The 72,089-nt window shown below is 39.1% G+C and overlaps 3 protein-coding genes across 3 annotated transcripts; 2 read left to right on the top strand and 1 right to left on the bottom strand.

Annotated features, from left to right (window-relative positions):
• The first annotated feature begins 10,269 nt into the window (after positions 1-10,269).
• LOC140928432 (thyroxine 5-deiodinase-like) lies at positions 10,270-13,706 on the top strand. The gene is made up of 2 exons (XM_073378184.1): positions 10,270-11,749; positions 12,473-13,706. Exons 1-2 carry the CDS (start codon positions 11,267-11,269, stop codon positions 12,752-12,754), a joined length of 765 nt encoding a protein of 254 aa, XP_073234285.1. The 5' UTR covers positions 10,270-11,266; the 3' UTR covers positions 12,755-13,706.
• Positions 13,707-18,865: 5,159 nt separating this feature from the next.
• LOC140926906 (type I iodothyronine deiodinase-like) lies at positions 18,866-20,677 on the top strand. Its single transcript, XM_073376581.1, has 2 exons — positions 18,866-19,572; positions 19,887-20,677. The coding sequence occupies exons 1-2, from the start codon at positions 19,090-19,092 to the stop codon at positions 20,148-20,150; spliced, it is 747 nt and encodes a 248-aa protein (XP_073232682.1). The 5' UTR covers positions 18,866-19,089; the 3' UTR covers positions 20,151-20,677.
• Positions 20,678-23,244: 2,567 nt separating this feature from the next.
• LOC140928433 (polycystin-1-like protein 2) lies at positions 23,245-52,235 on the bottom strand. The gene is made up of 20 exons (XM_073378185.1): positions 51,998-52,235; positions 51,096-51,272; positions 49,911-50,213; positions 49,275-49,559; positions 48,415-48,588; positions 45,320-45,577; positions 44,442-44,699; positions 43,859-44,026; positions 40,612-43,027; positions 38,912-39,518; positions 38,411-38,608; positions 36,153-36,278; positions 31,591-31,782; positions 31,003-31,236; positions 29,448-30,203; positions 28,995-29,231; positions 27,099-28,418; positions 26,521-26,745; positions 25,442-25,616; positions 23,245-25,004 (listed from the first exon to the last, which is right to left on the bottom strand). Exons 1-20 carry the CDS (start codon positions 52,113-52,115, stop codon positions 23,497-23,499), a joined length of 9,735 nt encoding a protein of 3,244 aa, XP_073234286.1. The 5' UTR covers positions 52,116-52,235; the 3' UTR covers positions 23,245-23,496.
• Between the last annotated feature and the right edge of the window lie 19,854 nt (positions 52,236-72,089).

Genomic DNA, 72,089 nt, shown 5'->3' on the forward strand with positions numbered 1-72,089 from the left:
TCCAGAGTACTTTTGATCGAAAAATGTATTCTAAACAGCGCTTACATAAATTTAGTCAGGAGGGCTAAAAGCGAAGCTAATGATTTATAGTTTGCTCATACTAAATATAAAATATATCGTGTAATGCTAAGCGGAGAAGGCAACGAGACAGGGCCACCCAACGGCTGTTTCCTCAAATACTTTCAATTGAAAACACTTCTGTAGCTATTCATAAAGTACTTTTAGCTCTATAGAAATGCATTCTAAGTGGCGCTATAAAATTTGCATCTCAGTGTTCGGCCATTCTAGAGGAACTTGAGTCTTTTCGAAATTACGAGGAATTCAGAATTATTTTCCCGAAAATTTTAGATGCAATTTAACGTATTACGAAGGAGATAATTTTTCAGATACCTTCTTTCATCACATTTTTGAATCCGAAATTTTAGGATTCCATTTTACTCTCTAAGAAAAATAGCCTAACCCGGTGAGTGAAATGTGCAAAAATTAAAAGTTGGATGCCCTTGACCAGAACTGTGAAAAACAACAATAGGTCTAATTGCAGCACACTTTCTTGTACATTTCCTTGCCGTTGATTTGCATGACTGCAACGTGAAACGTCCAGAAAACTTCCTGGTTTTCACTTTTTATGGAGAAAATGTGGTACATGTTCTTATTCACTTTTTCCACTGCCGCTCATTTTTTTTAGCTCCGCTATAAGATTCGTATCTGTTCGGTGCTCCTTGGGCAAATTGGATCTTTTTAAAAAATGACAAGGGCATCAATATTATTTTCCCGATTGATTGACCTGGAAGCAATAGTACCATCCCTCTCATAGCAAGTGCTGCATTGTTGCGGGAACGCGGTCGCTAAGCTTGAATATTCACGTCGCGTATTAAACCTGGTCGTATGCGGTCATATCGAAGCGTAAAGGTCAACAGTGGTTGTTGATGAGCGAGCAATTATTGTGCAGTTGTGATGGGTTTTGTGGAGCAAGCGAGCCAGAAGCAGGAGCACACGTTACCTGCAGATTAGCCGATGGTTATTTGGAGCGGATTCGTCGATTATTCTCGAATTTATAGCGCTTCGTGTGAAGGCGCGTGGAGATGGTCTGTTTGTTTTGTAGCCAGCCTTTAATTCTTCTTTAGTGGATAGTACCTATAATTTCAAAACTCAACAAAATGCCACTTAAACCGGCCAGGAAAGACAAGGATACGTTCAGTTGAAGGTATCTTAGCTTTGTTTTGTTATATTTTGACTTTTAGACTATTTTAGTCCATGGGAGTTTCGACGACTCATCGCATTAATTTGTCCATGTGGATATTAATATATTCATTCAGTAACACATACTACGTCTGGGCAGCCTGTGGTTCTTGCTATTCAAATTTGTTTTTCTTCAAATTTGGTATTGGCTCCAGAAAAACATAAGTAGTCATATATAAACGCCAAAAAAGACAGAAAAGACTATTAACACATTCAACTTTTGTTGTCAAAAAACATATTGAAGGCAGTCCTTTTCAATGCGCCTTTCATAACCTGGTTTGAATCTGGAGTGATGGCGGTTGCATGATTTTTTATCGTTTCCACGGAGTCGGCGATTTCTTTTCCTTTCGTACTCTCCTTATCGTTTTAAGCCATCTAATCTTTAAACCTTGCCGCGAAAAACGTAGTTACTGTGAGCTCTGTCATCTTCGCCGTTTTGCGCACGAAACACTTTCCATGTCGATAAAATGTTTTATTATTTAAATACGACCACCAGATGAATCCTTTAAAATCGTTGACCGAGTAATGGTCTGTCGCACAGTTCTAAGGGCTTCAAATAGGCTCATGAAGACCAAGAACGTGTTGTTCAAACTCAACTCTTCTACGAGATTACTTAATACTTCTAATCCCCACCGGAAATTTTTTTCCCTTTAAAAATGAATAAATTCAGCAACAGAGCATTCGCCGTGTATATTCAATAGCAGTCATATAATTTGAGAAAAGAGGTTCATGGTAAAGCTAGTTCTTCTTTAAACCAGGGGTTTTGGAATTAATTGTTTATTCGGTTTCCTCAATCACTTGCAATTCTTCATTTACAATTCTTCTGTAAAAAAAATTATTTCCTGTGAAAATTACCAAAAAAGAAATCTGGGCTGTTAATCATAATCATAACCATACGATTAAAAAGCTAACCTCAGTTGTCAAAATGTCAAATTACATGAGGTCTTTTGTCCAATGAGAGGTCAGCAGGTAAGTACTTTTCGCAGTGTTATAATGTCTTACTGTCATTTTCTGGTCTTCCTAGCGTTCTTCGTGCTACCAGCGATTCGACAAAGTTTTCATAATGTTTTTTTAGATATCAACGGAACATAACAATTGGATAGAAATAACTAAACTAAGCCAGGATCAGTCTTTTCGAACCGCAGGTTCTCGAAAAAAAGGAATCTCTCACAACTTTCATCAATGATTGAAATGCGTAGTTTACTTTACTGGGCGATTAAATTAATCCCACACAGATCGTTGCAATTATCTGTCAAAAGTTATCCTAATACAGAAGAAGAAAGAACACGATTCAATTGATCGATGTAAAGATTGATGTTTTGGAGATGTCCTAGTAATCGGGACTGACAACAGTTTTATGTCATTACATGAAAAGTGAACATTTATTGTCTTCAAATCGTGCTTTCAGTGAGTAGTCGTAAATCTGCAATAAACGAAAACATATTAAGTAATGAGATTCAAATTTCTTACCTTCAATGTATTTTAGCTTAAAGATTAGCAAGTCAATATTAAAATATCGTCCACAATATAAAAGCAAAATATTTTTTGTCAGTTTGAAAGAACAAACTAAAAATAAAAGGATTGCGTGGATGGACAGTGCTTTCAGTTTGCAGTTGTAATTGCCAGTGCTAGCAACTACGCACTGCATTAAGAAAAATAAACCTTTTTTCAAAACCCTGGCTCCCACTGAAGAGCAGACATGAACGCATGTTCATTGACATGAGTTGCAGAGTCGCATCAGAAGGACACGGATATGCATAACTCAACTGTTGGCGATGAGAAAGTACAGTAATTTTTGGTTCACGGTATGGGTAATGATTATTTAATTTTCAGTGCTGCACGGAACTGAAGGATGCGAACAGTAGTAAACACACTGACTGCTAAGTCAAAGAAGCGACAAAAATTTCAGATTTAATTTCCCCCAGGAACAGGATCGTAACGAGCCGTATGTGCATTAGTTGACGATCTCGTTTTTAGCCCATTTCAGTTTTGCAATCCCTGATCTCAAAATTTTGGATTATTTTGATCCTCGATCCCAAAAAACTACTATGATCCCGTCAGACGGAGCGATCCCTGTTAGTTTACTGGCCACTTCGAAGAGACTTTAGCAAGGTGTAGGCCTTGAACAATCGGTTTTTTACTACCGACGGAGTCGGAGTCGGAGTCGTAATCAGAAGCATGGAGCTTATGATCTAGTGAAAACAGCGTTCCGATTCCGCTTACGACTCCGTCGCTTACGTTCCGCTTATGATCTAGTGAAAACTAGATTGTCGGAGTCGAAAACAGAAGCAGAAGAACCAAACCAATCCCAAAGCGCGGGAACGTGCATTGACATTGGTTTATCCTTCCGCTTCTGCTTCCGACTCCGACAATCTGGTTTTCACTAGATCATAAGCGGAACGTAAGCCACGGAGTCGTATGCGGAGTCGGAAGAAATGGAAACGTTCTGATTCTTCTGACTCCGATTCCGTCGCGCTTATGACTCTGCTTACGACTCCGATTTTTGATTTTCACTAGGTCACTTACGCGCTTTTATGACTCCGCTTACGACTCCGACTCCGTCGCTAGTGAAAACCAGCCTTAACAGTGTATGAAAATGATTTTTTGCTCTTGTAACTGAAAACACATTTTTGTACAAAGGCTTAGCACTTGGCCATGGCCTATAGGGTTAATAGCAAATCGGAAATGGCCCTTGTCAGTAAATATCGTTAAATAATAAGAAAGTAGGTCTCATGCCTTCACTAAAGGTTCGAGAGGAATGTGGTTGAAACTTAACAGGCTCACCGTGGCGCAGTTGCAGAAGGCACCAGAACGCGCTCCATCACATTCGCTACAACTATTATCATAAAGTTCTATTATAAATGCCAAGATTAAATTTTCGTGTTCATGGGTTTGGTAGATGTAAATCAGAGGGGAGGATGCCAAATTAAGGTAATCACTTTAAGGAATAAATAATGGTAATAGGACTGAGCGGAGTACAATTCAGGGAGTAATCACTCATGTAAGGCGAGTAATTTCAACACGCGCGAGGCGGATTTGAAATTATAAGCCCGATTACAAATGAATTGTACGACACGAAGTTCTGATACTAATCAATTGTGTGAATAACAAAATGCAGAGAATCTCCGGTATTGCAATGTTTTTAAATGTTAGCACAAAGTTCTCGTTACTTCAGCTTAGTTAAACAGTAAACGGGTTGTCAAAGCGTAAAGAAAAAAAATATCTGAACACAACTTATTAGACCAGAATTGTCAATTTTCCCTTCAAGCTGAAGCTTGAGAGCCTGGTCACTATTTTTTATTGATTTTGGTTTGTTAGGGACAGACCATTAGAAAACTTATGGTGGGGGGGCGGGCGAAGTACAAAAAAATATTCGCGCAAGGGAAAATTAAATGAAAAAAAATTCATGCACGCCAATTAATCCTAAAAAATATTCATGCTTTGGCCTAAAAAAAATTCATGCAAGGAATTTGATAACAAAAAAAAAATTCCTGCGGCTCGAAAATTCCCCTCCCCCCCCCCCATAACTTTTCTAATGGTCCGTCCCTTGAGTTGCTACTTGATTTTCAATGGCTGGTTATATTAACTCCAGGCGAAGTCAATCGATAAGCGGATAATCGATAACAATCGTTAGTCGCTTGTTGGATATCTATTTCTGATACGAATTGATAGAAATCGATAGAGAAAAAAGTTGTAACTTCGATGAATATCAATTTCTGATAGAGGTCGATAACTGGCGATTGAATTATCGATTGATAATTGGGAAAATAGGTTAAACAAGATCTCCAGCAAAGTACAGCAATTGAGGCATAGCCATATACATACCGGCGATCCCTGTTGCTTCGTTTCCTTTTCCCAGTTTTACCAAGGCCAGAGGCAATGAGGAATTCAACTGTAAGGAAAGACAAGAAGACAGGAGACTACACAGACGGCGCGATTTTGATATATGAGCGCACACCAAAAGCAGCTAAATTTCTTCTAGAGCGCTTTCAACGGGATGATCTGGATGAGGAATGAGATGAGACCTGAGAAACCTGATATGCAATTTGACAATCGTTGGACCGACGCACCAGAAAGATAATTAATGTTTAACATATTATTAGGCTTCCTATTATCAAGCAGTAGTAGCAAGAGACAATTAGCCCCTGGGGGGGGGGGGGGGTACTTAAGGAATTTCTGGGTGGGGTTGTGACGCTGGGACCCTCGAACCCTTAACCTATACCAGAGCTACCTCAGCTAAATTTTGCTACCCTATAATTGAATAAACTCCCCAAATCCCCCCTATCCTAGAGTAGCTGTTTTCCAGAAACCTGCTGAGGTCACTAGCACAGTCTAGCCAGAACAAAACCTTATACCTCAATCCCTAGTCTAGATATAATCTTGAACCAACTGATCAGTTTCATGAAAAATTATACCAAGAGCCATAATGATACCGGCCTATTCTAAATCCAAACGCTCTGATTTATATACCCTATCCTAGAGTAAACTGCTTGAAAACCATACCCTTCACAGCGGCACATACCTATAAAGCCCATATATGGCAGTACCCCTAGTTTTTTTAGAGCTGTGGGGCCAGTTCAACTGAACATTTCGCTTGGTAGGTTTGTTTCGTTAGGATAAAACATGATTTTAGGAGTTAAGGTCCTCCGGCGGTTCGTTAAGTCCAACGCGGCATTGATCCCGGAACTTGCCTCTGATTCATGAACCCATAGCTTTGATCGCTGATCCCGGGCTTTTGATCCCCGGTCCCAGCCCTTTGATCCCTGATCTGAGTCCCACATACCTCGTTACTACCCTGTACGGAAGTGACTTTTTTCCCACTTTTTGCTTCACATGTTGTGAAAACTGAAATGGACGCGTTGCGTACCTACCTTTAGTTCTTCTCGAAAGTGAAGGGAGCTGGCTAACCAGTTTCAAGAACAAATAATGTATCAGTCAAAAGCCACTTCCACACGAGTCAGCATCCCATGTTGAAGTTGAAATAGGCAATGCGACGGCTTGATTCCGTTCTTGCCGTCAGTTCTTCTGCCGTCCCAGCACAATTACGACGTGAAATGACCACATTTTTATTTCTCTTTAGCTTGAGAACGTGAACGGCGAGGCGATAAATCTTATTGTCAACATCTAACTGTCAGCTCCAGCTCCAGCTCCGCACTTAATTTCTCAACTTTTAAAAGGTTGAAAGAGTAGGGGTTACCGCGAGAAAAGCTTGAAAGGACGCGGTCAGTTTTTCAGTAACGTTTTCAGTGGCGTCGCCGTTGTCAAATCCCCAGTAAAGCCCCTTAGTAAAATATACCAGTCCACTATAAAAAAAATCAATTCATTACCGTCGTTTATTGAAACTTTCTGGATATCAGACTAATATAATATTTACCTGGGGAAAGAACGTCACGTCCTTTGTTATTCAAGTTGTGGGTTGGTGGGGGAAAGATAAAAATAAATGCATTTTTTTATCCCTTGATCTGACCAGTGAACTAGACAAGTGTCTTTTACATTGTGCCCTCTCGTCACGAAACTCAGAACCAGCATGAACAGTACAACACTTTTTGGATTATTAACTGAGTAAGTGTGCCCTACTAATTATAGCCTGCAGAGTAGGCGTTTTTTAACGGAAACTCAGAGGTACATTGAGCGCGGCCGCCATCTTGAAAAGCTGAGGAAAAGACTAAGGGGGAGGGGCGGAGAGGAGTTTTTCTCCCCTCCCCCCACCTCTATTTTAAACCCATCAACATCTCCCTTAAAAACAGTTTTTGACTAGCTCGTCCCAATTCTCTGGCAGTATTAACGTCCAAGCAGGCGGGATAACGTTATTCCCGCAAAAAGAAAATCATGGATCGCGCTGCAAGATACGCCTGCTTTGCCGAGGCTAGCTATACATCCATGACATTACACGTCTTCACTGCTAAAAGCCGAGGGTAGCTGTTCTAATTTAATTTGCTGACCCCTCCACCAGTACATCACAAGTTTCGCAAAATCAGTTTTGGTTGGGTCACTGTCAAAGTCGTGACTTCGTCGCTCAAAAATGTCGAGTTGTGGGCTAATCTTCTGTATAACCTAACACTAGCTTCTAAATTTTAAGTCTGTGGAGTAAGTAAATCCGTGACCGTTCGAATGAAACCCTTTTCTTTTGCATAAACTGCCTCCGGCTAAACTGAAATGAGTTTACTGAGTATTCTGACGCGAGACTCTGTGGAAAGACCATTCTAGTCACTCACTCAGCAGTGCTATGCCAAAAAAGGTACTATAGTGCTGTATAAAAGTTGGTCTAACTTTCAAGTCTGACAAAATTCTACAGTGTGACTTCCGAAAAAAAGCTCTTCAGTTGTACTTTTGCGTGGTATTATTTTTCATGCCAGTATTCTACAGAATGTAATTTGAGTTGTTGAGTGACTCTCACACATACACTGCCGCCATTCACTCCCGGGGGGGGGTACTCGCAGAAAAACTGGGTAGGGGTGTGCGGCCCGCTTCCCAAAACCCTTACCGTATTTATGACCAAAATCTGCGATTTTCCCTACCCTATTTATGACCTAACCAAAAATTTGATACCCTATTTATGACCTGGCCCTTAATTAATATCCTGTTTCAGACCTGCCTTATAATTATTTCCCTAGTTCAGACCAATGTTAAAGGCAATGTTTATCTGCTTTTATTAGGTAGGTTATAATACTGCAAAGTTAAGACTACAGTGCAAAAATCGTTACCCTATTTATGACCAAAATGGCGGCAAAATAGCCAAACTCGATACCCAATTTATGACCAAAACGGCTGAAAAACCCTACCCTTTGGGGCCGCACATACCTATATAGCCCAATTTAGGGAGTACCCCCCCGGGCTTTCACTCTACTCTTGGTGCCCCCCACCACCAACTCCCCATCAGGATTATGCAGTCTTCTTTCCAAGGAGTAAACATTTAAAATAACTCAAATCAAGATCACGCAAACGGTAATTTTTTGAACCCGAGCTCCAACTGTAAAACTAAACATAGAAAAAGCTTCGCAGCATTTTTCACCAAGCATTTGTTATCATTATTTCAGATTTATAGCTTCATCATGAAGTTTATCGGCTCCAACGTGTTTTGCTTCTTACGGTACCTTATCACTAAACCTTGCTTTTCTAAAAGAGATTATTTTTATATCCATTTAGAACAAACAAAATCAGTAGACTATGAACAAGACCCGATAACAATGTCCAGGTATCTGATCATTCAAAACTGTGCAGTCAGAAAGGCATCTACGGTTTGAATTAAACACACGAAAGAAGAGTTCAAATATATATCGATCGTCATTTGTTTTGAACTTTTCCTACAACAAAAGAAAGAAAACAAATAATAGCTTTTTCTCTATTTTCAACTGAATTTTAAAACTGTGATATGGTTAAAACACATGAATTTCGTGCCTGATGGTGAGTTATAATGGCTCTTTGTTAAGTAGAATTATTTTTGCACGGTTTGTGACAATATAATAATGGAAAAGCGAATCTCAGCATGAGATTATGAAACGCCCTTAGACAATCCTGGATAACCGTTCATTTTTCGGAAATAATAAGCGGAGATAATGCGTTTGATTACTAATGGAAATTTTACGAAATAGTGATTAATTATCGCTGGGTACCCGCCTTTCAATTGGCAAAGAGAAAATTTTCACTGTCAGCTCTTAGATGAGCATGGGTCCTGAACATTAAAGGCTGCAGGGGTTTGATAACTGAGGTTAGCAGTGGTGCTTAACAAACCACGATAACTTCTATTAGCATGTGTGGAGAAAACACATTGTATAGTCCGATAGAAAAAAAGATAACCCACTAACAACCAGATTTTTGAGGACCTCTGATTGTCTTAAGCCCCAGTGCAAGTTAAACTTCAAGGAGCAATCCACAAGGAGCAAGGATTGGCACAGTTTGTTATTACGCGGCCCTCCGTGAGAGCCCGGGGGGTATTCCTGGGAATTCTTTGTGGGGGTGTGCCGCAAGGTCCCCAAAATCCTGACCCTATTTCAGACCAAAAAATGTCATTTTTCACACCCATTTTTAGACCTGTCCTCCAAGAAATTATGTCATCATTGCTTAGATTAGAGCACCAACAGAAAACTTTTTCTTAAAATCAGGAGCTGATGGCCTCCTGCTAAAATCCATTTTGCATTCGCATATTTTTCTTTCTTTTTAATTATAATTTTGGAATTGAAAGAATCAATACGTTCATACATTCCTGTCGTTCCCTAGAAAGCCATACCCGATTCCAGACCAAAATGGGCAAAGTCTGTACAAGTTTTCAGACCAAAACGGCGCAAAACCCCTACCCTTCGGGACGGCACATACCCTATATTGCTTATATAAGGGAGTCCCCCCGGATGTGAGAGAGGTACTAAGATCGATTCCCAGGTGTGGCCAACATCCTTGCTGCGATTTCTTTCCTTTCAGTAACTTTACGTTTACCTGTAAAACGAGGCACTGTATGAGAGTGGGGGGGGGGGGGGGGGGGGAAGATAAAATGAGCCCACCTTGGGCCTCAAGTTTGTATTGCCAGATGATGACTATTTCAAGCTACCAACTAAAAAACATTGTAAAACGTACCCTCTCCTCCCTCAGGGACAGTACAAGTTGCTCAAGATACTCTTAGCACGTGCACGCTTGGCAGTTTTCCACATTGCAGAAGCAAACTAAGTTACTGTAGTTTTCAACAAGACTACAAGCCACGGTTTTGAATTCCCACAGATAAACTAAATGTTTCTGCGGGTTTCTCAATAACTAACACTATAAAATGATCGCTACTGCACCTTTAAGAAATCGTGCTAAAAAAGGGACTAAGGTGATTGAAGACTAATTTTATGTGACATTCTTTCTTTTACTTTAACTGGTTAATCATGTCTGAATACATATTTGCTGTCAAACGAGAGTCAATTTAATTTATTGTCTAATTTATTAGGAAGTTAACAAGTTATAAAGGTTTTCTATTTTCTGCGGTCTATCCAATAAAAAGAAAGGAAGAAATATATAAACTTTACTCAACTGAGGTTGCATTGGCCAGTTTGCAAAGAAAAACTTATGACCCTTGCCAATCCGATTGCGGTATAAAATTTTACGGCTATGTCGAGGATCATGAAAGCGTCAAGGCAACAGACTAATGGTATCGCTAAATCAGAAGTGACAAATGCGCCTCTATTTTAGGCACTAGCATAGCCGGATGCCTTGATCAAAGTCACAAAAAACGAAGATAACTTTTAAAAGCCTCTATTGTGAGGACCAGCTTAGCGGTACAGTACAAGCAGTTTCAGAAAAATAACGAGCGGTACATTAGATCTCGATTAGATGTAACGCATTTGTTGTTAATTGTATTACATTATTGTCCCCCATGGGAAGCGAACGATTCATTGCGCTTTTATTCATCGGCTTTTAGCAATCACAGTAATTCGGTGCTGAACTGACACCTTGAGCACGAAAGCTTACATTTCTTCATTTAGACATCGAATAGAATCATGTAATGCAACACTATGTGCATAAAAGTCAACTAAATGTCTCTTTTTTTCAACGTCCATGATTTCGGCCAGTTTTGGAGTACAAGGCAAGGTTGTCCAGCGCAGTCGGTAGCAATATAAATAACAACAAGCGTGGAACAATTAACAACAAGTGTACTACAGTGCTTGTTTGTTTAAATTAATTTTTGCCAAAAAAAATCAGGAATCGCGATGGTGGGAGAGGAAATTCGAAATAACTCAGGTCAAACGGACTTCGCCATTTGGCAATTTATTCCTTGATGAACTCGCTCAAATCTTTGGCCACCAGTCTTTTTCGTCCCACGTCCATATCAAGCCACCTTTATGGCATACCATGACGAGATATTTTTAATTGCGGTAATTGCATACCGGTAACTCAGTAGACTGTGCTTTAGGTATTGTTTTAAGTCACTCAACGAAAGCGGATTTCTACTAGTCCATCACTGTGTGGGCGGATCAGTATAAAAGGGCAGCAAAACAACATATTTATCCATTTTGGAACTGAGCGGTCCCTCTGTATTAAACCTACTACAGCAAAAATGCTCCACGAGTTTCAGATTCTACAGCGTCTCTTCATCTACTCATTTTTGGCTGCGATTTTCACGCTGGGCTGGCTTCTCAAAGTTCTCCCATTTTTTAAATCAGTAATCAGCATAGCGATGTGCAAAATGACTCCCGATACTTCCTTGCCGACCGACGTTTACTGGGATTCACTGTTTACCTGGAAAATGTTTCAGAACGTGTACCACTGCCTACTGGCTGACATCAACAAAAGGGTAAAACCAAACGGCAAGGCCTACAATTCACCGGTGGTGTCCATACATGGAAACCGCTACCACAGACTTTTGGACTTTGCCAAGGGAAGTCGGCCGTTGGTCCTGAACTTTGGGAGCTCCACGTGTCCCGTATTTATGGAAATGCTGAAGAGATACCGTCAATTAAAAGACCAGTTCTCTGATATCGCCGATTTTGCTGTGGTGTACATCGAAGAAGCACATCCTGTAGATGGATGGGCATTCAAGGTAACTTGTCTCTTTTTGGGAGGCTTTCCGGTTTTTATTATTTCGCGTTAAAAGTTATTGAATAATCTGTTGACCTCCGGTTTAGTTGTTGGACCTTGCTGCTAATTTTACTGACGAGTGGCATCTATGTAACTTGGAAAAATGCCACTTTTCCAAAACAAAATCTCAACCTCCTACTGTCAAGAAGAAAATCGCATGCCAAATTTCCTCATGCCGGCCATACTTTTTATTTGAAGCATTTTTAAAAATTAGCCTTTAGTCTCTCAGGCCGACTTTGCAGAATTTTCTAGTTCAGACATAAAAAAACGAAGTTTATTTCTTTTCCAAAGTTACTTTGACCCTTGTGGTTTATAGTGTACACTATATGCACTAGCCAGCGAGAACGTCTTAGAAAGATGACGTAAATCGTCTTGTTCTTTCTTTCTGCAACAATGTTGGCACTTAACTGTTTCCTCCCCGCCTTTAAAAGGGGACGAAAATAGATTAGGTAAACATTTATGATTTTCCTTTTTTGACAGTTTTAGCGCAAAACTATACAGTTAACTGCCTACGTTTTTTTCCCTGCGAAGCGTATTGCCCACCGGCCCACGACATACTGGCAACATCTAGCCTGGAGCCCAAGGTCATTGAGTGGTTGTTCATTTTCCATTGAATAAACCTTATTTAAATCAATTAACCACAGTCTTAAAAGAAAAGCTCATTTTACTTGCGATTTCCTTTAAGGGAACCAACGAAATTCCAATGCACCGTACACAGGAGGAAAGATGCAGGGCAGCCAAGAAGATGGCAAAGTCGGTGGACCTTTCTGGATTTTACGTTGCGGTGGATACCATGTTGAATTGCGCAAACATTGCTTATGGCGCTGTTCCTATTCGCCTTTACGTTGTGCAAAATAAAACTGTCGCTTACGCCGGTGGCGCTGGGCCCATGAAATACAAAATGCGCGAGGTGATGTTATGGCTACAGGATTACCGAGTGAATACGATGTTATCGCAAAGTCCTTGAGACGCAGTCGGCTCATTACCGTAATAAGGGATCATTCAGTATCAAAGCCAAAGACATCTCCCCTGCTCGCATACAAGCATAGCTTCGTCAGTATGCTACAGGGTAGATAGGCTGGAGATACAAGCAAGAAAGAGGAAGACCGTTCAAGGAAACTTTCACCGAGAATTTTAATTAGTGGAAGTTTTTTGCTGATTTCTTTAATCAAAGACTCTCATTTGAGGACACTTCAGATAAAGATCAAGAGTGATCTGATGACTAAATCATGACTTCTCAGCAAGTAAAGCTCTTTAAAGGAAATAAGCCAATAATAACAGTGAAATACTTCTTGAGATTTTATAGTAATTGGCTTGCGGATGAAAACATCTAACCAGGAAAGTGATACGAATCCATACATCACATTTTCGACGAATTTGTTAACTAATCCACGTGCATCTTTCTTTCAAACATTGAGACTGAGACAAGTGGGAAATATTAATATGCAAGACTTCTAGTCCTCCATAAATTTCTTAATCATTTAGGCCCAATTCTAAAATGTTGTCCGCAGTGATTAGCGCATTTTTCTTCCACCAGAGTGTATATTATTTAATCTAATAAATGGAAGATTAAGACAGATTCCTCTCGCAGTTTCATCACTAGACCGATCACAAATGTATAAGTGGGCTGTAGAAGAAGTCACTTGACTAAATCTTTCCGTCAAATATCTGCTATGTCATTCCTTTTTTCACATTCCTTTTCTTCTTCAATCTGTTTTCTTTTATTCCTTTGAGTCTTGTAATTGATTGTCTTTTGTGACAACCTTCAAAAAGACAAAACAGCTGAAATACCTATCCCGAAGCATCTTAAGGTCAGTTTTTAGGATGCCGAACACTGTACAACCGCAAACGGAATATCCATACCAAGTCTATTATAAAATCGACCCAAGCCCAGACAAAAAATCTGCGTCCCGCACGTTTGAAAACCCCACTGCCCCTTCTTAGTAGGCTTCCAAAGTTTCAAGGTTTTACGTCTGAACCGCCAGTCGGAGGCATTTTTAAAAGAGATTTGCGGTTGTGTATCATATCACTTGAACAAAACAGAATGGACAAGCAAGGAGAAATGAATCACCTTTATTTTTTATTTTTTTATTTTTTTATTTTTTTTTGGTAAGGAAGTTGTTGCCTGATGTAAGTTTGAGGAGAACAAAGCTGTACGTGATAATTTTAACCATGATAAATAAGGCTAGGTCAACGTCATTGACTTCCGACCGAACACACCTACACGTATACACCATAAAGTTAAGAGCGTGAGGAAAATATTGCCATTCTTGTGTTTTTACCTTTTCAGATTCTAAAGTTCATTTTTTTCTTTGACCTACCATTAAGAACACAATGTCCTCACTGAAATAATAAATACCATCTAAACTTTGTTTTAGAATAAAAGGTTATTATAAGGTGAGTATGCTTGCCATCCTATAAAAACTTCTATATATGCACGCTCATGCATATTTGTCTATTTTTTAAAAAATGACGTCAGCGTTCAGACTCGGATTTTCGTCTCTCTACTTTCAACAGTCTCCAGGGGTGCTTACCATTTAAAAGAAAGTTTCGGAAATTCCGGAAGGTAAAAGGTTAAAAGGTCACTTTTCGGAAATTCCATTCCTTTCCGTTCATTCCGGTTGGTAAGAACCAAACGGAATGTTGCTTACCCATTTACCAATTTATAACTTTAAGCGGCCTGGAAAAAGCTCTTTTGCCTTTGTTTTCATTTATTTTTTGAGGAAGAAAGCATTTTCACCTGTCAGTTTGAGAGAATTTTCAGATCACAAATCAAACTTTTTTGTCAAACTCATGACAGAATCGCGGTTACTTCTCTTTTTTACGGAAATGATGATTAAAAGTAAGAAGTAACATCAGCTGCCAATTTTTTTACTCTTTTTTTTCTTTTCTTTTCTTTTCTTTTCTCTTCCATTTTTGTCCAAGAAACTGGGTCTTGGATACTGGATTCTGGATTCCACGTTGTGGATTCCGGATTCAAGGTACTGGACTCGGGATTCCAGTCGTTAGTGGGATTTAGAATTCCTTAAGCTGAATTCCGGATTCCAAAACCCAGAAAACGCAGCATTCCGGATTCCACAAGCAAAGTTAACAGAATTCCCAGATTCAAGAATCAGGATTATCTTCAGTCAATAGATAGTGAAGAGCAACCGCGGCACAAAAACTGTAAATCTGCAAACTACTTAATGAGTCCGGGTATATACATCTTTCATGGTCAAAAGACTGGGCCCGCTTAATTTGGGGTCATCTTAATGCAACGATTGAGAATCAGAGATAACAAAAAGAAACTATTAAAGCTATGTCTACAACTCTGTATCCTGACCTCTGGCGTGTAGAGACTTAATGCGATGGATTAAAGTATGTTGTCTTGAAAAAAGAGGTAGGTTTTACACCTGGGTAATTAGCGCAAGACAAATCCGCTTGAAAGCCCAGTGCAGTCAATGTTTTAGTCTAGCAGGCTTTTACTTTGCCGACGCAACTAAATTGAGTCTAGCAACGATTATTCGCTAAACTGACTAGCTTACACATTTCTTTACTTCCATTCTAAAGGAAATATGTTGTTTTGTTTTCCAAGCTAATATTAACCGACTGATTCTCTTAAAATGTCGTGGCTTCTTGCTTTGTCCCTCTTTCGGCGGTTTAGCAAGGTTCGCATTATTTAAGAACGAACATTACATGTAAGTGTCGAAGCCGAGTTATTAGCTACTTTCGTTCTGTGAATGACCTTTACTAAGCTCTTCACAATTTTAAAACAGGTCATTTTGCTTCTCAAGTTAATCCTTTATTTCTGCACGTGCATAAAGTTGGCAACGGTCAACTAAACGTGTATGTGATCCAAGACCAGCTCATACAAATCTATCAAAAATGCAAAACTTTTGTAGTAGACCTTCGTCCACCGAAGACACTCGCATGGGTGTATATACACTCTTAATGTAACTCACGTTACGGTTGAGCTGAGCTCTAAACCAAAAGCACTGATTGTTTGTTGCTTAAGCTAAGTTAAACTCTCATCTCAATGGACATGATTCGAGTCGCATTGCATACGTGTAAGTATTTAAAGAATGGGTTGTTCGTGAGCGGTTTTGATAATGTATACCAATCCACCCATCCTTTCTCATTTTTCATTGTGAGGGCATCCGCCGAAGAAAAGTAAGGAATAATGTTTAATACTTTGTACACCCAGAAAACAACTTAGAGCTCTGTTTAATACGTGACCGGCCTGCGAGTATTTCTCAAAACTCCCAAAGAGTTTTCGGGCCAGGAAAGTACTTTTTCAAGCATCTATTTTTTCTATTGAACCTTGGGAGATTTGTGCAAAGTAGGCACATACTTCTCGATCTTCATATTCTTCTCAATTTTTCCATCGGCAATGAATTAAAACTTAAATTGATTCTTATGAATTTTATGTATTTCAAATTGTTTTTCTCGACCGAAATGTTTCCTTGAGTTTTGAGAGTTTTGAGCGCCTAGGCTGAGAAGTTCGAACGACGGTTAGCGCAAATGCAGGGATAGTTCCCATGCCAACTCGTACTTGACGCCCTTTAGGCCCCAATATCCACACACAAATTCTCCAAATTGACCTCCATACCTTTCCATAAGTTTCAAGTTGAGAGAATTTTATAAAAGATCAAGAAATTTTCCCTCTTGTCGATCACGTTTTAATCTCCTAACCTTTTCTTTTGGTGATGTAATTGTGATACTGTAAGGAGAATATTGATATTGGTACTTACAAGGGTTTAAGTTAAAGCCTTCAAACAACTAGGACCACATTTGAATTTTTTTGCAATTGCTTGTTCGTGAGGAAGGATGCAACTAAATTTCAGTAGAGCCCCTCCGAGGGGGGGGGGGGGGGTTTGGTAGGGGGCAGTCGACCAATACTTGGGTGTAGTTGAGCAGCTGGGGGATTTGAAACCCTAACCCTGTTTAGGACACAAAATTCCTAAAATACATACCCTGTTTAGGACGACAGTCTCAATTTTATTACCCTGTTGAGGGCAATGGACAAAATGCACGCCGTTTTGCTTTAAAACCAGTTATTGCCAATTGCAAAAGAGTAAATTCACGTTTTAAAATTCCTGTAATAAATCAATCAGTCGTGCAGGATATACCCTTAAAATTATATTCACTGTACTAAAAAGACCGACTCACAAGAGATTATATTTTCCGTGTTTTCAAAATTATGCTGAATTTTCTTTGCTAATCACAAGACAATTTTTTCCAAGCGAAACTTCTTATATGTACTCGATATGTTTTTTTTGTTGTTGTTTTTTTTCTTCTTAATCGTTCGGGACTCAATACGAAAGGACAATTTAAAATGATTTGCATCATTACAGCTACTTTAAGGTGATATGGGCTTCGTACGAATGGAAGATGCTAGAGATAACATTTTACGTAAGTCTGCCATTCACTGATTATTTATTCCTGTCGTCAACGAACTTTCTAAGGAAACTTGTTTAAAGCAATGCGATTTCTTCGTTGACGTACTATTAACTGATTGAAATGGCAGGACAAGGAAGTGGATAGAGACTGGACCGTCAATACGGAAACTTTCTATGGTCCCCTCAGTATCCGTATTAACGTATGTACTAGTCTGACACCGGGTGAGCAAAATCATTAAACCATTATTCTTGAGGGTTTGAACTAACGAACCTCTGTATCGTGTAATACTTTCGTTGGGGGTTGTCTGGTAGCGTGTCTTTCCTGGCTTTTGGTTCAAGATGCACAAAAAGCGCGATTGTCGAACACACGAACTACCCTCGTTTGACGTCAATGGAGCCCAAAGTAACACGAAATCCAAGCTAACATTAAAACTATAACACGAAAGCAAGAAATCTGAGGTTTCTAGATCACTCGTTTATCGGAAGAGTCCTCAACATCATGTGGAAACAAAGACTTTTAGGTTGCAATTTAGAGTATCTCTAGGTAATAACTTCAGTATTTTGCCCTTCACCAAAGCGCTACACCGCTGAATCGTTCAATTTACCTCTTGCCGTGAGTGGCCCGATCCCATGACTCAATTACGTAATTCAAACTCTGAAAATAGAATTTACATCATCGTTCAATTGGCGTTTTTCGTACCAGTGCTTTAATTATCCTTTACTGCACAGGAATTTCGTCATTCTTCCGCAAGCGAAAAACTTAAAAAGCCTAACGCAATTTTGTTTAATGATGTCAGTGTTATTTCTCATGATAAGCAAATTTGGATTTGCCATTTTAGGAATGGACAAATGTATTTAAATTTTTCGTTGGTGGTTGATCAGAATCGATAATGAAAGTTGTTAGAAAGTGGATTGAAGTTTGATAAAATTATTCAGAAATAGCAGAATTTTATTTGGCACTTTCTCAGTTGTTTTACGTGAGATACATGTATAACCCACAGTTAATTGTCTTAAAACCCTTTTGATTAGAGGCCAGACAGACACTATGAAAACATAACATGTCCACCATGGAAACGAGCAAACTCCGAATCACACAAAAAGCAAAAAGGAAAGAAAAAAAGGCGGTAATTCACCATAAATATGGCACCACCGTCCTCAAAATTGAATCGTTATTTGGCCTTTTTTCCCTCTTGTCTCATACTTTACGTTGTATTTTTACAAACATCCAAAACTGTCCCCCAAGGAATAATTTCCTAACACCATTCAGTCGCAACACACTGAGTAATCCCTTTCAAGTATTGTGGACCTTGTCTTCCGATATTTGGATACGGCCACGACATCTATTTAAACACGAAAAATGTTGACCTAGAAAGACGAACCAAAAATTCATTGAAAAGCATTTTGCATTCGCCCCTTTAGACTTTCTTTGTATATTGGAACATATGACTGGAAAATAAGCAATTAGTCCAGAAGAATCTATTTCCCGTCCTTTGCATGCCTTTGATATGACTATATTATACGCGTGACAAAGGAGCTCATAACAAGTTGTCTGCAAACCACACGGGATGTTTTCCTAGATTTTGCATCAAATCATGGACATTTTTTCAGGGGTAGCAATGAAAGCTTGTGCTACAGCTGTGCAAACGTGCCGAAAATGTGAGCTGTGTTTCAGCATTTGCCGCTATTTCCTACAGTATTCAAATGTTGAGATTACTGTACCGGGATATTGATTACATGCAATAGTCACTGAACCACGGAGACTGGTCAAGTGCATTCTAAGAAAATTGAGCAATGCATTGTTCTGACGCATTCAGTGGGAAGTGTCAACCTACTAATCACGTCCCAGAGATACTGTTTTTGTGTGAGATAAACCAACTGAAGGTCGTTAAGGTACTCAGTTCAATTTTGACATCGTAGCGTCAACATGTTCCTGCAATTACTTCAGGTTTTCCAAACCTTCGCAGCTTACAGCTTGCTGTTTTTCGTATTTTCAATTGGAGCGTTACTCAAACCAAGGCCACTTTTTCGAGATGTCATTGTCCGAGCTTTCGATGCCGTCACCAGGACAAAGTTGCCTGTGGCCTCTTACTGGGAATCCCTCTTCAGCGATCAGATGTTCCAAAACGTATGGCACAGCGTGGAGTTGGACCTGTACAAGAAGATCAAGGAAGGCTGTAAAGCACCTGACACACCTGTCGTTTCCTTGTCTGCAAAACACTGTTTTTCCCTGTTGAAGATGGCAAAACCTGGACGTCCTCTCGTTCTGAACTTTGGAAGCTGCACCTGCCCAATATTCATGAGCCAGTTAGATGCATTTCAGAAGATGGTCAACGACTTCAGCCAAGTTGCTGACTTTTGTGTTGTTTATATTGAGGAGGCGCATCCCTCTGACGGATGGGCACTAGAGGTAACTTTAATTAGTTCTTCCAGAAAACGCGAAAACTTTAAAAACTATAGGAAAAAAAAGAGAGACAGAAAAAAAAACAACGTTGCCACAAACACATTCTCAACATTCTAGCACTTGGGGGAGTCTCAAACGCATTTTGTCCTGCGGCAAGCGAAACACTTTTGCGCATGTAAATTTTATCTTTAAGTCAAACTTATAATTTCAATGTTACTGAGATACGAGGTAATACTGACTAGCACATAAGAGTGGTATATATTTTCTTATACGCTAATATTGATTGGGTAGCAAGTGCTAACAAATTTATTTTGTTCCAGGACAATTGCGAAATCCGAACACACAGAACACAGAACGAAAGATGCCTCGCCGCCCGAGTATTGGCGCGAAAACTTCCCGGATGTCCAGTAGTGGTGGACACAATGCTTGACGCAGCCAACATTGCCTACGGTGCCCTTCCCATCCGCTTCCATGTAATTGAGGACGGAAGAGTTGCTTATGAAGGTGGGCCTGGTCCTATGGGCTATGACATGATGGGCGTGAGGCAGTGGCTTGAAAAGAACTATGTTACCGTGTCACCGTAGGACAAATATAAAACGTTTCAGTGGAACTACCGAAACATCAAAGCAGAGACATGCGCACAGAAATATGTCTACAGGAGTGAGCACGTAACCTTCTTCATCTCGTCTTCGAGATTTGCCGGATGATAATTTTGCGTCTTGTCGGCTTGAATGAGCAAAGGTATACCGTGAACTTTGTTTGATTAAAAGAGATGAGTAACAGGAGGCAGGTCACTGATATGTTGACAAAACTACCTTAACAAACAAAACTCAGTGCATTAAAAGAGAACAATAGCCAAACTGTCCTGGGTTTCAATTTCAAGCGAACTGGCACGGATTAATTCAGTGGCTATAGCCCATCGCCTTGCTGGCAAAAAGACAATAAAGTGAATAGAGACATATTTATAATGATGTTATTTAAAGAACCTAAAGCCGGGCCGAGCCGAGCCTTACACAACGAAATATCGCCAAGAGAAAATTGAATCAATTAGAAAATATTTAACAGCATGTTTAAGATATTGTATTTTTCGTCAATAAAGCGTTGAAAATTATTTGTATCCGAGTTATCTTCCTTGTTACCTGGATAAAAAGAAAATAGCATAAGGTCTCATTAAACGATATGTTCACCTAGAAAATGACTTATTAAAGCAAAACGTTTTAAGAAAATTTCTCTCCAACACGACAAAATAAATTTTTAGGCCATGTTCGACCAAGTGACAACTGAGGTGCACTTAATTCATCTTATCCAGGCTAAATTAACACTTCTTTAGATCCCTTAAACGGCGCCAGGTAAAATGGAAAGAAAAACACCTCGATATTGGTTCTCGTAAAACTTTACAGACATGAACGTAACGACCAGTAATCTGGCCACTGTTAGACCTTCAGGCCGTGCCAACAACTTCCAGAGCTTTTTATGTAAACCATCGTCAACAAAATCTTTAGGGAAAGTAAGATGACCACTTGTTTTCCTAACAGAAAGGTTCATATTTAATGAGCTAGGATACTCTATACATGTACACTTTGAACCTGATGGATACTTGAGAAGGGCTGGCAACCGAACATTATAATTAGTCACCTACCACCAGCAGCTTATGTAACGAATGGTCACGTGGAAACTCTTCATTCAACAACAACAACAACAACAATCGCACAATTTCATCAAAAATTTCATTAGTTAGATTCCAGTGGGACAGCATAGATCAGTTTACAGTTTAATAACTAACTGGATGACCATCACATAGCTAAGTTTAACCATGACATGACTTGGGGTGCAAGATTAAACAATAAGGGTTGGGGCCAGATTAGTATCAAAAACTACAGGTTGCGGCAACTACATAGAAACATTGATATGTGGTACACGTGACTTATCATCGGTGGTCGCCGACAGAAACTATTCGTTGCACGATAACAATAACAATATCAACAGTCAGAACAATTCATTTGTACTGCAGTTTACAGTCTTCCTCTAACAATTAATCAGTAAAACCGGCCATAAGGAGACTAAACGCCTTTAAAATTTGCGAACTACCTGGATGACCACCATATAGTTACGTTTAACCATCACATGACTCAAGATTCAAGATTAAACAGTAAGGGTTACGGCCAGCTTAGTATCAAGAGACAATGGGTGCGTCAGTTACTATATAGAAACATCGATAAGTGCAAGTAAAGAAGAGTTGAAATATTTTGCGCACGAACTCCTCAGTTATTCGGTTAAGCTGTTATCTACCTTACACAGATATTTACGACCGAAGATTGAGTCTTTTGACAGTTTGCATGTAAGTGAGGAAACCAATCGATTGCCTAATGCCACGATCAAAAGACACGAATCAAGTATCCTAACTGGTGTCATGCGCATTGGCTTCTACCAACATGGTTTTGACTGTCATCACGTAAGAAGCTTTTTTCTTCAAAGTAGTAGCGGCATATAGGAAGTTTTCATCATGTTGTCATAAAAGCTTAAGCCATACTTTCCTTCGTTATAACTTTCTCAGATGCTTAAGTCGCGTAGAAATTAGAAGCCTGCTTTTCGTGATTAATTTTATAGCGTTTTTCATGGCACGGCGCATTAGGTCAGAGGATCATTGTCGTCAGCCATCCTTTACATAGTAACCAAATCACATTTGCCAATTCGGAATACGTAGGGTATCGGATATTACGCGTTTGCTTTTAATAACGAACTTTTGGTGCCCTCGTTAAGACTGGAGAAACCCAGTGCAATGCGCGTACATGGCCCCAACAAAGCTGGGAAAGTTGTGCAAACGGATCCAACATTGTTGCGCTACGTTTCGGTGATCACGGAACTGAAAAGAAATGTTAGGAGTGTTGGCTCAAAAGTTTGACTGGTTTCAAACTTTTCGCAACAACTCCCAACAACATGCAACAGGGTGCGCAAACGGACGCAATATAAGTAACACGCAACATGGAGTTGCCAACATTGAGGCGTTCGTTTGCACAGGGCTGGAGGCTACTTGACACGCTAGGTGCCCGGCGTAATGGGAACACTACCAAAACAAGTACAGGTAGACCTCGAATTCAAAAATATGTGTGAAAGATGATTTTGCCTCTAAACATTGACGACTTTCGTCACGTGGCTTTGCCTGCCAAACCAAGATGGTGAACTCACGTGGTCACATTCCCGAGCATTTCAAAGGCTGCGTTGAATAATGGCTTTCTCTTTCAACCGAAAAGGACGAACTTTTTTTTTCGCGGAAACACAATCGATGAAAGTATTTCAGTGGAATATTGTAGTCCTCTGTAACTCTGCATGCGTGAACCAAGAAGTCTGCAATGAGAAAGGAATGTGACCACGGGAGGTAACTTTTTGAGTTTCCCAAACAAAGTCACCTGACCTGTCGTTTAAGTCCGACTTCAAAATCAACTGTCAAGCGTATCTTTCGTGGTATATCCGTCTCGGTAGTGCCCAGGCTTAGAGGGCAAATTAGCCTGAAGATGTACTGGAAACAAATGTGCTAAATACTTTTAGAGAGAGTCAAACAACGTTTCCCAAGCGCAAATTTTACTTGATCTATCTATGCTCTTTGACTACATTCTATGGGTCGGGCACCTCCCTGGGAAGTACATGGCCCTGTTAGAGAGAGTCCACCTTAGGCAATCATCACACTAACTTGTCTTAAAGCAGTAAACAACTTTGTCGAAGAACAAAATTTAATTCTGACAAATGTACGGTCTTAAGACTGAGTACAATCCATAACCTAAGAAAAGAAAGGAGGGAGTGCAAATTTCTATGATATTCACGTTGACCTCCGCAAAGTGTTTTTAAACACGTTGTTTTAAAGTATTAAAATACTTAAAGTTGACTTAGACTTTTATAACTCTAACATTTTTTTTAAACCCGCCCGACACCCGATTACTTTGGACTGGAAGTCGACGACTCCGACGTACCCGATTCTTCACACGGTAGAGATCGTAGACTGTCGTGTTCCCTCTTTATTATTATTTCTAAAAGCATATCTTCTTCTGTCTCAGTAAGTGAGAAAGTCCTGAATCTGTCCCGTAACGATGTCAATTTCTTGTTAAGCTCTTTGAAAGTGTTATCCAATCCATTTTTCTTGTATTCTGCTCTAAACAAGTTGTCTTCGTCGCTGGAATCGTCCACTGTCCATTTCTCTTGAGGACCGATAGTATTGGCCAGCAGGTTAAACCCGAATAAATCTTTGAACTTCTTCATTAAGAACTCTACTAGTTCAGGGTCCGTCTCAGAATCTATCATCGTGGATTCTCTGTCCTCAAAAGCAGCGTTTATTATGGACACAAACATGTTTAGAAGGATGAGTTCCATGAGAACACTGTAAGTGAGAAAGAGGGCAGGGCCAAGAACCCGATTGACCTGCTCTAGGTCGTGAAAGTAGGATGCTCCTAAAATGGCGTTAAGCATTGCTTGAAATGAAGACGGCAGAGAAATAAAATCCTCTAAATGAGCACCAAACCATATGTGAGCCATAAGCACGAAAGGAAGAAACCACAACATAAATTGCAATGTGAATAGAATAATTTCCTTGCGCATGTTAGAAAACGTTCGACTGAGTAGTTTGATGTGATTGTTGTACCTCAAAAGGTATAGAAACTTGATTGTTGTGAGAAAGACAACAAATGCTATCATGTAGGTATCAATCGCGCTCCACGTTAGCAGCATGGAGAAACTGACGAAAATAAATGGATTCTCGCTGAGATCTTTCATGGTTTCGTTGATGCTTACCATCTTAACAAAATACAGAGCGACGGACACTAACGCGAACAAGACTTGAAAAAGATCAACGAGATTCCAGAAGTTTGTGAAATATGACAGTCTTTGATGGTATAACCGCTTGATAACTTTGTAAAGAAAAAATATAATCACAAGACAGATGATAAGCTCGGCGGCCAATGTCACATTACCGAGTTCTCCCAGGTACCTGTAGACACGTATGGTGTCAATCCTACGGAAGGTAACTACACCTCCTGTCGGCATTCCCTCAGCTAGAAGGGTGATGACGCTGAAAAGGTTTACTTGCGCGTTATAGACTGTCAATTCGACGAAGATTCCACGAGATCGACGATCAAGCCATTTGTGTTGCGCGAGTTCTAGAATTACCTCTTGCGCCTTTGAAATGTAGTAGCCAAGCTCTGCAACATACCCTCCCCCAGAGTACATGGTTGTTTTTCCCCACATTGGGACCCCTTTCAAATCACTGGCCGTGTGATAACGCCATGGCCTTGGACAAAGCTCATGTGTTATGTTTTCTGCTGGTGTGTTTGGAGGAACAGGGATCCAGTCGGGTTGATAAATAGCCATGTCTTCGTCTTCCATTGAATATAATCCATAGCAATCATTTAAGAGAAACTTCTCGACTGTTGGAATGTCATAACCGCAAGAATCTAAGAAAAGACATATTAAGTCAGTGTGATTCTGTTTTGTTCGAGTAAGCTTCGCCAGGCTACATTCCTAAGTAACGTTAGCTCTACGAAAGACGCTAACAATACGATTAAAAACTATCTCATCCGCGTAACTGAGTTAACCGCTGAACTTTAAAAAAGCCTCCTTGTGCACACTTTATACAATTTCAGCTTTCCAAACAAAAATAAATGGATGTTTTATTTTCACAGACCCTCTATTTTCTCAATATATCGTCAACTAAGCGTAGGATATTAAAAACCTCAGGGTTTTTATTAAGGGTTAGCACAATTGGGTGGGACTTCCAAATCCTCGAGAAAAGAAAAGAAAAAAACAATGTCTGAAGACCGATTAGTATTAGAAAGGCGCACTGGCTTTTTCATTAAGTAAACTTAGATATAAAATTCTTTTTTATCCTTACCTTCCTTAATTCTTAGCTGTCTGATCCTTGTCATGCCAACAAGAGCCGAGCACCTATCACTAATCAGTCCATCTTCGGATGCGGATGGAGCCTGGCCATTATACCATGGACGTACAAAAATTATCGGAAGAAGAGACGTTAGAGCCCAGCCCCAAACGTCTATATATTTTGAAGCCTAAAATAAACAAATAGAAGCTAGGAGTCTAAACATCAATGTCTGACCTATATTTATGTCGGACTTTATAGATTAGAAGTAAATTGGGACGCTACTTACTTCATTCCCCAGCCTTCATGCACACATCCATTTGAAGAGTTTGACATGAGAGATAGCCCATTGAAATGGATACAACCCTGGTTATGGGATCCTGGTACAGCGTCCTGAACTCATCGGACTCGGTCATGAAGTACGAGTCGAAACTTAAGAGTGCATTAATTGTCTTAGCCTGCGACACAGACGGAACTAAACTTCTTGTTAAGTTCGTCGGCGAAACAGTGTCGAAATCTTTATTCCGGTCCCCCACCTGTGTACCAGGATTGGAGTACGCGCCATGATTAGCCTGTTAAAAAAGCCATTGTCTGTTTGCCAATCAGGTTGGAGGGAAATTCGAAACGCATTTCTGGTAATTCCTGAGTCCGTTGGGGGCCCAGAACAAGGAGCAAGGATATCAGCGCTGCCAGTCAGTGGCGGATCCAGGGGAGGGGCCCAAGGGCCCCGCCACCCCCCCCCCCCCCTCTTATTTTTATACCAAACTGAGGCCCGAAGGGCCGAAAACATTTTTTTTTGGAGACCCACCCCCTTATCTCAAGGTCTGGATCGGGCACTGCAAGCTATATAATTGTCACTGGTTCCGTTGCCATCAAAACGCACATAAAAAATACAGATTTTACTTTTAAAACGTCAAAAACAAATAGTATCAAATAAGAGCACTTTTTGCATAAGATTTTGATTTCAGTGATCACGCAAATTAAGGGCTTTGTCAACGAAATCAAAAGGTTTTATCAGAAAAAAAAACACTCATTACTCTTTGTGTGACTCACACAAAATAGTACATATGTGAATGAGAAAGCAGAAAACTTACTGATAATGAGAATTGATTCTCCAAATGATTCGTCATCTCGTACGCGATGGGATCTCGATGGCCGTACGCTACCATCAGTAAAAGGAAAAGGAACAAAGTATATAAGAACACATCCATCATAACCTGTGAAGACTTTAACTCCTTCATTCTCTTCAGCTTGGCTTTTTTCAGATCTTTTTCCTGCAGTGGTTGAGATTCGCCGCTGCATGTATTGTTTTCGTCGACCTGTCGGAGTAATGTTTGATACGATTAGAAAAAGGTTATTTTTATTATCTACCAGGGTGTGAACTTTCTACGGGTCAAGCGGGCCCTTTCCAGTAAGCCCTTGCTAGAGACCTTATGAGGCCTAGAAACCCTCCGGCATTACTCCTTTGCACTAAAATCGTCTTCCTTGTTTTCAATGAGGGAGGCAAAATCAATATGAAAATTATTCTGCCTCGCTCTATTGCTAAGTCGTTAAATTTACGTAAATAAACACCAAGGATTGTATCATAACAAAGTCAACTGCAGCCTTTTTTCCACTCAAAGGCTCTGTCACAAAATGCAAAATTGTCCAATGGCCTGTTGACCTTTCTTACCGGGCTGGTAGAAAAGCTTGTTTCCTTCTCGTGTAGATCTTTTGTTTTATTGGGAAAGGGTCTTCTGCGCTTTTCTTTTTGCTTCATGGACCACTTAACGAAGAGTGCAGCCATCGCTGATAACATGGCAACTTTGGCTGGTTGAGAGATAACGGCGTCTTGAAAGAAAGAGACAAAGAACGAAAGAAGCCATTGCTCAGATTTTTCTTTCCCCCATTGCAGGGAGTACAGCAAGGTGAAAAACGCTGAAACAAATACTGAAACGAAACACAGCAGCCATGCCGTGTAATATAAGAAACGGTAGAGGCATGTCTTGGGGTTGGACATGGGATTGCTTATCACCTCGTTTTTTATGTCTAGTATACTCTTAGTAGTTGTTAAACGTTCTTTTGGAGAATTACGTTCCGAGTTTTGAGATGATACGATAGTCGACAGGCTTTCTGTTGAGGGGTCACTGTCCATTGTGCGATATTTTAGCGACGAATTTCTGCGTGTAAATCTTTGAAAAAAGCCATTTGGTTTTGCTTTGGTCGGGGTGCGGTTCGGTTGTTTTTCCTCAGCCGCCGAGTCTGGCACAGCTGTACTCTCCCAAGAGGATGTTTTACGAAATAACTGAGTCATGGCCAAGTTCACAGGAAATATGATCAAGCTGCTTTGAATACCGATTATAAGCTGGCGTACACTTATCTTCAGCGGACCTAGATAAAACACTGGAGACGTATCAGCACGCCCACCGTCGTAAAACATGGCGTTTGCGATCATCGTGCAAAAGAGAACAGACAGACAGCATGACAAGCGCTGCACTCGAGAGAAGCTACTTTGCGGTGGCTTTGCTGCAACTGAAAACCAAAGATGCTCATCACAGAGGCCATCGGCACTGTTCGACAAAAACAAATTCTTGTAATTAGTTATTTCGTCTATGCCCGCAACATACATCACTTTGTCCGTTCTCCCTTCTTCAGTTTCAACCGCCAGCCAGTCCCCGCACATGAAACTCCATTTCTCGTCGATCTTAGTATCCCTTATTACCACATGATCAAGTTTCCAAGAGGGACTGTCGCCCGTATTATCATGCCATACATGGATGTAAAGCAGTTGCCCTAGCCAGTTTGGAAGGTGAAGGGTACAGTTAATCACTGAACCCCTGTTGAATTTTACTTCCGTCAGCTTGCTCAATTGAAGTATACCACTGGATCCGTTTTCTCCAGTTATAATCATGGTTACGTTAGCCGTGGTGCCTGAATTCGTTGCTTTAGCAGTAGATATTTTGATTTCGTAAGAAAAAGGAGTCCATGACGTTCCCACGACTATTACACCCTCCTATGGTTCAAAGAAAAGGACAATGATATTACAATAAAATATACCAAACAGTTGGAGCTGCTGGTTCATTCATTCCTGCAGTTCAAGACTTTGATGATTAACGACATCATAGGAATCGAAACAATATTTTGTATCTGCTTCCGTTCTTGCCCCTAAAGAGCAGGCAATGTCATCCACTGGTGTAACATTTAAAGTGTCCATCGTCCACTCATCTCTAGGGGAAAAAGAAACGCTGAGGAGGCACTTTCAAATTGAAAATATTAGTTTTACATTGAAAGCTACAGGGTACTTCATACGACTTCTAGAACAGGAAAATTGGCAATCTATCGCTTAACCCTCCCAATAGTGACCAACAACAATTTTCTCCTAACAATATCCATACACTGTCAAGAGAGAAAGTTATGAGAATTAATAAAATGATCGTCATAGAGAAAATTCCATGATCTTTTATCAAATTCTCCCAACTAATCCTTAAAGGAGATGTATGGAGATCAGTTTGTAGAATCTGTATGTGGATATTGGGGCTTAAAGGGTTAAGGATCTCATGTGATTCTGATTAAATTCAGTGATAACTACCTGCGAATTACGATCCCGTAAATCAGCTCTCCGCGCCCAAACTATGACTATGAGATACAGCAGGAATATAGCAATGATTGTAGCCAGTACAGCAATGTTGTTATGAATATCGGCAAACGCAACCCACACTGTACCGAAATCGATAGGGTTTGGTTTCACCAGCAAGCCTCCACCAAACGAAGTCAAATGCTTGCAACGACAGCTCATGGTCCTCGACAAGGTTCGCTTCCGGCCGGTCTAGAATTAAACAAAGGATAATTGATTGCTTAAAGATACACACAAAAACTCTAGCCCAAACCAGGTAAAAACCTGGCCAAATATGTTGGTAAAAGTGCTTCGCAACTAAAAAAATTGGAGCACATATTTTTTGAAAGATGTCTTTTGAGTTACAATGAGGCCAAAAATTTGGGTCCTTATTAACTAAACGTTTGTTTACTTAATTTTTGTGATTACCCTGCATCCAGCACCCGAAAACTGATTAGATGTGGGATTCCAGAAATTGCAGCCAAGCCCTAACTGTTCCATGCTGTAATTGCTGTGTTTTGATTTGTCATAGCCCTGGTTAACCGTAGCAAACTTTCCATTTGAAGGCAGAGTAGGAGGTGGGTCCTTGTACTGAATGCAGGAGCGTTTGGATCTTCCTCCTCCGCCACAGTCCCTCTTTTTTCGACTCTGAGCCCCCGATGAATTTCCAGGTATTGCATCGAACTTGACACCAATGTAATATGTACCCAAACGTGTCAAATATGCGCTTGGTAGGAAGATGCTGTAAGGACTGTCGAGGCAGCTGCCTTCGTGGAGGTCATGAGACGACTCACTGGCAAATGAACAACTAGAATAGTTCGGTAATTTTGTTTTTAATTCCCAGTCATGGATGGTTGGTCTCATACCAAACTTTATAAAAACTGTCATTTCGACTTGATCTTCCAGAGGTTCTATCAAAAATTCAATTGCTACGCCGACTTTTTGGACTTCAGTTGTGTGATATTGGACACTTGAATTATCACTTTGCTTGAAGAAAACATTCCATGGTGACACAGACTGCTGATCATCATAAGGGATCTGTATGACAATGTCCTTTGACAGGTTGGTAATATTCAAAACCTCACGGTCGCCTTCTACGTTTATGACCTTGATATCTACGATGGGTGTGGTCACTTCCTGGCTTGAAACATCATAGCTAAATGGGTTAGTCAATAAGACCCATACCTGCAAGAGAGAAAGGACATTCTAGTTGACAGTCAAGTTAACTCGGGGATTTTTTGACGTTTCAGAGATACCATGATAAGCGGTTATTCTGTACTAACTACTTTCTTAAAGATAACTTTTATATTCTACTTACGAGCAAGTTCACACACGGGCATGCAAAAGTTAGTTCTGGTTACATGAAATTATCTGATTCTTTGACTATCTAAGTTAATCTAGTCTCGCCCCTTTCTCCCTCCTCCGAGATTGGAGTCCATAGTAAACCACATTAGATTGTTCTAGAATCAGTCTGATAAAATGGCTCAAATTGACTTTGTGGTTAAAGGGACTATGTCAAGAGGATTTTGCCGTTTGAAGTCAATTCTGTGGTGACGTCATTTCTGTGTCTTTACTCATGCACAAAATGCTCCTGTAGATAAGAGTTATGGAGAAGATATCAAAACTGAATTGTCATCGGGGAGACACACTTTAATTTTTTTTGGTAATTTTTGCAGGTATTGTGTTTTAACACAATGTTTCAATTTTTTTCGGCTCTATTTTATTAAAGTTTCAATCCAAGTTCATCCTTGCAATCTGTAGCTGAACAGATGACGGGAAACAATTTCAATGCCTAATTATAGTCTTAAATAATAATAAACCATAATAATTTTAGAATTGAATTGATAAGAAGACACGTTTTAGCTTTCAAAAAGATAGAAAACGGCGTGACCTAGCCTCTTTTAGATCAACTGCATGACAGCAGTCTCAGTCAGGTTTCTGTAACATTACGCAACCACGATCGATTGTGACGGTTTATTTATACCTGTATAACCTTCTCTCCATCACCAAATGAATTCTCATTCTCTGGAAACTGGACGCTGGCGTCCCCCGCCACAATTGGATCGGAGAAAGCTTTTTGGCCACTGGCTCTTCTGCAAGACAATCTGGCAGACTTGGTAATGATTTCTACATCTGCTTGATCTGGGAGTAGCTTGTTAGATACAGCTTCAGCGACCTTATCCAAAAGCTCCACATTTCTTTTAGAAACTTGTATACTCTGTTGGCAAGGAAAAGAGTCGATCGAAAATTTAGCCCCTGTTTTCTAAAAAATGGCTTTGTTCCCTTTAATGAAAGGACACTCTTAAATCGTGAGTCTAATTTAGTAGAGGCCACCTTTGCCAAAAGATGCTGAAACAGAATGGTATCATCTAAGCCATGTAAAGTCAAAGTCCTTAAATCATTTATAAATCTTAGCTGTTGCGACGTTGATCAACTAAACGTCAATTTGAGTCCACGAAAAACACCACGAAAAGTGTAGAAGTTTTTCCAGTGTCCTCCTATAAGGTGAAAAAAATTAACTCTGCCCTCGGTTCAATTTAATGTGAGCAATCTTGGCTTTCAAAAAGCTAACCTTATTTCTGTCGGCTTCTTGAGTTAAGTCGTTCCTGCTGAAGTCCGCGTTGAAGGATGCCGAATCCATGATATTGGATATTGCAGTGATAGAGTTGACTACTCCTTCTTTTAAGTCAGTCCACGAAATGTCCTCCTTCGATTTGCCCAAAAGAAAATCAGCCATGTTTTCAAGCTTATTAGTGGCAATTTCCTGTTACATTGAACAGAAGGGGATAAAACAGTTTGGCAAATACAGCGCCCTCAAGTTGCTATGACATGCAATGAGCCTAGGAATTAATGATACTAGTGAAGATTAATTTATGGAAAGAAAATGAGCATTGAGGTCTGTTATACCTGGAAGTAGTCTTTGCCCTTTTTTATTTTACTACAGTCAGTGTCTAGTTATGCAGGATTTATTGCAAAATTCCATCGCTTGTTCCACAGGTTCAATTTTAAGAAGAAGAATAATAAACAATTTATATAGCGCCTTTTCTACAGGCATTCAAATGCGCTTTACAAACCACTCAAAATCTAAAAAGTGAAAACAATCCACAGCCACTGAAATAAATAAATATTCACTTAAAAGCTTTCTTAAAGAGATAGGTCTTTAGTCTTTTCTTAAAAATGTGAACAGAAGAACTTGATTTTACGTAAAAAAAGCAGCGAATTCCAAAGACTTGGTGCGCAAACCCAAAAGGATCTAAGTTCTACGATTAAATGACAGTGAATTAAGCAACAGTTTCGAAGCAGATAGCAAACTACGCAATCGAGAGTAAGGTTCTAGGAGATCACTTAAGTACTGACGAGCCAAGCCTTGCATCGCCTTACATGTAAAAGACAGCTCTTTAAATTCTATACTCTGCTCAATAGACAACCATTGTAACTGAAAAAGCAGTGGCGTAACGTGATCTGATTTTCTTGACATGGTGACAAGCCTAGCTGCACAATTCAAAACATATATATTGCAGACGCTGTAATAAGTTCTTGGAGAGACCATAAAGCAAAGAATTACAGTTTTCAAGCTTGAGGTAACAAATGCGTGGACAACGATCTATGCGCGAAATGTTCCTAATAGAATAAAATAAAGATTTGCAAATTTGCGTAACGTGTTTATCAAGGGAAAGCGTTGAGTCAAGAAAAATTCCCATATTCTTTGCAGAAGCAGAAGAGGTGACAGATTTACTGGCTGCTTGAACTTGATCAAAGAAGGGTGCAGGACGGTGCTTAGCATGGAAAATCAGCAGCTCCGTCTTATCGCCATTAAGTTTAAGTTGATTACATAACATCAATTTATCAATATCACGAGCACGCGCTTCCAACGTAGAGCGTGCCCTGGAAAGATCACCCGAGATAGACGACTTCAATGATACATAAAGTTGAGTATCATCAGCATAAAAGTAAAATGACACGTTGTGATGCCTCATCACCCAATGGGTCGACATAAGGCAGGTATAATATAGGACCCAAAATAGACCCCTCGGGTACTCCACAATTCAATGGCAGACTGAAAGAGCGGGCACTACCGATAGCAACGAACTGCATTCGCCCACTAAGATATGACTTTAACCTGTCATGAGCCTTTCCATCTATGCCAAATCGGTCGATGAGGCTAGCAAGCGAAATGCGATAATCAACCGTATCAGACGCTGCTGAGAGGTCGAGCATTACGGAATGGCGCCTGTAGATCCGTGTCGCCCGCAAAATCGCGGGTCCCATGACTATTTGCGCGCTCACAAAGGGAGCCGACGCATGTTGCGTCCTTTGATTCAAGACTCAAGTGTTAGGGTATTGTTTCCACGATACAAAGGTAATTTAACTTAAGAAAATCTATAGATTCAAGCTTTCGCGCTACTCTCTTTTATAAGGAAATGCAAACGCTCAACTTGATAAATATTTTGACTTCATAACATATTTTAACGATTTAGGCCAGCAGAATGTATAGAATTCCAGGAAAACAATTCAGGAAGCCGAACGGTTTTGAACTGCGCTAGACGTTATTTTTATCAGTATGCAAATCACCTACCCAATCACTTACTTTCCATCGAATTGAAATATCCTGACTTTTTTTAACCACTTTTCGATTTGATTCGTTTCATTTTATATTATTTTGTGCAAGCTGAGCTCTTTCATGCGAATTTACGCTTTCAAAAGGAAAAAAAAACTTCGAGGAAACGTTGTGTTTACAACCACGGCAATTTGTATCTATTTCGCTTCACTTACGCTTATATGCAAATTACTGTTCATCCGCCGGATTTCGCTGGAGACAAAAATATCGATTTTGAATTCCCAAATGCTTGCCTTTTGGGGCACCCCTTTTATTTTGGCTATCAAGATTTTAAAAGCTAAGCTTCAGACTTTTCATTCCAACGTTTTAATGCGGGAAAGCTAGGAGAAATGCTCCAACTGATTTAAGTCACGCAACACGCTTTAAGACCGGATAACTTGATCTTTCTGTTATCTTTTGTTCTTCTATTGTAAAACAAAACAATAACGATGTTTTACCAATTTCCACCTACAAATAATAGGACACATTTGATTGACAGAAAAATTTGCATTTACTAGCGACGCGTATCTACAGGCGCGATTCCGTAATGGGAGCGTTACGTACTGATTATTGTCAATGGCTTGCAAAATAACATCTTGAACCTTTAAAATGCTGATTCAGTACTGTGACTAGGTTTATATGTGGACTGGAACTGTTCCATCAGGGAATTATCAGTAAGATAATTGGTCAGTTGAACAGTTAACACCCTTTCACATAACTTAGAGATGAACGTAAGATTTGAAACTGGACGATAATTCGGAAATTGTTCTGGGTCTAAGCTTGGAGGCTTAAGTAGGGGCTTCACGACGGCTTCTTTCAAGACATGTGGGAAAAGAGCTTGGTCAAGTGACAAATCAACAATCTTAGTGATAACTGGTATCAAAATGTCAACAGTTCCATTTGAAGCTGAGGCAGGAGGCAGGTCGAGATCACAGGACTTTGACATCGTCGAGAAAATAATGCTCGATAGCACATTATATGAAACGGGTCGATATTTACTCAGGTTTGAGCAAGAAACTTTAGAGACGTTGTGAGTGGACAAATGCCAGTCATTTAATTGGCTCATCCCAGAATCAAGGCCAGCCCTGATTTTGGAGATCTTCTCTGTAGAAAAATCATTAAATTTTTCAACGAGTACCTGCGAGTTGTCACAATAGGGAGCTATCTTTACCTCGCCCGACAAATGTAAAAACTTGTCAACTGTAGCAAACAATTTTTTAGGGTCTGACTGATGATCAGCGACCAGATGAGAAAAATGATTTATCTCCGACTGGTGAATTAAATCATTCACAGTTGTGCACTGATTAACATAATATGCATGGCGATCAACAGTCAAACGAGAGGTACGCCAGCGCCTCTTCACCTTTCTGCGTTTGCGCTTTTTCACATTGATCTCAGATTTAAACCAAGGAGCAGCCGGACGTAACCAGAGTTCTGCATTTCAAGGTTAAAATACACAGTTAACAGACAAAGAATGAAAGTGAAAGTCACCGAGGTATCGTTTTTTGAAGTGACAACTTCAAGAAGTCGCGCGGTCGTCAATGGGTTTCATAATGCTGCGTTTGGCCCGGTGTTAAGTCAATTTCCTGCTCAGTATTTCCTGGCTTTCGGGAGTTTTTCACCCGGTTGTCGGCCATTTTTTTAAGCCGGTGCGGGAACTCTGAAGTAAAATTACGTTACGTCGTTTACGAAGTTTGATCGGTCAGTTATCTTTTATTCTCGTTCCAAATATGTACTTTCGAAAATGAACAATCAGGAGCATCGGACAAAGTAAAGATAATATGAGAGTTACACGTTTTAATCCCTTATGAGTTTCTGATATTATATGAGGCACACCTATCCTCATTGCAGCGTCGAGAGCAAATACTGTAGTAGTAAATGGTAACGGCGCATGTTGACATCATAAGCACAGGCGTTAGAGACCTTTTTGGTAGTGGTGAATCACGGCAGTAACGTTAACCACGGTGGTCTTCATAGTGTAATACACTAATAATACTGATAAAACAGTGTAATACCGCGTTAAAATAAGAAAAACGTCGAGTTTTTAAGCCGCCGCAAACGAATCCAGGCGATAATTGTTTTGTTTTGCCCGCTAAAAACAGAAGGACCACTCGATATGCATGGTGCCATATTGAACTAAAACTTCAACCTTGCCGCCACTACCCATTTTCTTCTCCAAGAAAATAATGGTATTAGGACTGAGTGGAGTCCAATTCGGTCTGTAATTATACGAGTGATTAACGACCGATTTGTTTAATCACGAGTACGGTTACAGACAGAATTGGACGAAACGAAGTTCTGCTACCAGTTAATCATAACTATAACAAAATTTGTCATATTGTAGGCTTTTTTCTAATTAAAACACAAGAAATTCCGGGAGTTGTTTAGCTAGCAGTGAAAAAAAGGCTATTTGACCGCGCGCGTGCTATATGGCGTGTACTATCCAATTACTGTCCTATTAGTGCTGAAATCAGGACAGTTGATAGCCAATCAGATACAAGAATTTTGTTATAGTTATGATTAAAGGTGATATTTACCTGTGCAGTTGAGTTAACTTGCTGCTTGACCTCTCCGGCTGCGGCTATCATTGTTGCCACTTGATTGAAGTCCGACAAAGTTGAGATCGGAATTTTAGAGACCTTATCGATGACAGTGTAACGTACCTAAAAGGAAAAACGTAAAATGAGAGGACAAAGAAGGTGTTCTACATTCGATATTAGGAAGCGTAAGCAACCACAAGGGCAAAAACAACGGCAACGCGAACGTCTAAAGCGAGAGGTTTTATAAGCAAACACAACTCTGCTTGTGCACCACACTTTTTGGTCCATTTTTTGCCATCACTGCACGGCTACGAAGAAGGTCGCCGTTGAGCTCCTTGTTAGATATAATAATCTTTCCCGCTTAGGTTTAAGGGGGCACGTAGGTGCTCTGTGTAGTAGCCATCAAGTTGTTTTTTCAATGCAATTATCAATGTCAAACGTTAACTCTCTGACCTGTACAACAGAACAGATTCAAATGAAGCTCTAAGGAAACGTATGTTCAGGTCTCTGCTGAGGTTGGATTTCCACACCACTGTTAGCTTGTTGAGCGGCCCATGCTTTTGCTTTAAGGATCTCAAGGTCTTTCAATTCTTCGTTGGATCTAATCAAGCGCCTAGGTACGGGAAGTCGTCCACCTGTTTCATTTTTAAATTGTCTTGGGTAGCAAGGTCGCCCTGTTGTCGTAGAGTACATGCCATGTATTCGGTCTTTATGTTGTTTATATAAAGACCAACCTCTGTAGCAGCAGGTTCATTTCGCTCTAACAGTAATTGGGATTTATCTAAGTTGTCTGAAATCAATGCAATGTCATCAGCTAAATCTGTGTCAGTCATATTGTGGGAAAGCGACGACTTCTTCTTTCAGTCATTGTAAATCCAAGTTCTTCATAGTCTTCAATTGCGGATCTCATTGCATAGACTAAAGTTATGATGAACAGGAACGGAGCCCACGTGTCGCCCTGCAGCACTCCGGCCCATATAGTAAAGAAATAAGTTCCCCCCTCGGGAAAAGGAACTTTTGCCTCAGTGTTATTGCATGTACATCGACGCCATAGCCGAGACTGTTTGATCTACAATGCCGCAAGCCTTCAGAATGTCGAAGAGTTTTTCTGTTCACCGAATATTGGCTGGCCTAGCGGTGTGGAAAAAGGAACCTTCCATTTCACTTCAGCTGTCTCCCCTTTAAGACGTCCAGAAGCTTACGAGTTCCTTCCCGTTATCTCATTGACATGCAGTGTCCCAGGCTCTTTTTGCCTGATGCTAAACAGCAGAGTTTTCAATCTCGGCGAATTTCTTCCACCAGATATTCCGCTTGACCTATGCCATATGCAGTTTAAAGTTCCTCCTTCGCTTGTATTTAGCCTGCAAGCAGGCTCACTTGGGCAAAATTGGGGGGAAATTTCGCCGAATACGCAAAAGTGCGCCTTCTCGCAGGCTAGTTGTTTTAGATGGTACGAATTGTCATAGTTGGGGATGCGCTTATTTTTCAAATAGGCTTTCTTGAATACGCTCCTTTTCTCCTCGACAAGTTCTTCCTTTCAGGGCACTAGTTTTTTCACTCTTTTACTCTTACGCGTGCACTTCTCAGCTGCATCTATGTGGGCGTTGATCATTAATAGTATAATATCTAAACATACCAGCAATCATTTTCTTGTGTTCATGTCCATCATAAAACGTGAATTAGAACGTTAGCTAACGTTTTACGTCTTAGACGTCCAACAACGGCAAAGCAATGAACAAAAAAGCGTCATGTGCGCGCAGAGTTGTGGTTCAACGTCATTGTTCTTAAGAACCCTACTAGCGAAAGAGCGCGACCTTGAAACTTCAAGCAAGCAAGACCTCAAAAACTTTTAAGACTACTTGCTCTTTCCAGCTGCGATAATTGATTATCGAAAGCGAGCAAACTCTGCTTGAAAACACGTTAACGTGCTCAGTTTTGTTCTCGTAGTCGAATCTTTAGGTTCCCAGTGCTGTCAATACAACCGAGTCGTTAAAGGACTGTGGTCCAGTACTGACAGTGATTTAAGTTCAAGAGATGGGCTGTACAACCATTTAAATACTTAAAGCTACGACCTTCCTGTTGGAGCAAAAAATTTTAATCGTTTGAACATGACATGTAAATCCCTTTATAGATGTTTCTGCACAGCAGATTTCACAAATACAAGCACAATGTGTTTAGGGGACAAAATTGGTACACACTACCGAAACTAAGAGTGTACTTAAACACTTTCTCAACATCGATTTTAGCATACTTACCAGACTTTGAAATTCACTCTCTTGGCCTGTCAAGTTACCTCCATATTGCTCCACTTTCTGGTTGAGGCTAGAGAGCACGCCGCTGACCAATTCGGAAACTGCATTAATGTCTCCAATGTTAAGAAGGAAATCAATTTTGCTATTATCGTTTAAAAACAGACCTTCAAGTTCAGACTGGGTTAAGTTACGAGGAAGAACCTACAACAGAATTAAGACAAATGTTTGATGCGTATCGTACAAGACAAGAGTGTAAAACGTCTTTAATGCCTTTCCGGTCTCACGGCTCTGCTTTCAGCATTAATATTTTAAAAGACAAAAAGGTGCCATTTGGTACAATGAATGGAACCCTAAAACCTCTAGAAACTAAAAATATGACTAGCATGGACTGTCCTTTGTTCTTAGATGAAAAATAAATAGACAAAGCACAAATATGCCTGAGATGGAAACTGATCCTTATAATCATACCAAGAAGAGATGCCCTTTGAAGGAAAAACAGAATACCTTGATTTGTGTCTGATTATCTGTCCGCGCTCCAAGTGAATCTATCACACTGAAAAATACTTGTAAGTTGAAGTTCTCCTTCTGTTCTCCTGGAGCAAGTCTCACTGAAAACTCTTCTTCTTCGGCTCGGAAGATGATTGGCCTCAGAAGCGTAAATGGGTCATGATAAGCGAATACGTAGTGAAGAGGCTGATGATGGGCCTTCCAGCCAGCACATCTAAAGGTAAACGTGGTATCGTATGCTGTTCCCTCTGAGGGAAGAACTGAACAGTTTCCACCCCATGGTGGTCTACTGGTTGTAAAACTGTACTCTGATAGTCCTTTAAAATCATCTGATCCATGCCTCATTTGTATGACATACGTCATTTCTGGCTTTAGGGCGTTAGCCTTTACCACCAGACTTCTTGCGGATTTGTTCGATAAGGTCAGGGCCGCAAGGTCGCCTACCTTAGTCCAGTTGTAATTGTCCGTTATGTTAGCTTTTCTGTAGAACAGTTGCCAAGAATACGATTCAGATGTTGTGTTCTTACAAGGGCCAGAAATACAGTGACTGCTCACTGACAGGACATCAGTTGTGATGGCCAAATATTTACAGTTAATTTCGCACCTGTGATAAAAAAAAGAATATAACTCACAACATGTAGCCTGTGTACAGACGCCCTCTCCCTCAAAAAAATCGGGGAGGGAGACGTCTGTGTCGTGCCTCTTGTTCTGGTTTCCCTGAAATGTCGGGGAAAGCCTCTGATTGGCTGTTATGTTAATGCTGTGACGTAAGAAATTTCCGGTGTTGTGATTGGATGAAAAAGTCTTTCCTGAGGAAAACCTGAGCGTTTGCAGACATTTTACCGAAACACTTCATGTTCACTCGTTTTGCGGCTTTCTGGAAATAAGGATGTGAAGTGAAATCACTGATGTTTGCAGCACCGATTGCGGATGCATGTGTTCTCATTCACGTTTTAGCCGAGTTATATGAAGGCTGAGAATAACTACGCAAGTGCTGTACAAGAACACCTCTTAAACCTCTCAAAAGAAAAAACAAAAAATAATTTATGCAAATCATTCAAGAACCCAATTTACGGCGGCGTGACACAGGCGTCTCTCTGCCCAGTTTCGTTTGAGGTGAGGGGCGGCTGAACACAAGCCAACAACATGTTCTAGACAATAATTTAATCGGTTTATTCTTTGACAAGCTTTATCTGTGTGGTATTTGGAACCATTTGCTAGTTTTAATATCAAAGCAAAAGTAATAGTGTTTTTATCTTAAGCTAAAGTAGACAGCTAGCCAGTATCAATAAAGAACGTTTTCTTGCAATTTTTATAAACAGGCTGTATTTTACCATGACTGCCATTAGTATTTTTTAGCTTTTTAATTAATGTGTTTCATTTATTTCTTAGTACATTCTGGTAAGTATTTACCCTGTTACATAATAAAGATTTAAAGATGTGGGATTTAAAGACAACGCTTTTGAAATTCAGCGCATTTAATACCACTTTGAACAGTGCCACTTGCAAGAAAATTGCGTTGGCAAATTGCATCCCGTAGCTTTTTGTACGGACGACTCATTACGACTGTAAAAAAATATGTCAACAGATTAAGTTGATATTTCTCCCGTTTCAGTTTGATGCACCGCAACTGCAGATGCTACAGCGAACCTGTTGCATCTCCCGATGCTGAAAAATTAATAAGTCGTATCTATTACCTTATATGGAAATGGGAAATCTGCCCGTGGGAAATCTGAACAACGGTTCCTTTCCTTGCTTCTCTGTTTCCTGTTTTTAAAACTAGCATGACCAAATAAATTCCATTTTGTATCATATTTTGCCGAGGAAGATCGATAAAAGATCCATTCATCGTTAAATTTCCGTCTCCACTGAAGCAGCCGTTGGGTAAAGTATTTTCTTGTTTAAGGACACTATACAGAGTTGACAAAGGATATTCTGTGTCATTGAATTCCAACCACCGGTCACTCATATTATAGCAATACCAGCTGAATTCTAAACCACTCTGATCGGTCGTGTCAGGATCCTTTGAACCGGTTGCGTTGATAGTTATTGGTTGGGAAAACATCCTCATGTTGGCGGATCCTTCTTGCATATCTATAATGAGCTCGGAAGTAACGATTTTTAAGTAGCCCTCAGCTGCTCCAAAAAGACCGTACGCGTTAGTCAACAAAAATTTTAGCTTAATGCAGTACGTGCCGTAATCTAACACATTGGGTTGTATTATCAGGCTCGATGTTTTTGTTTCATTTCTTGCGTGAAGTACAAGTCCTTTGTCAGTTTCGTTTCTGAAGATTTCCCACTGAAGAACTGCACCGGTTGCCCCCTCACAGTCTATTTGGTATCGAGAACGAATGATAAATTGAACAGAGCGGAAAATCCCGGTTGCTTGAAGTGGATTGTCTGCAATATTAGGCAGGGATACTTTTGGTGTGCTACAAGGAAGTTCTGTTATTCGCACAACGGTGTGCACCGAAGCATTCTCAATGCCACTCTGGCCAATCCATGTAATGTTATAAGTTCCAGCAACACTGTAAGTATAATTGTAATACACGAAAGGATACGTAAACGAAGGAATTTGTTCGAAACCGGTTGTATTGGCTATGCTGCAGTTCGATGATCCAAACAACACCCCATCATCATTTCCAAGATCCAAAACAAAGCAAGACGAAACCCTTGTCTCACTTGCTCTTAGGGTTAACGTCAATACATTATTCGCCGTGACTGGGCCATTATGACTTATATCAATCTCCAAACTCTGCCGAGATTTCTTGGTTATAAACTCGACGCTGTTTTCACTTATTTTGTTGTTACAGGCAAACTTGACAGTGTACTCACCATACGACGTGTAGTTATGTATAACTGAGGAAGAAAGATTAACATATGTAAAATATTTATCGTCATCTTCCCCGTCACCCAGACTCAATAAGCAACCAAATGCCGTTCCTTGGGCTAAGCCAAGATTACATACAGTCAAGTCGGATAACCTCACGGTCTTGTTACAGTCTAGATAAGCGCCTTGTACGGGCACAAGTTCCTCAACGTTGATTTCACGACGAAGGCTTATGCTACTAACATTGTTATATGCTGTTATATTAATGTGAAAAGTTCCGTGTGAGGTGTAAGAGTAAACGAGACTATTGTTTGATGAAGTGATGATGGTGCCATCACCCATGTCAAGCCAAAATTTAGGATGGGTTCCATTAGTAAAGTTCAGCTGAAACATGACTAGATCTTTTTGGAAACAAGATGGATACTGACTCAGACACTCAAAAGTTAGGTTGAACCCATCGATAGCAATTTCACTTATGACTAAGGCGGAAGTGTTGGCTCGGCTGACGCCATTTTCAGCGTAAAACTTTGCAGTACAAGTTCCAACTGCGTGAAAGGCACTCGTTAGATAATTGGTTAACTGATCCGGGCCGTTGAGCGAGGTAATCAAAAATGGAAGTCCACATTCATCAAATGAAGTGTTTACTGAAACATTTGACCCGCCGGTTATAGAAAGTAGAAAGCGTGCATCATTTCCTAATGGAAACTTGAAAACATCGCTATCCACCCTAAAATTCTTTATTGGGTCCTGAACTGTAATCCAACAAATTGAAGATAAGATGTTCACTTTGTTCACGACTATGACATTAACAGCAAACACACCAGCCTGAGAATATGAATGATTCGCCTTGAACCTGGTCGAAGTTACAGCTGAGCCATCTCCAAACTTAATTGTGACGTTGGGTGGACTAAGTGATACAACATCAAGCGATACATTGACTTGAAACGATGTGTTCGTTGCCACAACGGAAGGCACAGTAAAATTTAGTCCCGAGAGCAGTACTTGAACGTAAACCATTTTCGAGATAGTCTGGTTACTGAAGAAATTAAATACGTGAAGCCTTACTTCATAATCGCCTTCTGCAGAGTAATTGTGCTTGTTTCTTTGGAAAAATGGTGTCGTTGCATTTGCCAAGATATATCGAGAAAGAGTTTCATTGCCGCTGTTATCTCCCCAGTCTATGACTGCAGTCGCGTTCGTACCAAACTTTAATTGCCAGTCAATGGCTAGGATTTGCCCCAACACGACGAAAGAGTTGTTTATCATCATTGATAGCTCTTGGACTAATAAAAGAGAATATTTTTTAAGTCAATAAATGATTAGTGTAAGACCAAGCGATGGCTTTCCCTACCTTTTCTATCCTCGTCCGGTATTTCTTAAAACGACAATAACCCCATATCAAGTCAATACCAGTCTATATTCTTATTGGGCTATACTAATCATAGTCACCAATTTAAACAAATCTTTGGCCCTTTGAAATCACAACTTCATAACTTGAGGTTCTTAACACACTTGCCTGCCTCAATTGCACTTTGACGGACCGAAGTTAAACTTTTTGACGGTTCAACAAGTAGAAATAAACGTTTGAACTTCAAGGAAAGCCATAAAAATTATCATAAAAAATCCATCACTGGAAGAGTGATGCACTATTTACAATTTCCTCTAGTTTCCAGGTCGCAGTTGTTCAAAAGCCGGATAGCGCTATCCGCCGGATAAATCACTATCCAGTGGATAAATATTAGGGGAGCCAATTGAGCTACCCAGTGGATAGAGATTTATCCGGTGGATAGCGCCATCCACCCCGTTTGAACAAGTGGAGCCAGGTGCTCTCATAAAACAAAGAAAAGACAAAACTTTTCGAAATAATCTTGCAGTTCTTTCTCCCCCTACCCTAAGCAATGTTTAAACTCGGAAAAAATTCTGGATACACGCGTCTAACGCTTTATGTTGTTTGTCCATGATTGTAGGTAGCAAAAAAGAACGCCTAACCCAGAGAGGTTTACAGGCAGGATACACACTGAAAAATTTTAAATATCACTACCATCATATCATCAAGTCCGAGGATTTAAAAGTTCGTTTGTTAAATGTATTGTTTAATGACGAAAGAAACCAACCTGGACATGGAAAGTAACAGGCAGCAATTTGTTGAATCAATGGACAGTGAGCTCCGCTGGTTTTCGAAACGGGACTTAGACATGTTTTGACACGTCTTTTAATTGGTGCATGGCCACACCCTGAGCAGTTGCTCCAGGCGGACCACTCAGTATCCAGACCTCCATTTGCTGTAGAGGGAAAGTATAATGAAAAATTTGAATCCAAAACATGCCTAGTGCGATACTAGGACGTAGTTCCCGGTGAGGTGGTCTATCTCAAATTCAGCCTCATAGGGGGCATTATTGCTCATAACTTCAACACCTATCAACTGCACCAAATCACAGTCTGGCAAAAGTCCCCAGTCAGTGGACAGACGGTGGATATAGTTTTGGCTACTTTGGAAATTTTTGGCGAAAAAAAAACCGCATGATGGAAGGGGTCTATTTAGCAGTAACGTTTTCAAAATAAATGTGATCGTACCTAAAATGTGGTGTGTTCACTTAAAATGTCACATTTTTAGAGTTCTCCGAGTACGCATTTTCGCAGCTTTTTTCTTCCGTATCCTTAACAAACCTCAGGCTACGTAGACTACACTAATCTTACCTGTCTGGCAGCTGTAATACATAACAAAGCGCATCCAGAACAGGTCAGGACAAGGATCCCCAAGAACTGACCTCGTATATTGTACAGAACAATAATCTTCGCCGTCACATCTGCTTTGGATAGCGTGCATAGATTCTGGCTGAGTTTCACAATCGGATTTACTCCAGGAGACGAAGTGCGTGACGATGACCATGTTGTCATAGCAACGAAGATTACGAGGTGTCAATCCATATCCTTCCGTCACCTCCATTTTATAAACTTAGGATTGAAAGAAAAGATAATAGATAATCATTGTCATTTTAAAGTTGTTTATTTTTCATTTATTCGGCTTGAATTGAACAATGATCATGTTTAACTTATTAGCGCATGCAAAATACCCTGCCAACAATAACACGAATTGAGAATACGTAGGCAAAAAAATCTGAAAAACTACGATAAAACTGGCCTTGATCGTGGGCATTTGGCTAGCTAGCTAACATCAAGTTTTAAACACAAGACGACACGTACTTAAGCGGCGCAAAATTTTCATGTTGATCACTTCTTGGTTTCCATCAGGCTCTTGAAAATACCTTACACAGTAAGTTCGCTCTGATTGGCCGAGAAGTGGGTTTCCATGAGAATTGTAAACAGGTCAACATGATTTGCTGTACACTCTCCAATCTCACAACCACAAAAAAATTTGCACAAACTTGCTGTAACTGATTACGCATACAAAATTTTGAAAGTTTTGTAAACGCGAGACGAAATTTCTTGAATTCTCCAAGCACCCTCTCGAGCTTATATCAGGCTATACAAACACAGAAAACTTTTTCTATTTGGCTTAGATATTAATATGGATTAACGAAGTTAATTTTCCATCAATCAACTTTTCCACTCACTTGACTGGCATTTGTAGGTGACGTTTAGAAATTTCTCGATGCCCGGACACGAATCGTTAAACGCTTCTTCAGAAGCTTCAAGAAGGCAGGTGTTTCTTCCTTGGCAACGTTTCATCACTTCTACCTTGCTCTGGTTTTTTGATAGGCAACTAACGTTTCCGTACATTACCGACCGTATCTCAATCACAGTATGGAAGCCGTTGTACGTGGGACAGTCTATTGTACTGTTTGCTCCATCTCTCAAAGTCAAATTATGCTCTAAAAGTCATTGGAAACATTTCTATAAATTAGTATCAGTGGAACGTACAGGCAGTGGCTTCACGCACACGGAATTTACTATATATGTCCGATTGTTTGGCATGGTAGAGTATATTACTGGGTAAAATGGCATTGTATGACGTCTTATGGTTAAGCATAAGTATGGTGTGGTGTGGTATGATATGGTGTGGTAGTGTTATGGCATGGTAAATAGAGAATACTTCATAGAAAGTGCTGGCGTACGGTATTTACGCACGAGTTGTTGACGTATCAGAAATCGAACGAGTGAGCGCAGCGAACGAGTAATGCGTAAATACCGTACAAAGCACTTTCCATGTGGTATTGTGTTTATTATATATATACTGAGACATTCATCATTTTAGCGGTCTTTTTATTTTTAATCTTTCAAAAATGCTAAAATTTGCCGTACACGCTTACCGCAAAATGACAACGAAAACGAAGTATCAGCTTTTTAGTATAAACGTTTGTTAAAAACATAAATGACGGTAAGGATATGAGGAAACCCAAGAACTATAAGTAATCTTAACTGTTTGTTCTCAATGCACAATTGAAACTGAGTGAATTTAAGTAAAATGGCCGGTATAAGCTTAAGCTTAAATGAAACGCAAAGCAGCTCCGACGAAAAGCACAACAAAAGCTTACGTCTCGTTCTGTTTTTCCCTTTCCGCTGTTGTTTCGCCGGCTCTCTACCGTTTTCTTTATCGACAGTGAAACAAACGAAACTATTCCACTCCATTTCCGAAATGTTTTTCACCTTTTTAGCGAGAAAAACTCTTTGAGTAAAACTTTTCTCGTTGAATGTGTGCGAAGCGGCGCTGCAAGCTGCAATAAAAGGCGGGAATTTTGGCGCGAACCTCACACACCTCTGTGGCTTCTGATTGGACGTATCATTTTTCTCACACGTGAAAAAACATCGTTCGCGATTCTGATTGGACGTATCATTTTTTCCACGTGTGAAAACCATCGTTCGCTCCTCTGATTGGCTAGAACTAATTTGCGTACGAAAATTTACGACATAGCTTTTTGGTGAGTATTTCTCAGTATGTATATAACAATGGTATGGAATGGCATGACATGGAGTGGTATTATGTGATATGTTATGTTATAGTATTCGGGTGTGAAAAGGCTTAGCTTAGCATGATCTGGAATTTTATAAAATGACATGTCTGGCTGGGTATAGAATGAAGCCACATGCTATGGCACCCAGAAATTAATAATAGGGTATAAATACCTCTTATTAGCCGAGTTTTCGGTCCGTACTGTAAATTATGGACCGAGTTTTTTTGCATCGATTTATGGCCCAAGCGCGAAGCGCGCGGGCCATAAATCGATGCAAAAAAACTCGGATCTGTAATTTACAGTACGGACCGAAAAACGAGGCTAATAAGATGTTTATTATATGGCTTCTTCCTGTTTGGGGGACCGGAAACAAGTGCAGGACGCACGATTTGACAGTCATTTGACAGGCGTCAAAAAAGAAAGTTTTTATTGGCGCACGAAAACAATAGCACATAACAAAGGCTTTCCGAGAGAGTAAAAACAAATGCGCCATGTTGAAAAAGTTTATTCGGTCAAAAATAAGAGCACTGTAAGTTTTAGCTCTTTAATGTAACGCTGGATTATTTTGGAAACCGGACACTTTGTCTATCTAGAAGTCGTTTCCATCTTTCTTCCGTTTGGGAAAAGGCAAAGAAGCTTTTTAAGGTAAGTTTGTTGTCATTGTCGAAGGATTCGCTCGTTTATTGACTTAATTGTTTTTGGGATAACCTCTCTTTCTGTCGGTTCATTCTCGTCTTCAGTTGTGATCTGCGTTAAAATTTTCAAACACTGACTAGAATTCTTTTCCTCGGTGAGGTTACGATTCAGTTTCTACAACAGCTTCGTTCTCATTAAAACAAAGCCAGGTTAGAATTTGGAAAGGCAAAGTCAACATCCCAGTCCTCAGGGTTTACATACATATTTCAAAGTTTATTGGGTAGAAACTAAGAGAACTGTAAGTATTCACTCGTTAATGTGACGCTGGAGTCTTTTGAAAACTGGACATTATTGTGTCTGGGTCAAACTCGCTTGCATCTTTCTTGCGTTGGTCTTTGAAAAAACACTGCAAATGGCAAAGATGCTTGTCAAGATGATCGGGTGCAGGTATGTTTGTTATCATATTTGTTGATGGAATTACTCATTTTCTCTTAGGCAAAACATCTCGAATCTCTGCCGGTCGATTTTCGTCTTCATAACTGAGTACTACGATAAAATTTTCAAACGCTGACTAGAATCCTCGTTGATAAGATTACGAGTTAGTTTCTTCATCGCCTTCGTTCACAAATAAACAGTATAAAATGTTGAAGGCCAAAGTCAACATCCAAGTCTTCAAGGTTGACAGGCGTCTTATAACTTTATTTAAACCTTTTTTCCGAGGTAAAGAGATTTAGAGCTCCGAAATGAGCATTTTCTTTAAAAATTTTGGTCCGTATATAGCAAGTTACGGACCGCAAATTGACCACTCGCATGGCGAAAACAGACTCAGCCATATAATAATATGGAATAAGGTGCTACGATATGCAGTGCAATACACACTAGCAAGAATAACTAAAATGTTTCTAAATACACTTGGTTTAGACAGTCAATGAACATTTTAACCGTGAACTACCATTTCAGACCACTTTCCTTGCAGCCAAAAAAGTACAAATGTTGCGAGAAAAGTTTGCAGCTTCACGAGGTATAAAAATCGTTTTTCAGGCTGAGGGCACGAAGACGTTACAATATAACCCGGCAATGGAACATTTCCTTAAGAAATATTGAACGCAGAAAAAACCCACCTGCACAGGGAATGTAGCATTCCTCTTCTTGCCTTTTATCGCTGGACCAGCAAGCGTCTGGAGTATCGTAGGTAATTCCAGGGGAGATACAATCGCGCCAGCGCCTTCTACGGGAAGTAAGGCCACAAGCTTCGCATTCACTCCACTCGCCCCAAGCAGTGTAAATTGACTCCCCTTAGGAAACAAAGGGAATCAAAAGCAGGGTAGTTGTTACATGATAACATAATGGATAATGCTCTAACGGACAACTTAATCCGAAGCTATTTATATAACTATATATATCTGACTGGATTTGAGCCAAGCCCAACAACCAAAAACTCAACCTTCCCACCTAAGACGCTCATCACTGGCAATCCCACAGGGAAAATTCATAGACTTTGCATTGCCTTGTAACTTGAAACTCTAATCAAAGTGTGAAAAGCCCCTTCTACCAACCTCCTTTCTTTGACACGAAGCAGCCAGCCGCAGACCAACTGTTAAGTCTGTCCAACTTCTGGCTGTGCTAACCCCTAGTGTCAAACTTTCATGGGTTGCCAAAGAGGGTAGGGGGGGGGGCACATATCACGGAACCTCTGCTACCCGTCCGTGCCATTCCAAATACAACCCTTTTCACACTGAATGCAGACTTTTCCTTCAAAGTTAGCCCTCTGCCAAAACGAAAATCTAGACGCGCCCGAGAGAGTCATGGAAAATTAATCAACCAGGGTGGCTGATGAGAGAACAAACTGAAAACTGCCAAGAGAAATAAGCTGGGGCTGAAACAATACACTCTGAGTTTTAACAACCTTGCCTTCTTGTTTGATAACTGGGTAAGGTATAAAGTTAAAGCTCAACTAATATATAAACGGACCAATACTCACTTCCCTGACAACTCTGCGATAACGTGAGATAATTGCTACTATATTTGCACTCTTTCTTTTCTAGTGTACTATAAGACACTGGGGATATGGTACAAGTGGTTCCAGAGCAAAATCCATCTAGTTCGTTCAAACTAACATCAGAGGTGCAGGTTATATTATTAGTTGTTGGGCAGAATTCTGAGGGATTCATACGACCATAGAAGGCGCGCTCGTGGAGCACCAGTTGTTGATCGGAAGGACAGCTCATAAGGGCTATGTCATCATCGCAGAATGTTCTTGTAAAAACTGCAAAAAAGGAAAATGGCCATTTTCAACTGGGTTTCTTGTAAGGTACATGACGAAGAGAAAGTTTGAAAGGGATGGCATACGACGGGAAACTGTTAACAGGCTAGAATGTTTTAGAGAAAACTGCGGGGAAAATGACCTGTAATGGTTTATGCGTCGAGGTGAGAGATGATTTCGCCAGTCTTGTAAGGTGCTTTTCGAGTTCTGACTACCTATGACAAATACCTTTAATTTTTAGGCTTAAAAGTGAAATTCCGCAAACAAAGGAACAAAAACACAGCTCCCCAACGGTAAGCAAATCCCGGGGATCAATAGTAACTAATAATGCAAAATATAGAGTCAAGTGCTTACTTGGGCTACAGGAATATTGAATTTTCAAAACCTTTTTCACTCCAGGGCATGGATCGCGAAACGTATCATTGGAGACCATTATATTGCAATCTCCTCTCATCTGGCATCTTTCATAAACCTGGGCACTGTTATGACCTGCCATGTCATTCGAAGGTATACAAGATCCATTGAGAGGGCTGTCATTATTGCAGTTGTTATAAATGTCTTGATCTCGACCATAAAATATGCTATTGATATTTATGAATGTCTCATTTGGGCAAGACAAATTGGCTTTCATCAATTCGCAGGTTGTTGAATTGCGCTCTAAAAAGAAAAAGAAAACAAGGCGCTGTCACAGTATTCACTTGGGCCTCAAAAGACGGTATGTCAGTTATTGAAAATGTATTGGTTAATATGGTAGTGAAAAATATACCATTTAAAGAATGTTATCACGCAAGTCACATAACAGTATTCATGAGATAAGCCGCAGAAAATTGTTACCAATTTGTAGATATACCCAGAGGGTTACTCGACCAATATTTGGGTATAGGTAAGCCGCTGAAGGTTCAAAACCCGGGCCTTGCTTAGGACAAAAAAATCCTAAAATACATACCCTGTTTAGGATAACACCCTCAATGTTATTACCCTGTTCAGGGCAATGGACAAAATGCGTGCCGTCTTGTTTTAAAGCAACTTATTGGCAATTGCAATAGAGTAAATCCACGTTATAAATTCAGCAAAGTAATCAATCAGTCGCGCAGGATATACCTTTATAGATTTCTTATTAAATTTCTAGTTAAATCTAAATTTAAGTCTAAATCGTGTAAATACGTTTTTGACTGTGTAGAGCTAACGAAAACCAATGCACTAGATCGAGAGCCTGTCCAGGTCTGAAAGGATCACAAAACATGCATTAGATCGGTAGAGCGGTTTTCATTCGAGTGTCGAAAAGTAATTGGTTTTGCACTTTCTACACGATGCGATTGGCTTAAAAGATTCGCGCCACCTTTTCATCCAATCAGAAGTAAAACCAAAGCCAATTGTGACGCGCTCGCATGCATTTTCCCGCGCTTTGCGTCAGCCACATGTAATTACTTCGAGTTTTGATTGGTTCAATGTATTGTCTGTGTCCTATGTGATTGGCCAGAGTAATTACTTTGGTTTTGGTTTTACGACACTCAAACGAAAACCACTCTAAAAACATACCTAAACATGGTTTATAGCATGGGTTTGTCTGGGTTTCTGAGGTTGGTGCAAAGCAGTCTGCGCCTCCACTGGGTGTGGGCGGGTTGGCACAAACCCTTCTCCTTGTTTGATGATACCTAATGCCACAGACGTCAGGACAAGAGCTCCAACTTCCCCACTGCAGAAAGCCACCTAACGCTGTTTATGCAAATAAAAGCACGTTTATAGTGAGTAACTTTCCGCAGAGCTTGTGTCTTAATGGGGCAGAAGTAGCAAAATAACTCACTAGGCCTTGGATATCTTACGGCAGCGTGCCCGAGTGATTAAAGGGCTGAACTTTTATGATCAGCAGGCCCCGAGTTCAAGTCCCCCCCCCCCCCCCCCCCCCTTCACCACTAGCTGGATTTTTGAACAGCTGAGTTCAAATCCTAGGTCACACTTGTGAAAAAGCCAGCTGGTTCGCTTCCTACTAATAATGCCTTTCTTTGTATTATTTTTTCATTATCTATGAAAAGCCCCCATAATTAAGAAGAGAGGATAATGAAGTATTTATTTGTTTGCCTATCTCTTTATTTCTTGATGTTACTATATACGCAGCATATAAACGAGAACTACACCTCCCAGAAAGTGGGATGATCCTAACTCCATTTTTTCTTCTTGAAAGTTTTCGTTGTTCCAATATTTCACCCCCCTCAAAAAGCCATATCATTCATATCTATATCGTTTAATATTTCTACTCGAAATTTAGTACAAATTAGCCTGCGTAGCAGGCGCTTGGTGGGCGAAAGAGAGAACGGCCGCACGCGAGAGGGAGACACTACTTCCAAGCGCCTGCTACGCAGGCTAAGTACAAATCAAAATGATCATGGAAGCAGTATCGGTCACAGTAGAGAGCTAACCAAACCTTTTTAATATACCCTTACCCAGCTGACAGCTGTGCCTGATAAATATTCGCAACAGTGTAATTTTTCCGGGATATGGATCACCAAATTTGTTAGTCGATACATCAAACGAGCATTTCCGTTTTCCCATGCACTTCATCAATTTTGTGTGGTGTACCAGTACTGGTGTAAGTACTTCTGTCACATTGTAAAACTCATAATTTACTGACGATAACCAGAGCGTTGACGATGATAATATTTGCGATACTGAAGATAGAAACTGCGGTGAAGAATGTGACACTGCTGATGGTGGTAATGATGATAATGATGATGATGAAAACGACGACGACAATGACGACGATGAGGAGGAGGATGATGTTGATAAGGATGATGAAGTAGGTACTTGTGACAGTGATGACGAGAAGGAAGACTGTAGAAGATTCGTCGACACAATTGCCTCAGACGAAAGATGAATGGCTAATATTGTAGCCGTATTACGAATGATATTGGAATTTGTGACAGAAATTCCCAAACTTCCATGAGACAACATCCCTTGAGAGGTCACGCTAGAGTGAGGAAAACTTGTAGCTATGGACGTGACGGATGTTGTCGTACTGTTAATGAAACTTGAGCTATTGCTAGATACAGTTCGATTTTTCAAAATAAATTCTATTCCTCGCCATTCAAGGTAATGAAGAACAATAACTTGTCCTTTTGGACAGGTAAGGTTTCCAGTTGTATTGTCTGCAAACTCCCCCTCATTGACTGTGTGGAAAAAAAATTTGAAAAAATTGCTGATATCAAGCTAGATCACAGATAGGCTTTTGTACATTATGCTTTTGCTTCCCTACTAAAATGCTCCATCTTAATGCTTCATTTTTCCCACTAAAATGCTCGGTCTCCCCAAAAAAGTCACTAAAATGCTCGGATAATGCTCATTATACAAACGGTTTTTTAAAATTAATTTCAAAGTTTACACTTACAAAAACGTGCAAGTGTTGCAAGTAACAACGACAACGTGTACAAGTTCATAAATGCAGCCAAAACAAACAGCTGTATTAGGTTTTTTGTGAATTTTGAGTTTTAGTCTTCATTTTGTTTAAAAAAGCAGGAGCTCTTGGGGCATGGGCTCCTGAAAAAAGTTAATTTCTATTTTATTTTCTCGGAAAAATTAATTTCCCGGGGAAAATGCCACTAAAATGCTCGAATAATGCTCAATGCTTTTGCCTCACTAAAATGCTCGAAAAAATGCTAGCATAATGTACAAAAGCCTAATTACAGAGTACCCGCCCATTTAGAATACATTTGATTTAACCTCAAAAAGCTGCCACCGCAGTCCCGATCCCGGAGTAGTCTTAAATTTACAAATCAACTTCCTTCTTTAATTGAGCAACGAACCGAAACAAGCACACTACAGACGAATCTCTCCTTTTCATATTTAACATGAAATAGTCTAGCAATCAAAGACAAGTCAAAAATATGACAAGGCTTTCGCTGGGTCACATAATCACAAACTCATCTAACACCTGTGCTGATCAAAGGAATAAAACGTTAGCCTGGTTACCTAGGTAAGGCGATCAAGAAACCGAAGGAGGTCGAAACGCTAGATGCTAACCTCTTCCATTTACATGGTCGAATGAAAGAGCGCCTAATTCGTGGATAACAGCCATCCGCGCGACTAAACGGGCGCGTGACTTCACTTTAATTAAGGCAGGAGAGTCCCGCGACACTTTCCACTTATCAAAGACGGCGCGGGAATTAAAGCAAAGAAACAACCCTTGTAACTTACGTGTTTTACAGTCATAGGAGATGTTGAAATAACTGCTGATACACGGCGAGCCTAACCCGTCAAACGAGCCAGAAACAACACAGGATGATTTCCCTTGACAGACCGGAAGCACTCGCCAGCTCACGTCCACCAACGTAGTGCATGACGACACTTCCTGTCCACTCAGACATGTGAAGTTGTTCGATCGACCATATAGAGCTGACTGGATGAATATCTTGGTACTGTTATAGCAAGTGATGGTTGTCTCGGCCATGGCACAAACCTGGACAAAAGTAGCTGAATAGAAAAAGAGCATGCACAGTAGAGCAAAATAGGAAAGATCATGGCTCACTTAACTATCTAAGATATACTACCTATCGCGGTTTAAAAGAAATCATTTTTAACGTTAAATGAAGTTCGTGGCTTCTTTAGTTTTGGTTTGCTTCGTTGAACAGTACCGAATGTCTTTCAATATTTTTATTTTTTTCTGATCAGGGCATAAATGGCCTAATGTCACCGGGCCGCATCCAAAATTCAGTTTCCACGAATGGCACTGATACTGCACTCGGTCTGGCTTACAAACAGAAATAAAGCTTTTGCGCTCAGGGCTCTCTCAGCCTATTGAAATTAGGTCTTTCAACATGTTGCCAGGAGGGCTTTCCCGATCACTATTCACACCATAGCGTAGAAACGAGGTAGGTTAGTTCCGTCCCAAAGACAATGTAACTTCAAATGAGAACAGGGAGCTTGAGGAAAAGGCCAGACACGACATCGGGTGATATTCAGTTTTCCGCGCTGGCATTGGTCAATTCTGCTTTTTAGATCTGCGCACGCGTTCGGTACTGACCTCACGTTGTCTTCGTTAAATCTACCAACAAATTATCATGACGCATAAAGAGACACAAGCTTAAAACTCATGGGTTAATTAACTTTTTGCAATGTTTAATAATTGGTATTCTTAGGGTTGTCCCTGCCAGCAGACAGATAGACACTGACCAGCTTGGCACTGGTATACAACAGGGTTTTATGTAGTAAAATGGTCATACTACTCTCTTATACAGCCGTTCTTTGTAGGGTCTCATTTTCGGTATCAATTTTTAAGAAATATGCACTCACCGTTTGAAGTCCTGGCGTAGGCAAGAATGAGAATAAAAACGCAAAAATAAAACATATTCCTTAGTGTCCAGTGAATGAAATTCTGGGAAGGAAAGTTAGCTTACATCAAAAAACTGAAAAACGCGTACCAAAAGAAATGAAATTTCCTTTTTAATATCATGGGTGACAAATTGCTCTTTAATTTTGGCTCGAAAATTTAAACGTTAATTTTCCCCACAAAATTTTGTATAAACATTGTTTTCAATTTTCTCTTGGGAATAACAATCGTCTCTTAAGAAATTGAAAACGTATGCAAAATTTTGTGAGACAGACCATTAATGCATCATGGGAACGTGAAAGTCAAAGAATTTGAATGAAAACTTTAAACTTTCTATGCTTACACTTCTCGATACAATTGACGTGTCATAAAACTACAACTGTGAGCTTAATTTCTCACCCGTGATAGTAACATTACAGTATTAGGTAACGGAAAGGTATACTAACGAAGTAAGGAAATACTAATTTTACGCGTGTTCCTCAAAATTCGAATAATTTTCCAAACCTTTAGATCCAAGTTCAATTTTTTTTCGGTTTCTATCACAGCAATGGTGACATTACTTTTAATTCACGTGGCAATGGCAAAGTGCTTTATTAAGTTCAAACCATTTTAATGTATGCCTGGGATAACAAATTGTCTCATGATAAGGATACGAGATACTAAAAGGATAAATATGATAAAAAGAATACATACATAGATAAATACCTCTTTGAGAGGGACTCATAGGTTTTAGTCGAGAGCGATATCAGGCAATCGAGCCGGGTGTGTACATTATGAAAATAATTATTTTTTTGGTTAACATTTAATTTTTCTCGCTATTACTCGTTGATTGAATGCCGATAAATTTACTAGACCGTTGTATCCTTCACGTACCATATTAAAATTACCCCCATCAGTAAATAATGATGCTTTTCTTCGTTATTATAGTCAATTTTTACAGAACATTAGATAACAAACAGGAGCCTAAATGTCTGATGACAGCTTAAACAGATGCTTTAGACTTACCTTTAATTAGCGATTGCCAGCAAGTCACCTTGATCCCAGAGTAGTGTATTGGCAATTAAAGTTGATTTCAGCCCCATCTTAAGCACAAAAAAGCGTTTTCAGAAAAGTGTTCACAAGTTTATAAAGCATCAGGAAAACAATTAGGTTAAACTGATATTTTAACTCTAGTAAGCTAGTATAATGATACGTTGGAATAAGTCTTTCAATTATTGTTCCCTTAAATTTTGGATGTTTGCCGTTGAAAAAAAATAATGAGTTTTATTCATCCACTTATTATAAGCTTTTCAAGAGTAGCACTCTTTCGACGACAACATGTTTTGGCTAAAGCTTATTAAAAAATCCCCTGATAAGTGAAACCAGTAGACCATTTTCGATATATTAAAATTCATACTTGGCTCTGAGGCTTAGGGGAATAAAACTAAAAAGAATTCATTGCTGAGACTCAAGATGATTTCTTTTCTATTACTATATATTCCCCCCAAGCAACGCAGCCAAGTGTGGATTTTAATATATCGGAATTATGAGACCAATTCCTTAATTTTTCATGTTGTACCTGTGACGTCATCAAAGTTGGAAATAAAGCTCCAATCTACTTCATTATGCTACATCACTGAGATTCAAATTTGATGAGAAGTATCTCGAAGACTTTCCGAAGATTCTTATATAGAAATTGACCCTGAAATTTTCGATGTTATTTCAAACGCTTTTAAAAATTTTCGACAATGACCTACATCCGTGCTACCAACAATAATTTCTGAAAGTTACCCGACGTATACTGCCTAAAGAAAATTCCTGAAAGACGTGACACCACACGAAGAGAAAAATACGGTGACTTGAAGACACCACAAAGATTCTGGTTAATATGATATTTTAAAGTAGCGATAGGATTAACAATGTTTTCGTCAGTAATTTGTTAAAAATTAAGCTTATACGCTGCCTATGATATAGTTTGGAAGTCAAACTGACTTTTTCGAAAAGGTCTGCTTTTCTTACAAAAATGATCATCTGACCTTACATTAGGTATTTGAACACTTTTTACCAGTAATAGGGCTTCCGTTAGAGGGAATCTAACAAAACAAGTGACATGCATTCGAAAATGTATGTATATTCTTTTAAGCACTGAACAGCTATCAATTAATTGTCGTCTTCACGAAAAACGGTATTAATCTCACAATGTAAAAACGTGGTATTGTCCAAAATTTAGAGAAAGTAAATCAATCCAACAATGAGGTAGTTTTCCAGCAGAAATATTTTTTTTAGGCGGGCATGATATAGCTGAACTGAGAAACGAACTAGCCACTAATACTGATACCATACAGGGTCGACCCACTAAATGAAATAAATCCAGTTTAGGCTAGTATACCTGCTTAGTGAGGAAGTCATGTTAGTGAGAAAGTCATGTTAGCATTAATATCCATAACACACAGTGAGAACTGGGCCAAACACGTCGCCGTCGTGGTAATTGTGCGTCTTGTCTGAGGAGAAGGCTGGAGTTCGGGTAAGTCAGATATAATTCCCTAAATTTTTAATGGTAATAGGTCTGAGTGAAGTCCAATTAAGAAATGGTAAACGTGCAGCTGTGCCTTCATAGAGTTATGCCTGGGAGGTTTGCTAAGCACTCAAGAAGCACTCAAGAACTCTTACGCTTCTTAATTTCGTGCTTAGCAACCTCCCGCTTGCATCTATTTAACAACTATTCCTCGAGCCCGAATGGGCTCTTAGTCAGTAGCCTATGTTCTTGATGATAGACCACTAGTTGGGTTTCGCTGAATCAACCGTTCTCCGTCTTAAGGTAAACTGCAAATCGTTTTTTGTTTTTATTCGGAATGGCATCTGTCTACTTGCTCTTAATATTAGAGTAAATACTTTGAGAGAAAACTAAAGGTGCAACCATAAACACTAACAAACAGACTCTCAAAAACAGTTTTTGCAATAAACGTAAAGAAGAAATGATAAAAATTGACTGTATTTCCTTTGGGCAACAAAGGTAAAACGATCGAAATTTGTCCAGAGAAATCAAGCTGAAAGTCAAAATTGCAAAAATTCGCAGACACAGCCGGCGCTGAAGCGATGCGTGAGCAATTTAGATGCTGTTATTTTACGATCGTTCTTTGAACTACTGTTATGAATGAACATAAACAAAATAATAAACAGAGGAGTCGTTTTTTGAATAATTTATTTGAAAACCCCAAATGCTTCTGTACTCAAATGAAATTCGCTTTACAATTCCAGCCTAATGTGTTCGTAACTCGACTAAAATTATTAATCCATGCGATGAAAACCACATAACAAAGCTGTCTCGAATCTGAGCGTCTTTTCTAAAAATACTGCTTGAATTTAACATCAACTCGACTAAAAAGTCAATGACACAATGCTAATTGATAAATCTCCATTTCAAAACAGACTTTCTCGTCTATAAAAACAAACAAAATGTACCTTAAATCTCGGGCTTAAATCCTCAAAAAAGTTTCGCTCTCTCGGTTTTTCTTCTGAGATCCTAGCCGCGAAGAAAACAATTCATTCAGCGAAAATTTGTCGTTTGATCTTTTGACTTTTTTCTTCAAAACGACAACTGAGTATTTTATTCAACTTCCACTTTTCATTTCGTTTCATCGGTGCATTTTATTGACAGGAGAGGAGATTTGCTGAATTTCCTCAATTTTACTGCGGGAGCTCAGTTTCTTGGCGTGCACCAACAAACAAATGGTAGATGGATAACTGACCAATCAGAGCGCGCACTTTACTTTCGTTATGTTATATTTAATTCGGTCAGTACTCAAAAGCGAGATAAACAAAATCGGACGACCGCGTAGCGGGAGTCCGATTTGTTTAATCACGAGAACGATTACAAACCGAATAGGGCGACTTGAAGTTCTGTTACCAATTAATCATGACTATAACAAATTTGTGATATTTTAGGCTTTTTTAAATCAAAACCCAAGAAATTCCGAGGGTCTTTTTGGCTAGCAGTGAAAAAAAAAGCCATTTAAGCGCGCGCGTTATGGTACTTACTGTCCAATTACTTAGGCACGACGATTACTGTCCTATTACATTGTCCTATTAGTGCTGAAATCAGGACAGTTGATAGCCAATCAGATTTGAGAATTTTGTTATAGTTGTGATTAAAAATGAAATTTAGGCATTGATACAGGCCTTATCTCATTAAAACTTGCCTTGATCTCGATCTTTGTCGGCTTAATTATCTTGTAGAAGGCAGAGTAGCAAAATAAGGTCGAGCCGCCATAACACGCCGCGCAGCTCGTGCTCTCAACAACTTAAAATGAATCAGTCGCATTTTTTAAAATTCACTAATATTTACAAAGTAGAAAGCTTCGGGCATTCATTAATTGAGAAATGCTTTTAACATACATGTAGGCTGTTTGCCTTAAAAAGGTTCACACAGAATTGCCTGCGTTCTTATTAGAAAGTCACCGTTTAAACCGAGGTCAGACCGGAGGCTCGTGTAGTTTCACTGGTTTGTCAACCTTATGATTATTCGTTGAAGCAAAGTGGGAATTCAATGTTTGAGGTCCATTTCATTTGTTATGAGCATTATATAATTTTTATCAAGATGAAATAAAAAAAAGAAAACCTTTATTTTTGTACATTGCGAATCTGACAGAGTTTTCGACGCAAAAAGGTCAGAATTTTTTTCTGTTGAAGAAAACGGAAAGCATGAGTTGTTTGAAGGCAAGTCATCATAAGAACTCAAAGGTGCAAAGAAGAAATATTGAGAAAAGCGTAGCTGTTATAAAGCCCAACGAGTTGCAGCCGTACGACGAACGGTGTCAAAAGTGAAGTGGATTTTAACACAACAGTATTAAGGTTTTAAAAACCAGAATTTAAAAAATTCGAATTATAGGATACTACAAAATATAGAAAACCGCTCATAATTTTCAGCTTCACTCTTAGTTACGAGAGTACGATCCTCGTACGTCTTTTTTGCGTTTATTTTATTTTTATTATTAGAATAATGTAAGACCAGGAAATATTTTGTCGAACGAAGCCATGATATCTGATTGTACTGAAAAGGAAACTTTCCCAAAAATCATTGGGTAATTTTTCTTCTGTAAACATAAATGATTTGTACGTTTTAAAATTTTCTGCAATTGCTTCTTAAATACTAATATTTAACTGCGTCTGAGGATTCACAAATAGGGATAGCCTCAGAATCTCAATTCAAGATACTAATTTGTATCACTTATTATTATTTTGACGGAAAGGTCATTTTCCTAACAAAAAACAAAGTTAACATACTTCGTGCATATCTTAAAGGCTCATCGTTAAGTTCCAGTCTGCCCCTTTAGCCTTAAATCCTTAAAGTTAGGAAATAGTCGGTCGTTAAAAAAAATGAATAGCATTTCTAGGGTTGGAATAGAACGAAAGAAGGTCTTAGTAAGCGTTAGTTTAAAACTGAAACAACTAGACTTATGTCTTTAAAACGAGTTACGTAACCGTTTGAAGGCTGCATTTAAATTGGTATCGAAATGGTGGTATATGCGTTTGTAAAGAAACTGTGTTTTATTGGTGTGAATGTGTTTGTGTTGATGGAGGGGGGGGGGGCGATTGTTAAAGTCTGGTCGTTTTTGTTTGCAATTTCAATGTTAAGTGTTTAAAAGAATACCTATTAGAGTTAAGATATTCAATCAACTTAATGAAAATGATACAGTTGGCTGCTATAATAAAATTAGTACAAAATCCTTGAGGCATGATTTCGTTGCTGAAAAAGAGTGTAAATTACAAATGAAAATTCAAAATGTAGGAAGAAGCTTGACAGCACATGTGTACTTCCAAAATCAGTCTTGTTTATAAGATAACTGTGAGAATGGATCCATCAGAGAGTTTCCTCTTCTATGCAAAATTATTTTAAAGTAATTATTCTTACTGCTAGGTTTGAGAAGTCCGTAAAATTTAAGGATGCAGTGTTTTGAAGGTAAGCCCGTTTTTACCCACAATAGTTCCCCATAAAAGATACAAACTAGTTCTTGGTAAGTTTACGAAACTAATTAAGCCCGAAATCGATGCTAAAACTGCGTGGTATTTTTGTGAAACAGCATGCTATCAAAGTTTACAAATAAAACTATTCAAATTCAACAGTTTCTATTACCCCCTCTTGCGTCAGTGGATGCAATGTTAATGTATTTTTTTAGAGAAGTGTTCGTCAAAGATACACGAATTTTTTGAGGACAGAAACAAAGAAGAGTTAATTGAACTTAGGCAGCTAAACCTAATTTATTCTAACATAAAGGTGTTAAACGCTCAGTTGTAGTATTAATCAATAAATTGAAATGAAAAGAAGGTGTTTTACTTAAATCTTAAGTGAACCAGATTAAAAAAAAGTATTCTTAAAAATAAGCCAGGAAGTTTAAAAGTTACATAATATGACAGGCGAAAACATATACGAATGCCACAGGTCAATATCAGTTTTTAAACACCCAAGGATTTGTTAAATTGGCGTCTGAGTGCCATCAACCCCAGACAGAATAAAAGCTGAAAACTTCTTTTATGAGTTCTTTTTCTCCGTGTGTTGTTTTGATTTGTTTTGACACGGTTTTTTAATCGAATCCGACACATGCCTTATTTTAAAAGGAAAGAGATTAAAGTAGAAAAAGTAACTGAATGGATAATTCTAATCTTACCTCTCTACTAGGCAATTATGGGTAGGCAGGACCAATGTTGCAATGTCTGATCATTAGTCAGAATAACTTTTTAAACAGAGTATACTTCCTTCATCCTATAGGCTGCATATGGTCATTTATTTTATCTTCCGGTAAATTGTAACAAAATGGCTGCAAAGAGGCAAATTCTAGTTGAATTCTGTATTGAAGCCTCGATTAATAATTTATGCTGAGTTAAAAGCAAGGACGAATCAGTGATTTGTGACTATGCCTCCGGTTTCCATGGTAAATCAATCAGACTCTTTCATCAAAGTTGTTAGTAAATAGAAGCTAAATGTGGCATACAACACGCAATAGAAGACATCTGTTTCAATTAGCGGCCCGTCGGAACGTGACAAGCGGAATTTTTAAGTAATAGGAGGTTAAAGCTGTGTTCTGGGAGAAACATCCTGGGCGATTGACGACAAGACCCTGTCAAGTGACGATTCAAATGAATCCTCTTCAGAAAAAGTACTTTCCCTCTTTTACGATATGAAACTAAATATAGAACTTTGGTTTGGTCTCTTTCATAAATCAGTAAGTGTACGTAATCTATTTTTTTAGAGACAGAATCACTTTGAGGTTTATAAACCGACATTCTCTTGAAGTTAATAAGTTCGCATTCATTTTGTTTTTAGAAATCAAACCAGTCCCTTTTAGCAGGATTATGGTCCTGCTAAATGCGCCGGAGTACTTTATACAATTTTCATGTTAACAGCGTCGGTAAACAGATGCACGCCTGATTACCAGCGTGAATTCGAGACGCCTGTGATACCAATGGCGTGACTTGTTTTTTTTTTTTTAAATAGAGAGACTGATTATTAAAGCTTCGCGTTTACGGCAAACGGCAAACGTGAATTTGTACCACGTGACCAATTTTTCCCCTTAATTGTCGTTTACTGTTCTCATTTTCTCATGTTCTCAATTCTCATTTTGAAAATTTTTCAACTTGAATCTCTTGTTTGTCGTTTGCCGTAAACGCGATGCTTAATCTCTCTAATGTCTGTGTCACTGAATAGGTCTTGAAGTCTACTTGTACTCCCCTAGCCGAGCGTCATGCTATTAAAGTGCTTGTAACACACACTAAGGTATAACTTATCACAGTTTAAAAATAGAAACGAGCTAATTAGAAGTTTCCATTTAACTTGAAGAGAGAGAACTAAGCTATACTTGAGCCTCTATAGCCTTTTGGTTTGTCTTTTTGATAGGCTCCTAAGATTCCCTAAGTTGAAAATGCTTTGCTCCCGAGCAAAGTAATGTTGACAAATGAACACAACAAGACTGTTGTAATGGTTTCCCAACACAGACATCCCAATAAGAATTTACTTAATCAGCAACCTTTTGGCAGTGACTTAAAAGTCTGGCTGGCAGTGAACACAAAAAAACACCAGCGAAGTGCAAACTGGGGTAAAATAAGTGCGAGATGGAGCACGGATGACTTGATTGAGTCTCGAACTGGACCAAAGCACAGACGGAGGGTATCAACCAGTTTTTCAGTTTATTTAGAAAACGCGTTTCGTTGATAATATATTTTTCTGAAACAAGATGAGTACCCAATGCTTTTCAGTCTTATTCCTAGACGCATAATTTTTGTCACGTGATTCACGTGATAAACAAAATGAAAAATTATACAGAAAGAATTAAGATGCTGATACACTTTTGTCTTTCTATGTACGAAATCTTTTTATTCCTTTACATCTTCTATTCCTTTCTTTTCACAATGAACCATCTCTCTACCTAGCTTAAAAACCGTTAAGATATCGTCGGGCTTAGCAAGTTTCTTTGAAACAAGGATGTATCAAAAAGCCCAGAAATCAAATTTTAAGACTAGTAGCACCGACCGTGATGCATACAAACTCGCAAACACTCGAAAGAGCCGTCGAGGTGACCGCTAAAATTCAAGCTAAAAGAAAATATGATAACTGAAGACAGACCTTGTATTAAAAGCCTAAACTCTATTGGAGTGATACTCATTAAAATTTTACCATATGTAATGGCGAAACATTTAACTACACAGGCCGTGGGCGATCTATATTTATATGTTTAAAAAGCTTTTATCTGTTTTTTTTTTTTTTTTTTTTGGAATAATCATTTAGTTTGTGGGAATGAGTTGTCACATAGCATGTTGACTGTACATTAATAGACTTCAAGATTGAGCCATTGAACTACAACAACTAGAATTTGTCTTGTTTTCCTTTCTCGAGCTTAAGTCAGTCTTTAAGTCTTATAAGTTTCTTATGCTTTAACTAGAAATACGTGACTTGCAAACCTTCGCAAAGTTTTTTTATTTTTTAATCAATAGCCTGATTTGCATGATGAAAGAAATTCTTAAGTCCAAGCGAGATGACGCAGCAATCGCTAAACATAAATTCAATGTAATGAAAGACTAGAACGAGCGTTCCCTTAATATTTAAACGCGACTTGAGGGAATCTATTTTTTTAATAGGTTCCAGTAACTTCTTCCTTTGTCAACATCTAACTGATCTCACTGGCTAATCGTTTAAGTTTTTTTGTAATTTCCACCTCAAAATGAAATGTAATACGTAGATTCGAAGTATCTACTTGTTATCAAAATCATGTCCATTCAAATTTTGCTTCAATGCAAGCTCGATAAAAGATATTGCAAGTACTTTTTTTAACGTTCTTGTTCCTTCAAAAAATCGTTCTTGATACCCTGACTTACTTATTTTTTGGAACACTTTGAAAACTGAGTTTGAGTCCAAGGTTTTCGATCAGTTCCTTCCCTGGTACATTGCGAAGGAACTTAGAAAGATGGCAAACTAGCTATAAGCACGGCAGCAATCATAAATGAAAAAGATGTCTCAATGATTAGGCGAGAGGGATACAGAGGGAAAGAGAAGAAAATCTTGAATCTGAAACGGTTGGAAACTATGTCCTCCGCTACAGGCCTCTTGCATCCATCCTGTTAAGATAGAAGCATATCACATGCTTCTAGTTTAGCTTACTCTGACGTACATATCTCATAGAGGACCATAAAGTAGGCTTCCGATTCACTGCGCTCAAACGAGAGAAATTGCGAAGCTAAGCAAAGTATTTCAAAGCTAAGGTTGCTACCGTCATTGTTGGAAGCTTACGATGTTCCCAATATATTTCAGTTTACTAAAAAGGTTCCAAGTGTGTGAAAACTGAAACAGGCGTCATCGTGGGCGCCATTTTTCCGGCATAATTAAATCTCGGGCGTGAACCGTTTTCTACGGAGAGAGGCTTAATATTTTAAGAAAAATCAAAAGATCTGAAAAGTTAAATTTCAAATAAATTATTTTGTACATCACTTGCCTGTGTTTTCACTTAGTAATGAATGAAATCCCAAAACCTAACACATAAAACATACTAGACGTTTGAGCGTGCTGGAAGCGGGCTTTCGACCTCCTGATTTATTTTGTATGCACGACGCGTGTCACATGAAGAAACTCCGTACTGGCCTTTTTTTTCCTCAGTCGATAGAGCGCCGGGCAGGTGTTCGGGAGTTCATTAGGTGGAATCCTGCCGAGGAATCCCTAGTATCCCACTGCAATCGTGACATGAAAAGTATTACATCTACATCTTTTTCATTTCTTTTTACTAACTGATTATCTAGAAGCGATTTTATTTGCAAGAAAAATGATTTTTTCCCCCAAAAAAATGAAAATTCACAATAACACTGCCCCCCTAAATGAGCAAATTTATCTCTGGCAACCTCAGCTTCTGGTTCAAATTGTTTTTCTGTAAACGTTAATTATGAAAGAGAACTTATGTTTTTCCTTGGAGATGTGCTTTTTGTTTTGTTTTGTTTTACTTTTTTTCATCCTTGTTGATTGACTGCAGAATAATACGAAACGGCCATATCTTTTACAGATATCAAGTAAAATTAATATTCCATACAAACGTAACTGCGCAAAGAACTATTTTAAATGAACATTACTTGTTTCCTTCCAAAGATAATTTTTGATGAACTCCACGTTGAAATATTAGCACCTAAGCAGTCAAAACTATTTTCCACAATGGAAAGGGTTGTTTCATAGTACCACTGGCCTAGTTGCTTGAACGGCAAGTGTTGCGGATTACTAGATCATACAAAAATTCGCTCTCAAAGTTCTGTTTTCTATTCTGACTAAGAACAATTAATGTTTTATGACGGTAAGCTTGTACTCTTAAAACCCGAAATATTAACTTTGCCTCATTGTTTTGCACAAGATTTCAACACTACCACGCAAATAAAGCTTTAAGATAATTCGTCAGGTCTTTGACAGTTTTTTTCAGTTTTTTGTGACTGCTCCTGCTTCTGAAAAATTGCTTGCAACAATAAATTATTTACAAAGCTCAGCTTGTACACAAGCATAAACAGTATCGAATGTCAATCAGATTCACGAAAAAGCTCAACTTCGAATCACTGGTTTGCACAAGAAATCGACTACGAAGCAATAAAGCTTTAAAGCAACTTCATTCATCTCTTTGCTGATTATTACTATTATTCTTCTGATTTAGTTCTTTCGTAAAGCGGCGTATCCATCTAAATGTCGTTTTTGCAGCCAGCCTCAGTTTCACTCAAAATGTGGGCTATAATTGCGCAAGATTAAACTTAATGGACAAACCTGTTGTTTCGCGATCAGTTTTCTTCTGCTTCGTTGAGATCTAATTCCTATTCAACTCACCAGAAAATAAGACTTTTAAAATGAGTACTCTGTATATATCTTCCGGCCACTACCATGTACTTGATTTGAAATTCCAATTTGTAAATTGTAAATTATTGTTGTAAATTACTGTTTTCGATAAATAACACATAATTTAGCTCAAATCGATTCAAAGCCAATTCTGAAATTGTATTGAAATTCGGCCACCAGCCGCGGTAAACGCGCCGGGTAATTAAGCTACCCTTTTAAAGATATCTCACGAAAAATTTACCAGTCGTTCGCATTCCAATCAAGCATCAATCTCTTCATCACTTCACGAAACAAAAAATGACTGTTATCAAGCGCTCTCTTTACTAAAGTCAGTATTGCCGCCATATCTCTTAGGATAGTGATCCCAATGATTATCCGTTTATATCGATTTATGTTTCGATTTGTGAACGAGAAGGATTAAGTCTCACACTCAAGTTATTGTCGAAGGATTTACAAAGATTACAATTTGAGTTTAGTTATAATCACAAGCTAAGTATATAGTTTAATTTGCCTTAACGTTTTTAAGGCTAAAGATGGTTTTCACTGTGACGTCATCAAACTGTAAAGGTTTTACGAATTCTTATTTACACTAGGTTGAAGATAAACAAAAAATAAATCTTTGTACAAGTTTCCATTTCCGTATCATGTTTCATTTCGAAAATACAGCAATTTGAACTTCCGAGTTTTCACAGTGCGTGACACCAAAATAGGAATGCTGTCTCGTTGAAAAAAAGTCTCTCCTTGATTTTCAGCAATATAACCACTTCAAGTATTACAAGATATGTTTATGCGTACGAATGCTATTTCTCGAGTGAAAAGAAAGAGCTTTTATAGAAAAAGGGAACTCCAGATGTTTTTGTTGATTTCCGGCGGGCATCTTAGTGCACCAGAACGGTGCACCAATATGGCATCTCCATACAAAGCTCTACAAAGGTGCGTGAAACGTTTCGGCAAATAACTCACAAACTGTGGGCCACAAAGACCTGACACTTGGACAAATTGTTTATATATTAGTCGTTTATAGCATGTCATTTTCTTGGCTTCTTCCACTGGACGGTTTCAAATTTAATTTTTTGTTGCGTGACAGTGAAAACGATCTATATATTATATTCCAAAGTTAAAGTCACAGGCACCCCAAAGTCTTTGGAAGTTCGTTGGAATTTGAATTTTACAAGAGAAAGTATTAGAATAGACAAAATACGTACAACATTTCTCATTGTAACAGTAAGTACAACTCGAAATCTTAAACTCACCAAAACAGCTTCGAAATGGCTCTAGATTGAAAATACAGTAAAAGAAACAACTCAGAAATCAAAGGTAAGTCATCTTTATTTCGAATCTTTTCAAAAAGTTGAATTCTCCTATAAAATTCACTTCCAACTAACTCCCATAGAGTCTGGGTTGCCTGTGGTTATAATCAGTAATAATGAAAGCTATTGCGGATCTTTTTGTGCTTCATAAGCCCTCACTAATCTGCATTTATAAATTTTTCGAATTACGTTTTTTTCAGTTTTTGCACGCACTAAAATATTGGTAAGCATATAGTACTTCTGTCGATAGATTTATTTCAACTGGCCTTTTGTGCAAAAGAATCATATATGGTTTTTATAGCGATCTAACACGCTTGGCTAAAACAGCCATTGTCAAACGGCACGATTTTGTGCTGCTTGAAGAGGAGTTTGTATCGATACGATAAATCTACTAAAAGTAGCTTGGTCTGTGCCAATGTTTTTGGCTAAATACAGAACTGATATGATGTAAAACTTGAAACGTCGGCCTGTTTCGGCGTGTTCCGAAGTTAAACATGAGATCCAGTAGAAGAGTTTGTATAGATATAAATCCACTAAAAGAAACCTGGTCGGTGCAACAAGTTATAAACACACTGGGGCATAAATACTGTTAAATGTCTTTTGTTTACGGGAAGCGACTGGCATTAGAACTGATCTAAAACTTGAAAACGTCGGGCTCGCATGTTCCGATTTTAACAGTGCTTGTCCGAAAAAGATCTTAAAAAATGAATTAATTATCATTAATAGAGGTTTTCTTACACCAAAAAATAGATTAGTAATTTTTCTTGTTTTAAGAAAGCCATTACATGCAGCAGCGGGGGTAGGTACAGTTGACTCTCGATAACTCGAACCTCGCGTAAACTCGCACCAAGATTTCCCCTGGATTTCCGTCATACATTTACGGTAATTTTACCCTCGGTAACTCGAACCCTCGATAACTCGAATCTCCCGCTAAACAGAAGTAGGTTTTGTTTCCCCTCAGATCATTTCTATATAGTTTTACCCTCGATAACTTGAACCATGCTTTGAGCCTTAAAAAGTCGTGAAAAAAACAGTGTACTGGCGTCTGAAACATTGAATTTTGAATTTCCCATTGACGTGTTGTAGGCATATAGTTTACTAGTGGAGGCTTATGTTGTTTGTCACAAATCTAACATGAAACAGCTTTACTTCTGAAAACAATAAAACGCATGCTCTTTTTAGACAATGTTCTGTTACGTTACGTTCTGATTTATAATCTCAGTAGAAGTATCTTTCAATATTTTCACTTGACATTGCCACAATCAAATGTGATTAAAATGTTCACTGGGCAGTGAAAACCGTTTTTTTTTTCCTTACTTCCGGCTATTTTCTTCGAGCCCCCGATAACTCGAACTTTTTTCGATCTCCCTAGGAGGTTCGAGTTATCAGGAGTCGACTGTAGCTTCATAATTTAGCTCAGGTTATAGTATCTTTTTTAGAATTACCGCGACGAAACAGTAAACTTGTCTGATTCATCAAAGAGCTAAAGAGATGCTGGGTCTCTGTATTTTGTACTATAAAGTGGACCCACCCACTTAAATATAAAAACTTTACTTACGGAGGATGATCGGAGGTGGAAATCATTATTAGCTCGTATTTAGAACTCCAAATTTTATGCAGTGAAACGGGATCTGGTGGTGAATTAGTTTACAGACGCTTTACACTCATCGATTGTATAAGAATATCAATAAGCCAGTATTTGAGCTTTGAATTTGCAATGTTGTCATATCTGAAAATCTTATTGTTTCTATGAAAAAGCTAAATAATGAGGTTTCTTTTTATCATGACTAATCTTGACGCAAACCGTTAAGTCAGTCCTTATTTTACTTTTTAATCATAGTCTCGCCAAGTTCTGGTCATTATTCCACCATCCTAAAGAGAAAAGTTGAATAAAAGACTACTCCACAAAAACTGACCAAGTGTCAAGATGAACGATTCAATTTTTTTCTCAAATAAAGACGCTAAGCTTGGAGAAATCAACAATGCTAATGAACTTTTTCTCCATGAATATGAATTATGCTTTAACCTACGTTGATAAGAACTCTTTTTTATACTGCTCTCTTTACATACATAACCGAAAACAATTAAAGGCATGATTATTTGGACGATATTTTTAAGGGGGTGATTGAATGCGAACATAATACATGACCAGCTATTTTCATTAAGCGAAAAGCCTTCACACCTTGCAAATAACCCCTTTTGATTGAACAACTCTTTCTCCAATAGTGAGCCTGCACTGGCCAAGTAACGTCAGATATTAAATTGAGATACAATAGGATTCATTTCCCCTTTTATTGAGGCAATAAAAAGGTTCTTTTTACTTTATCAGTATTTTTTCAGATGGCTTTCGGAGACATTTTCACACTGACTCGTTTGGTGCAAGACACTTATGACTGAGACGAACATTTACCGGTAAAATGTTGCAATTTATTTTTGAAACATATCCTGGCTGTCTCTTTATACATCGTTTAAGCGTCCGTGCCCAAGAAGTGCCAAAATGTTTCATAATCTAGTCCCAGAATGCTTGTCATCGCAATTTTACCCCAAACAAACCAGTACAATATTTTCACAATTTTAGTCATCATTGTTTTATCATGCGACGCGAAAACCTTTCCATACGAAAAGGTGGCTACATTTTTAAAGCGGCAATAAACCACATGTTCTCCATTAACGATTGTGGCAACAGTATGGGAAATTTCCATCTTCGCAGTAAAAGGAGTAATCAACACTCAATGCAATTATCGTCAGGGGCTTGATATAGTGCAAGGAGAAAAGAAAAGAAAAAATCTTTTGCTGATACAGCTGCAGTACTTTTTCTAAATGTACATATTATCTTACCTAAATATAAGTGTCACTTCCATTCAACAATTACTGTTCATACGTCAGCGTGCTTATGTCGAGATATTAAGCACTTGGGAAGTTTGGAGAGCACGAAAGAGCCGTAAGAGTTGCTCGAGGCATAACCGAGAGAAAGTCTAGCCTCTTGAGCGCTCTCCAAACTTCCCAAGTGCTCAATACCTTGACATACGCACAGCTGAAGCATGAACAAATTATTTTATAACATAGTCAAAGCGATCAATGCAGCAGCTAACTAAAATTTTTATTATTGTAGCTCGCGCTCAAAGCAGTACGCGTCAATGTCTGCGTGACTATTTTTTACCTCGCAGTTATGTTTTTGACTTGAAACTGAGAGAAGGTTTACCCAAGTCGCGTAAGATAACATTAAAAAAGATTGTAAAATTGATATTGAGCTTCCCGAAAACAATTAATTCACCGAAAAATTCTTTTTGAAAGAAATAACTTTGCAAAGAACGACTTTCACACGCCACAGCCACACAGCTCGAGGAGGTGACAACAACAACAACACTCACCTCTTTTCCCTGCTATCGGTTGACAAATTCGAAAGAGTTATCTTTATAAAACACATGGTTAACGCCTCATCGTGTACTGTAAAGTTATGGATGCACTTGGGAGACGTCTTGGGAGGATTGCTAAGCTCACAAAAACTCGAGGTATAGTTTATTGATGTCATCAGCGTGCGTGCTCAATGGGAATATGAAGCACGCTTGCGCTAATGAATTTGATTAATAATAATTAATAATAATAATTTTATTTATATAGCGCTAAAATCCAATAATTGTCCAAAGCGCTACCTAATTACAAAAAAGAATATTAAAAAAAAAAAAATCTAAATTATAAAATATCTACAATATACAATAATATATAGATTTAGCCAGGGCTAAAAGCGAAGCTCTTGTTAATAAAACTTGTAAACAAAAAAAATTAAATCGTCTAATGCTAAACGGGGAGGCCAATGGAAATGGCATCAATAGATCTAATTAGCAAAAAAACAAATTGCACGTGCAGCACACTTTTTTTTCTAATTAGCAAAAAAACAAAATTTGCACGTGCAGCACGCTTTTCGTCCTTCTTTGCCGTTGTTTTGCACAACTACAACGCTGTTTTGTAGGACTAAACGTCAAACTTCCTAGTTGCACATTATTTTTATGGAGGAATTCTTACCCAATATTTTGTCTCCTGTGTTGATGTTCGCTTTTATTTTTCACTGCCGCTCAGTTTCACCTTCCTGGCCACGAGCATTTCTCATTGTCTCACAGCCGCTTTGAATTTTCATGTTTTTCTTCCTACAAAATTCTTCTCTTGTGTTCTCCGAAACTAGCTCTAGCTCAGTTTCTCTGTTATCCACGTGAGTGTAAACATCAAAAATAACGTTGAAAAAGACACGACTTTGTTGTTGTTTTTTCTTTCTGAAAGTCCGGGCGGCCATGCGATTTCTTTCCAAATAAAACCTTGAGTTGCATTTGGGTTGCCATACCTGTTAACTGAATTATTTTACATTGGTATGTCTGTGGTGCGGACGGACGGTCGGGCGGGCGGTCGGTGTACGGTCACGTGATTACCAAATTTTCTCGGATGGGTAGTTTACCACATTTTTTTACCCATGGTGCTCCGCTGCGCGCTTCGCGCGCGAGAGCTCCGCTATAATTCAAATATCGCCTAATATCTACTATATAAATCAAAAACATCTTAAAACAAAAGGAATCTCATAACCTATATGC

Source organism: Porites lutea, chromosome 2 (genome assembly GCF_958299795.1).
Source record: "Porites lutea chromosome 2, jaPorLute2.1, whole genome shotgun sequence".
NCBI classification, from domain to species: Eukaryota; Metazoa; Cnidaria; class Anthozoa; order Scleractinia; family Poritidae; genus Porites; species Porites lutea.

Bases quoted from the DNA above. Each gene is read 5' to 3' on its own strand.
- LOC140926906 (XM_073376581.1), top strand. From the start codon at position 19,090: ATGTTCCTGCAATTACTTCAGGTTTTCCAAACCTTCGCAGCTTACAGC. The intron at 19,573-19,886 runs GTAACTTTAATT...ATTTTGTTCCAG, and splicing joins CTGACGGATGGGCACTAGAG to GACAATTGCGAAATCCGAAC.
- LOC140928433 (XM_073378185.1), bottom strand. From the start codon at position 52,115: ATGAAGTGCATGGGAAAACGGAAATGCTCGTTTGATGTATCGACTAAC. The intron at 36,279-38,410 runs GTAAGTATGCTA...TTTTCCTTTTAG, and splicing joins AGAGTGAATTTCAAAGTCTG to GTACGTTACACTGTCATCGA. The intron at 31,783-36,152 runs GTAAATATCACC...TCAATGTAACAG, and splicing joins AAGTTAACTCAACTGCACAG to GAAATTGCCACTAATAAGCT.
- LOC140928432 (XM_073378184.1), top strand. From the start codon at position 11,267: ATGCTCCACGAGTTTCAGATTCTACAGCGTCTCTTCATCTACTCATTT. The intron at 11,750-12,472 runs GTAACTTGTCTC...ATTTCCTTTAAG, and splicing joins TAGATGGATGGGCATTCAAG to GGAACCAACGAAATTCCAAT.